General features: G+C 45.3%; 3 protein-coding genes and 1 long non-coding RNA gene across 4 annotated transcripts in view; 1 reads left to right on the top strand and 3 right to left on the bottom strand.

Annotated features, from left to right (window-relative positions):
• The window catches only part of LOC118941207, a 104,860-nt gene extending 91,318 nt beyond the window's left edge, over nucleotides 1-13,542 (bottom strand). The window contains exon 1 of the long non-coding RNA XR_005037538.1: nucleotides 12,663-13,542. This is a non-coding gene — a long non-coding RNA (uncharacterized LOC118941207). The remainder of the gene's footprint in view (nucleotides 1-12,662) is intronic.
• Nucleotides 13,543-28,841: 15,299 nt separating this feature from the next.
• On the bottom strand, nucleotides 28,842-55,600 carry sh3bp5lb (SH3-binding domain protein 5-like, b). Its single transcript, XM_036953571.1, has 6 exons — nucleotides 54,047-55,600; nucleotides 53,578-53,640; nucleotides 52,561-52,689; nucleotides 45,147-45,308; nucleotides 33,385-33,558; nucleotides 28,842-32,781 (listed from the first exon to the last, which is right to left on the bottom strand). The coding sequence occupies exons 1-6, from the start codon at nucleotides 54,341-54,343 to the stop codon at nucleotides 32,146-32,148; spliced, it is 1,461 nt and encodes a 486-aa protein (XP_036809466.1). The 5' UTR covers nucleotides 54,344-55,600; the 3' UTR covers nucleotides 28,842-32,145.
• A 10,053-nt stretch (nucleotides 55,601-65,653) lies between these two features.
• Nucleotides 65,654-68,315, bottom strand: polr1h (RNA polymerase I subunit H). The gene is made up of 5 exons (XM_021572759.2): nucleotides 68,170-68,315; nucleotides 67,802-67,925; nucleotides 66,888-66,988; nucleotides 66,361-66,470; nucleotides 65,654-66,011 (listed from the first exon to the last, which is right to left on the bottom strand). Exons 2-5 carry the CDS (start codon nucleotides 67,917-67,919, stop codon nucleotides 65,987-65,989), a joined length of 354 nt encoding a protein of 117 aa, XP_021428434.1. The 5' UTR covers nucleotides 67,920-67,925; nucleotides 68,170-68,315; the 3' UTR covers nucleotides 65,654-65,986.
• ddx39b (DEAD (Asp-Glu-Ala-Asp) box polypeptide 39B) overlaps nucleotides 68,175-71,342 on the top strand; it is a 19,787-nt gene continuing 16,619 nt past the window's right edge. Inside the window, exon 1 of the mRNA XM_036953570.1 lies at nucleotides 68,175-68,338. The gene's annotated coding sequence lies outside the window, so the exon portion shown is untranslated. The remainder of the gene's footprint in view (nucleotides 68,339-71,342) is intronic.

Below are 71,342 nucleotides of genomic sequence, written 5' to 3'. Positions count from 1 at the left end.
GGGAGAACAGAGGGAACAGAGGGAGAACAGAGGGAACAGAGGGAGAACAGAGGGAACAGGGAGAGAACAGAGGGAACAGAGAGAACAGAGGGAACAGGGAGGGAACAGAGGGAACAGACGGAGAACAGAGGGAAAACAGAGGGAGAACAGAGGGAGAACAGAGGGAACAGAGGGAACAGAGGGAACAGAGGGAACAGAGGGAGAACAGAGGGAACAGAGGGAACAGAGGGAGAACAGAGGGAACAGAGGGAGAACAGAGGGAACAGGGAGAGAACAGAGGGAACAGAGGGAACAGGGAGGGAACAGAGGGAACACAGAGGGAAAACAGAGGGAGAACAGAGGGAGAACAGAGGGAAAACAGAGGGAAAACAGAGGGAACAGAGAGAGAACAGAGGGAACAGAGGGAACAGAGAGAGAACAGAGGGAACAGGGAGGGAACAGAGGGAGAACAGAGGGAAAACAGAGGGAGAACAGAGGGAGAACAGAGGGAACAGAGGGAACAGAGATGGAGAACAGAGGGAGAACAGAAGGAAAACAGAGGGAAAACAGAGGGAACAGAGAGAGAACAGAGGGAACAGAGAGAGAACAGAGGGAACAGAGGGAAAACAGAGGGAACAGAGGGAAAAAAGAGGGAACAAAGGGAACAGAGAGAGAACAGAGGGAACAGAGGGAGAACAGAGGGAGAACAGAGGGAGAACAGAGGGAACAGAGAGGGAGAACAGAGGGAGAACAGAGGGAAAACAGAGGGAAAACAGAGGGAACAGAGAGAGAAAAGAGGGAACAGAGGGAACAGAGAGAGAACAGAGGGAAAAGAGAGAACAGAGCGAACAGGGAGGGAACAGAGGGAACAGAGGGAGAACAGAGGGAAAACAGAGGGAGAACAGAGGGAACAGAGGGAACAGAGGGAGAACAGAGGGAACAGAGGGAACAGAGAGGGAGAACAGAGGGAACAGAGGGAGAACAGAGGGAGAACAGAGGGAACAGAGGGAACAGAGGGAGAACAGAGGGAACAGATGGAGAACAGAGGGAACAGGGAGAGAACAGAGGGAACAGAGGGAACAGGGAGGGAACAGAGGGAGAACAGAGGGAAAACAGAGGGAGAACAGAGGGAGAACAGAGGGAACAGAGAGGGAGAACAGAGGGAGAACAGAGGGAAAACAGAGGGAAAACAGAGGGAACAGAGAGAGAACAGAGGGAACAGAGGGAACAGAGAGAAAACAGAGGGAACAGGGAGGGAACAGAGGGAACAGAGGGAGAACAGAGGGAAAACAGAGGGTGAACAGAGGGAGAACAGAGGGAACAGAGGGAACAGAGAGGGAGAACAGAGGGAGAACAGCAGGAAAACAGAGGGAAAACAGAGGGAACAAAGAGAGAACAGAGGGAACAGAGGGAACAGAGAGAGAACAGAGGGAACAGAGGGAAAACAGAGGGAACAAAGGGGAAACAGAGGGAACAGAGGGAACAGAGAGAGAACAGAGGGAACAGAGGGAACAGAGGGAGAACAGAGGGAGAACAGAGGGAGAACAGAGGGAACAGAGGGAACAGAGAGGGAGAACAGAGGGAGAACAGAGGGAAAACAGAGGGAAAACAGAGGGAAAACAGAGGGAACAGAGAGAGAACAGAGGGAACAGAGGGAACAGAGAGAGAACAGAGGGAAAAGAGAGAACAGAGCGAACAGGGAGGGAACAGAGGGAAAACAGAGGGAGAACAGAGGGAACAGAGGGAACAGAGAGGGAGAACAGAGGGAGAACAGAGGGAGAACAGAGGGAAAACAGAGGGAAAACAGAGGGAACAGAGAGAGAACAGAGGGAACAGAGAGAGAACAGAGGGAACAGAGGGAAAACAGAGGGAACAGAGAGAGAACAGAGGGAACAGATGGAGAACAGAGGGAGAACAGAGGGAACAGAGGGAGAACAGAGGGAGAACAGAGGGAACAGGGAGAGAACAGAGGGAACAGAGAGAACAGAGGGAACAGGGAGGGAACAGAGGGAACAGAGGGAGAACAGAGGGAACAGAGGGAGAACAGAGGGAACAGGGAGAGAACAGAGGGAACAGAGGGAACAGAGGGAACAGGGAGGGAACAGAGGGAGAACAGAGGGAGAACAGAGGGAACAGAGGGAGAACAGAGGGAGAACAGAGGGAGAACAGAGGGAACAGAGGGAGAACAGAGGGAACAGGGAGAGAACAGAGGGAACAGAGAGAACAGAGGGAACAGGGAGGGAACAGAGGGAGAACAGAGGCAGAACAGAGGGAGAACAGAGGGAACAGAAAGAACAGAGGGAGAACAGAGGGAACAGAGGGAGAACAGAGGGAACAGGGAGAGAACAGAGGGAACAGAGAGAACAGAGGGAACAGGGAGGGAACAGAGGGAACAGAGGGAGAACAGAGGGAAAACAGAGGGAGAACAGAGGGAGAACAGAGGGAACAGAGGGAACAGAGGGAACAGGGAAGGAACAGAGGGAACAGAGGGAGAACAGAGGGAACAGAGGGAGAACAGAGGGAACCGGGAGAGAACAGAGGGAACAGAGGGAACAGAGGGAGAACAGAGGGAACAGAGGGAGAACAGAGGGAACAGGGAGAGAACAGAGGGAACAGAGGGAACAGGGGGAGAACAGAGGGAAAACAGAGGGAGAACAGAGGGAGAACAGAGGGAACAGAGGGAACAGAGAGGGAGAACAGAGGGAGAACAGAGGGAGAACAGAGGGAAAACAGAGGGAAAACAGAGGGAACAGAGAGAGAACAGAGGGAACAGAGAGAGAACAGAGGGAACAGAGGGGAAACAGAGAGAGAACAGAGGGAGAACAGAGGGAACAGAGGGAACAGAGAGGGAGAACAGAGGGAGAACAGAGGGAAAACAGAGGGAAAACAGAGGGAACAGAGAGAGAACAGAGGGAACAGAGGGAACAGAGAGAGAACAGAGGGAAAAGAGAGAACAGAGGGAACAGGGAGGGAACAGAGGGAACAGAGGGAGAACAGAGGGAACAGAGGGAGAACAGAGGGAACAGAGGGAACAGAGGGAGAACAGAGGGAACAGAGAGAGAACAGAGGGAACAGAGAGAGAACAGAGGGAACAGAGGGAGAACAGAGGGAGAACAGAGGGAACAGGGAGAGAACAGAGGGAACAGAGAGAACAGAGGGAACAGGGAGGGAACAGAGGGAACAGAGGGAGAACAGAGGGAGAACAGAGGGAGAACAGAGGGAACAGAGGGAGAACAGAGGGAGAACAGAGGGAACAGAGGGAGAACAGAGGGAACAGGGAGAGAACAGAGGGAACAGAGAGAACAGAGGGAACAGGGAGGGAACAGAGGGAACAGAGGGAACAGAGGGAGAACAGAGGGAGAACAGAGGGAAAACAGAGGGAACCGAGGGAACAGAGGGAGAACAGAGGGAACAGAGGGAGAACAGAGGGAGAACAGAGGGAACAGAGAGAGAACAAAGGGAACAGAGAGAACAGAGGGAGAACAGAGGGAACAGAGAGAACAGAGGGAACAGAGGGAGAACAGAGGGAAAACAGAGGGAGAACAGAGGGAACAGAGGGAACAGAGAGGGAGAACAGAGGGAGAACAGAGGGAAAACAGAGGGAACAGAGAGAGAACAGAGGGAACAGAGAGAGAACAGAGGGAAAAGAGAGAACAGAGGGAACAGGGAGGGAACAGAGGGAACAGAGGGAGAACAGAGGGAAAACAGAGGGAGAACAGAGGGAACAGAGGGAACAGAGAGGGAGAACAGAGGGAGAACAGAGGGAGAACAGAGGGAAAACAGAGGGAAAACAGAGGGAACAGAGAGAGAACAGATGGAACAGAGGGAACAGAGAGAGAACAGAGGGAACAGAGGGAAAATAGAGGGAACAGAGGGAGAACAGAGGGAGAACAGAGGGAACAGGGAGAGAACAGAGGGAACAGGGAGAGAACAGAGGGAACAGAGAGAACAGAGGGAACAGGGAGGGAACAGAGGGAGAACAGAGGGAGAACAGAGGGAGAACAGAGGGAGAACAGAGGGAACAGAGGGAGAACAGAGGGAGAACAGAGGGAACAGAGGGAGAACAGAGGGAGAACAGAGGGAACAGAGGGAGAACAGAGGGAACAGGGAGAGAACAGAGGGAACAGAGAGAACAGAGGGAACAGGGAGGGAACAGAGGGAACAGAGGGAGAACAGAGGGAGAACAGAGGGAAAACAGAGGGAACCGAGGGAACAGAGGGAGAACAGAGGGAGAACAGAGGGAACAGAGGGAGAACAGAGGGAACAGAGAGAGAACAAAGGGAACAGAGAACAGAGGGAGAACAGAGGGAACAGAGAGAACAGAGGGAGAACAGAGGGAACAGAGGGAACAGAGGGAGAACAGAGGGAAAACAGAGGGAGAACAGAGGGAGAACAGAGGGAACAGAGGGAACAGAGAGGGAGAACAGAGGGAGAACAGAGGGAAAACAGAGGGAACATAGAGAGAACAGAGGGAACAGAGGGAAAACAGAGGGAAAACAGAGGGAACAGAGAGAGAACAGAGGGAAAACAGAGGGAAAACAGAGGGAACAGAGGGAACAGAGAGAGAACAGAGGGAACAGAGGGGGAACAAGGGAACAGAGGGAGAACAGAGGGAGAACAGAGGTAGAACAGAGGAAGAACAGAGGGAGAACAGAGGGAGAACAGAGGGAGAACAGAGAGGGAACAGAGGGAGAACAGAGAGGGAACAGAGGGAGAACAGAGAGGGAACAGAGGGAGAACAGAGAGGGATCAGAGGGAACAGATGGAGAACAGAGAATGAGAACAGAGAGGGAACCAAGGGAGAACAGAGGGAGAGAGAGAGAGAGAGAGGGGGGAGGGGGAGAGGGAGATGGAGAGAGAGAGAGAGAGAGAGAGAGAGAGAGAGAGAGAGATAGAGAGAGAGAGAGAGAGAGAGAGAGAGAGAGAGAGAGAGAGAGAGGGGGAGGGGGAGATGGAGAGAGGAGGGAGAGAAAGAGAGTAAATCAGACAGAAAAGGGATGCTCGGTGAAGTTGAGAAGTGATAAGGACTAGACAGTCTTCCAGTTCTCTCTCCAGCCCATCGCTCATCATCCAGGGAAGCGTCCCAAATGGCACCCTATTTCTTATTTAAGTGCACTACTTTTGACCCGGTTCAATAGGGCACTTGTGAAAAGTAGTGCACTAAATAGGGAACGGGATGCCATTTGGGAAGTAACCCCTCTCCAGCCACACTTGAGTGAGCACTTTGGTTGGACAAACCACCAGTCCAGCTCTGCTTGAGCCCATAAAACAAGAGCTTTAGATAAGAGCAGAAAACTGACTACCAGTGTCACTTGAACATTCCCATAATCCTTTGGGGGAAAAACCCAGCCAACTTTCTATTTATCTATCTTCTACACTGAGTACTAGCCCCCTGGGCCTTATATCTGAGTCACAAGACTCAACTTAAGAGGCTTAAATCAAATCACATTTTATTTGTCACATACACATGTTTAACAGATGTTATTGCGGGTGTAGCAGTGTTACGCTGTGGAAACGAGAAACGCTGTCTGTCTGCCGAGACAGATGAATTAGAATTCTACTGGTTCTGAGTTGGATGAGGGAGTCATTCAGCATTCAGAAACACTTCCTGAATCATATAACACCTCTGGTCTGGTTCCCTGAAGAGTAAGAGAGCATGCGTGTGTGTGTGTGTGTGTGTGTGTGTGTGTGTGTGTGTGTGTGTGTGTGTGTGTGTGTGTGTGTGTGTGTGTGTGTGTGTGTGTGTGTGTGTGTGTGAGAGAGAGTTCTAGAAGCTACAATTAGGAAAAAAAGAAAACATAATTCATCGCTAAAGCCAAGGTGTACATCCCAAATGGCACCCTATTCCCTACATAGTGCACTACTATAGACCAGAGCCCTATTCCCTATTATAGAGCACTACTTTAGACCAGAGCCCTATTCCCTACATAGTGCACTACTATAGACCAGAGCCCTATTCCCTATATAGTGGTACTACTATAGACCAGAGCCCTATTCCCTATATAGTGCACTACTATAGACCAGAGTCCTATTCCATATATAGTGCACTACTTTAGACCAGAGCCCTATTCCCTATATAGTGCACTACTTTAGACCAGAGCCCTATTCCCTATATAGTGCACTACTTTAGACCAGAGCCCTATTCCCTATATAGTACACTACTATAGACCAGAGCCCTATTCCCTACATAGTGCACTACTTTAGACCAGAGACCTATTCCCTATATAGTGCACTACTTTAGACCAGGGCCTTATTCCCTATATAGTACACTACTATAGACCAGAGCCCTATTCCCTATATAGTACACTACTATAGACCAGAGCCCTATTCCCTATATAGTGCACTACTTTAGACCAGGGCCTTATTCCCTATATAGTACACTACTATAGACCAGAGCACTATTCCCTATATAGTACACTACTATAGACCAGAGCACTATTCCCTATATAGTACACTACTATAGACCAGAGCCCTATTCCCTATATAGTACACTACTATAGACCAGAGCCCTATATAGTACACTACTATAGACCAGAGCACTATTCCCTATATAGTACACTACTTTAGACCAGAGCCCTATTCCCTATATAGTACACTACTATAGACCAGAGCCCTATATAGTACACTACTATAGACCAGAGCCCTATTCCCTATATAGTACACTACTATAGACCAGAGCCCTATATAGTACACCACTATAGACCAGAGCCCTATTCCCTATATAGTACACTACTATAGACCAGAGCCCTATATAGTACACTACTATAGACCAGAGCACTATTCCCTATATAGTGCACTACTATAGACCAGAGCACTATTCCCTATATAGTGCACTAGTTTAGACGAGAGTGTACGCTTCATGTCCTACAAAAAGATAAATAGCCCATTTACAGTCTTGGTCACTTGGCCACAGACACACTTGGTCTGTCTGTGTGTGTGTGTGTGTGTGTGTGTATGTATATCTTTCTCTCTATGTGTGTGTGTGTGTGTGTGTGTGTGTGTGTGTGTGTGTGTGTGTGTGTGTGTGTGATCTGTGTTTAACATGCTCCACTTCATTAGGGGCCCTCCTGAGAGAGAGCAGGGTTTTGCATCCTAAATAGCACCCTATTCCCTATGTAGTGCACTACTTTTGACCAGGACCATTAGGGTAGTAGTGCACTACATCTACATAGGGAATTTGACATTTGGTACCCTAGAGGGGAAGCAAAGCAAGGGGAGGGAATGATTGGCAGCTTTTAGCAAAAGGAGGGGTTTGTTAGGCTCTATTCAGTCAGTCAATCATACTCAATACAGCTTCAATGAGGAGTCACTTGTTCATTCACTTCCTGACTCACTGGCCACGTCTACAAGGGAACACTATTCCTTATTTAGGGCTTTTTGGTCCAAAGTAGTGCACTATAGAAGGACATAGTGTACCATTTGAGATGCAAACGCTGACTTAGCTTCTTCTTCTTCAACTTCTTCTTCTCCTGCTTCTTCTCCTTCAGCTTCAGCTTCTTCTTCTTCTTCTTCTTCTTCAGCTTCTTCTACTCATTCTTCAGCTTCTTCTTCTCATTCTTCAGCTTCTTCAGCTTCTTCTTCAGCTTCTTCTTCTCATTCTTCAGCTTCTTCAGCTTCTTCTTCTTCAGCTTCTTCTTCTCATTCTTCAGCTTCTTCAGCTTCTTCTTCTTCTCTTTACTCTTCTTCTTCTCCTTCAGCTTCTTCAGCTTCTTCTTCTTCTCCTTCTTCTTCTTCAGCTTCAGCTTCTTCTTCTCCTGCTTCTTCTTCTTCTTCTCCTTCCGCTTCTTCTTCTTCTTCTCCTTCCTCTTCTTCTCCTTCCTCTTCTTCTCCTTCTTCAGCTTCTTCTTCTCATTCTTCAGCTTCTTCAGCTTCTTCTTCTTCAGCTTCTTCTTCTTCTGCTTCTTCTTCTTCTTCTTCTTCTCCTTCAGCTTCTTCTCCTTCTTCAGCTTCTTCTCCTCCTTCTTCAGCTTCTTCTTCTTCTCCTTCTTCAGCTTCTTCTTCAGCTTCTCCTTCTTCTTCTTCTTCAGCTTCTTCTTCTTCTCTTTCTCCAGCTTCTTCTTCTCCTTCTTCTTCTTCAGCTTCTTCATCTCCTTCTTCTCCTTCTTCTTCTTCTTCAGCTTCTTCTTCTCCTTCTTCATCTCCCTCTTCTCCTTCTTCTTCTTCAGCTTCTTCATCTCCTTTTTCTTCTACAGCTTATTCATCTCCTTCTTCTCCTTCTTCTTCTTCAGCTTCTTCTTCTTCAGCTTCTTCATCTCCTTGTTCTCCTTCTTCTTCTTCTTCAGCTTCTTCATCTCCTTCTTCTCTTTCTTCAGCTTCTTCTTCAGCTTCTTCTTCTTCTTGTCATCTTTTTTTCACTCCATCCGTTAACATGGGATTTGTTAACATGGGATTTGTCAAAAAGTAATGCACTATATAGGGAACAGTGTTCCATTTGGGGACACGGCCATAGTCTCATCATGCATATATGCCTGTCAATGAAATCCAATCAACTCTACCCACACGAGCCAGTCCTTATCAACGGTATTACATTATATATTACATATCTTATCCTCTTAGACCTTTCATCTTAAAGCAAGAGTTAAGTCTCTTGGAAGAAGCCACTCCCATTCAAATAAAAGGGAAGGATTTTCATTAGAAATATCCCAGAGCCACTCAGGTGTTTGGAAAAAAAGGAAATATGTATAGAAATATATTTAAAGAGAGAGAGCAAGAGAGAGAGAGAGAGAGAGACAGAGGGAGAGAGAGAGAGAAAGAGAGAAAGAGAGAGAGAGAGAGAGAGACAGAGGGAGAGAGAGAGAGAAAGAGAGAAAGAGAGAGAGAGAGAGAGAGAGAGAGAGAGAGAGAGAGAGAGAGAGAGAGACAGAGGGAGGGAGAGAGAGAGAGAGAGAGAGAAACAGAGGGAGGGAGAGAGAGAGAGATAGATAGACAGAGAGAGAGAGACACAGAGAGAGAGACACAAAGAGAGAGAGAGACACAGCGAGAGAGAGAGAGAGAGAGACAGCGAGAGAGAGTGACAGCGAGAGAGAGAGACAGCGAGAGAGAGAGACAGCGAGAGAGAGAGAGAGAGAGAGAGAGAGACAGCGAGAGAGAGAGAGACAGCGAGAGAGAGAGAGACAGCGAGAGAGAGAGAGACAGAGAGAGAGAGAGAGAGAGAGAGAGAGAGAGAGAGAGAGAGAGAGAGAGAGACAGCGAGAGAGAGAGGAGAGAGAGAGAGAGACAGCGAGAGAGAGATCCTGCCTGGACACATTGCCTGGTCATTGGTCATTGGTGGTGGTCTACTATTTCATGAATGTCTAGTGACAGTCCGTGAGTGGAAACACACAGACAGGTAGTGGACTGAAGAAGCATCTCAAATGGCACCCTATTCCCTATATAGTGCCCTTCTTTTGACCAGGGCCCATATAGGGAGTTAAAAGTATTGCACTATGTAGGGAATAGAGTGCCATTTAGGACGCAAGCCTACACTGGAAAATCCTGTTGTTTTTACGGTAACTTACTGGCATCCAGTTAGTTACCTGTAAGTTACTGTAAAAAAAAAAATTAAAACACAAAAAAACAGTACAGTATGTTACCGTATATTTTGCAGAAATGTACAGTTAAACAAAAGTTTCTGTCATCATCCTAATATAATACATATTGTTCTGTCAGCAAACACACACAGACACTGTGGTGAACCCCTCTATGCTTCATTAGTGCCCTAATTAAGAGAGTTCGTTATCTTGCACATTCTCCCCGGGGGGTTACTATAGCGCTGATGAATAAACACCTTACTTTGCCACGGTAACGCAAATTAACACTATCTACATACACACAGCCAGCACACACACAGCCTGCATACACACAGCCTGCACACACACAGCCTGCATACACACAGCCAGCATACACACAGCCAGCATACACACAGCCAGCATACACACAGCCAGCATACACACAGCCAGCATACACACAGCCAGCATACACACAGCCAGCACACACACAGCCAGCACACACACAGCCTGCATACACACAGACTGCACACACACAGCTTGCACACACACAGCCTGCATACACACAGCCTGCATACACACAGCCTGCATACACACAGCCAGCATACACATAGCCAGCATACACACAGCCAGCATACACATAGCCAGCATACACACAGACTGCACACACACAGCCTGCACACACACAGCCTGCATACACACAGCCAGCATATACACAGTCAGCATATACACAGCCTGCACACACAGCCTGCATACACACAGCCAGCATACACACAGCCAGCATACACATAGCCAGCATACACACAGCCTGCATACACACAGCCTGCATACACACAGCCTACATACACACAGCCAGCACACACACAGCCAGCATACACACAGCCTGCATACACACAGCCTGCATACACACAGCCAGCATATACACAGTCAGCATATACACAGCCTGCACACACAGCCTGCATACACACAGCCAGCATACACATAGCCAGCATACACACAGCCAGCATACACATAGCCAGCATACACACAGCCAGCATACACACAGCCTGCATACACACAGCCAGCGTACCAAATGGCATCCTACTCCCTGTATAGTGCACTACTTTTGACCATGGTCTGTAGTAACTAACACATTATCCTAAAAAAGGCGCAACAGAACGGTGACTAGGAGGACTCGGGTATCTTAACACAGTGAATCTGCAAGACAATCTCTCAGGTACTTTACACAGCATGGACAAAATAGACAACGCAGCGGGTATCTGGCCGAATCAAACAGACATATCTACAGTCAGCAGTAGGAGGAGGGAAGGACTAGCCTACTGCTGACTGTGGTGATAAAAGGTGTAATGGCAACGCAAGACAGTGAAGTTTGCAACAGTATCTGGCCGAGTCAAACAATCGCATACAATCCAGAGTGCTCAGTCAGAATAGCAGTGGTACACAATGGAATTCGTAGGCACTAATAAGTCCTACGCAGAGATACATGACAAGATGTGGATTCACATCTACAAACAGGGCCTGAGGATGCAAGCCTGATCTAATCTCAATTAGAGAGGGAGAAGAAAACAGGTAGTAGATAGCTGTCTGCCAACACACACTGTCTGGAACACATACACTCACACGCTCTGCTACTTATACAAGCACATACTGTCTCAAATCAGACACGCACTGTCTTAAATCAGACACACACTGTGTCAAATCAGACACACGCTGTCTCAAATCAGACACACAATGTCTCAAATCAGACACATACTGTCTCAAATCAGACACACACTGTCTCAAATCAGACACACACTGTCTCAAATCAGACACACAATGTCTCAAATCAGACACACACTGTCTCAAATCAGACACACACTGTCTCAAATCAGACACACACTGTCTCAAATCAGACACACACTGTCTCAAATCAGACACACACTGTCTCAAATCAAACACACACTGTCTCAAATCAGACACACAACATTGTTTACATTTAACCCCCTCTATCACAAACTCTCCATCTCTCCCCCTCCTCTCTCGTCTCTGTCTCTCCTCTCTCTCATCTCTCTCCCTATTCTCTCTCATCTCTCTCCCTCCTCTCTCTCCTTCCTCTCTCTCATCTCTCTCCCTCCTCTCTCTCCTTCCTCTCTCATCTCTCTCCCCCCTCTCTCTCACCTTCTCTCATTCAAATGTAACGTTCACACAGAGACACACACACTATGGCTACATAAGCACCAAAACAATAGTGGTCCATTGTGATTAATTCAATAACAAGCTGTGCCAATTTTTTTTCGACATTCAGAAGAGATACTGGAAGTCATGACTGACAAAGCTGTTGTTTTACACGAATTTCAGCACAACGGACAGCAACCTGTCATTTACGGGCATTTCAGGACAATGGAGACAGACTTTGGATGAAACTGCCTGCTGGTTTTCATTCCTTACAGCAGGTGCTGATTGAGTCACACCTGGGGCACCAGGTGTGAGAAGTCTCCGGCCAAACAATTACATGAATTGATCGATTAACTACCGGGGATGTAAACCAGCAGTACGTCGCGCCGCGCGGGCTGGAATTCAGTAGTAACTTGAACGGATCAAAGCAGAGTTGGACTACATTGCAGCCAGTGGTACAGGTCTGCCATGAAATATTCTAACTGTATTCTAATGTGATAGCCATCAATCAACCACCAACATGTGAAGCCCACGGCAGGATACATGTAACATGGTCCTGTTTACAGGCCTAATTGCGGAGAGCAAAAAAACACAAGTTGAAGAGGTCAGTGAGTGTTGTCAAGGCAACACCCGACATGTGGACCGTATTGTTATTGTCACATCATTTTGATCAAAAACTATGAAGGGTAATACCAAGAACTGGTCTGTTGTCACAGCAATACATTAGCCCCTCTGACAGTCTAGGGAGACCAGAGCCAGGCTTATCCATGGCTGTTGGGGGACACTAACAGATAAACACAGCGAGCATTTCATTCTACGTTGAACGGGTGTCTGTTGTCACAGCAATATAATAGCCCCTTTTGACAGTCACAATCCAAAAAGAGGCGATAACAGGCCAATACAACACACATGTATTTCATCATGATGAGGAAGAATTAAACGATGACAATGAAAGGAAGATAGATAAGGGGGGGGGGGGGGGGGGATATGAAATGATGGAGCACTGCGGGACTAGGATGAGAGAACTGGAATGTCCAAACTTACTGCCGCACTGTTCAGCTGTTGGCTCGGGATGACAGTTGACGAGGAAGATGATCACCAAAAAAAAAAGAGTCTTGGTTGATGTACATCCAGCGTCCGTGCTGAGGCGTGTGTGAAAAGGTGTGTGTTTGCGTGTGTGAGGATCAATGTGTGTGCACGTGCCCGCAAGAGCGAATGGCCACCACAACCAATAACTGTAGCCTAAATATTCAATCTGTCCGAATCTAAACCAGTAGGCTACTGAGACGCTATTGAAAGAAAAAAAATATGTTAATGGCGCTGTTGTCAAATGCTGCGTTTAGCCTATAATTGTCTCCATGCATACATTAACAGTCTCGCTTAGAAATCAAAGCTGTAGATAGCCGAATGTTGATTTAGTAGCCTACTGTTGTCATACATTCATATTGCTTGGTATTTAGATCGTTGACAAAACGTCGATTTGAATGCAAAAAAAATGTATCAATAGTCCATCAAAGTAAAATAAACGCATGCATACAATCATTACCAAGTTTAGGTGCGATTACTGTAGCCTATTGGTCACTATAATCATACTTACAAGTACTAGACGCCCGTTCAATTGCCATGTTTCCGTCGAATTAGACTCTTAGGGAGAAATTAAACAGCAAATGACGACAGCAGTGTGTGCAAAAGTGTGCTTTTGTGCAAACACATTTTCCCCAAAACCCTAAAACCAAGACTGCAATACGTCTATTCTCTGACCCAAATTGAAAAAAAACCTCGCTGTATTTCTGACGGGTGTAAAATGTTCACTCGGGAAAAGCACGATAGCCTACACACACACACGCACACGCACACGCACACACACACACACACATCTTTGGGTGGCGTTGCACTGTGCACATCCCTGCGTTTTCCTTCTCTTCTCTTCGCTCTCCACAATGTCCCTCACTCACGACGTCACTGGGCGAGACTCAACGCTAACTCTTCCTCCCTTATCTGCAGTAGAGTTCCGTGTACCCCTACAGCCCCACTACATGACGATGGGCCCCGTTATTCACTAGAGATAGTGGTGGGAGAAATTAGAGCGCTTATTGGCTGACGGGAAGACAGATGGGGTGCACACATCCCAGATAAATAGCGCCAGACCTCTGCCTATGCCGAGTTGATGCCTAACAGCAACTGACCAATCAACTCCCTCGTCTGTCTCATCCTCTTTTCTCCCCTCTTGTCGAGTGTCAGTTTGATGTATGTAGTCATTCTATGAGTATTATAAACTTATTCTGCGGCTGGCAGGTTTGGGGCTGGCTGGCTAGCTGCAGCTTCACAGGATGAGTCTCAAATGCAACCCTATAACCTATGTAGTGCATTACTTTTGACCAGAGGCCTCGACGGTAGTGCACTACATAGTGAATAGGGTGCCATTTGGGACATACGTCTGGTTATTGTATTGCAGAGGAGGACAAGCATCAGCAGCTCTGGCCCCCTATTGTCATTGCAGGGATGATCAGGTTTATCATTCATTGTTTCTTCAGTTTGGATAGCAAAATCGGTTAAGAGGACTTCTGGCTCTGTGTTGGCAGGGCAGGCTGGGTAGGTGGGAGAGGGGCAGTGGAGGCTGGGTAGGTAGGCTGGGGAGGTTGGGGAAGCAGGGTAGGCTGGGAAGGCAGGGGAGGCAGGCTGGGGACATGTTGAATATATCTGAGAACAGCTTTGGAATGTGGTGCTGAAAGGACAGCTCTATAGTGTTGAAACGACAGCTCTATAGTGTTGAAAGGACAGCTCTATAGTGTTGAAAGGACAGCTCTATAGTGTTGACAGGACAGCTCTATAAGGTTGAAAGGACAGCTCTAGAATGTTGAAAGGACAGCTCTAGAATGTTGAAAGGACAGCTCTATAATGTTGAAAGGACAGCTCTAGAATGTTGAAAGGACAGCTCTAGAATGTTGAAAAGACAGCTCTATAATGTTGAAAGGACAGCTGTAGAATGTTGAAAAGACAGCTCTAGAATGTTGAAAGGACAGCTCTAGAATGTTGAAAGGACAGCTCTATAATGCTGAAAGGACAGCTCTAGAATGTTGAAAGGACAGCTCTATAATGTTGAAAGGACAGCTCTAGAATGTTGAAAGGACAGCTCTAGAATGTTGAAAGGACAGCTCTATAATGTTGAAAAGACAGCTCTATAATGTTGAAAAGACAGCTCTAGAATGTGGTGCTGAAGGACAGTTGTAGAATGTGGTGCCGAAAGGACAGTTGTGAATGTGGTGCCGAAAGAACAGCTCTATAATGTTGAAAGGACAGCTCTATAGTGTTGAAAGGACAGCTCTATAATGTTGAAAGGACAGCTCTATAATGTTGAAAGGACAGCTCTATAATGTTGAAAGGACAGCTCTATAATGTTGAAAGGACAGTTCTAGAATGTTGAAAAGACAGCTCTATAATGTTGAAAGGACAGTTCTATAATGTTGAAAGGACAGCTCTATAATGTTGAAAGGACAGCTCTATAATGTTGAAATGACAGCTCTATAATGTTGAAAGGACAGTTGTAGAATGTTGAAAAGACAGCTCTAGAATGTTGAAAAGACAGCTCTAGAATGTGGTGGTGAAAGGACAGTTCTAGAATGTGGTGCTGAAAGGACAGTTGTAGAATGTGGTGCTGAAAGGACAGTTCTAGAATGTTGAAAGGACGGCTCTAGAATGTGGTGGTGAAAGGACAGTTGTAGAATGTGGTGGTGAAAGGACAGTTGTAGAATGTTGAAAGGACAGTTCTAGAATGTGGTGCTGAAAGGACAGTTGTAGAATGTGGTGGTGAAAGGACAGTTGTAGAATGTGGTGCTGAAAGGACAGTTGTAGAATGTGGTGGTGAAAGGACAGTTCTAGAATGTGGTGCTGAAAGGACAGTTCTAGAATGTTGAAAGGACAGTTGTAGAATGTGGTGCTGAAAGGACAGTTGTAGAATGTGGTGGTGAAAGGACAGTTGTAGAATGTGGTGGTGAAAGGACAGTTGTAGAATGTGGTGGTGAAAGGACAGTTGTAGAATGTGGTGGTGAAAGGACAGTTGTAGAATGTGGTGCTGAAAGGACAGTTGTAGAATGTGGTGGTGAAAGGACAGTTGTAGAATGTGGTGTTGAAAGGACAGTTGTAGAATGTGGTGTTGAAAGGACAGTTGTAGAATGTGGTGTTGAAAGGACAGTTGTAGAATGTGGTGTTGAAAGGACAGTTGTAGAATGTGGTGGTAAAAGGACAGTTGTAGAATGTGGTGTTGAAAGGACAGTTGTAGAATGTGGTGTTGAAAGGACAGTTGTAGAATGTGGTGTTGAAAGGACAGTTGTAGAATGTGGTGGTGAAAGGACAGTTGTAGAATGTGGTGCTGAAAGGACAGTTGTAGAATGTGGTGTTGAAAGGACAGTTGTAGAATGTGGTGATGAAAGGACAGTTGTAGAATGTGGTGGTGAAAGGACAGTTGTAGAATGTGGTGTTGAAAGGACAGTTGTAGAATGTGGTGGTGAAAGGACAGTTGTAGAATGTGGTGGTGAAAGGACAGTTGTAGAATGTGGTGGTGAAAGGACAGTTGTAGAATGTGGTGGTGAAAGGACAGTTGTAGAATGTGGTGTTGAAAGGACAGTTGTAGAATGTGGTGTTGAAAGGACAGTTGTAGAATGTGGTGGTGAAAGGACAGTTGTAGAATGTGGTGTTGAAAGGACAGTTGTAGAATGTGGTGTTGAAAGGACAGTTGTAGAATGTGGTGTTGAAAGGACAGTTGTAGAATGTGGTGGTGAAAGGACAGTTGTAGAATGTGGTGCTGAAAGGACAGTTGTAGAATGTGGTGTTGAAAGGACAGTTGTAGAATGTGGTGTTGAAAGGACAGTTGTAGAATGTGGTGTTGAAAGGACAGTTGTAGAATGTGGTGATGAAAGGACAGTTGTAGAATGTGGTGGTGAAAGGACAGTTGTAGAATGTGGTGTTGAAAGGACAGTTGTAGAATGTGGTGGTGAAAGGACAGTTGTAGAATGTGGTGGTGAAAGGACAGTTGTAGAATGTGGTGGTGAAAGGACAGTTGTAGAATGTGGTGGTGAAAGGACAGTTGTAGAATGTGGTGTTGAAAGGACAGTTGTAGAATGTGGTGTTGAAAGGACAGTTGTAGAATGTGGTGTTGAAAGGACAGTTGTAGAATGTGGTGGTGAAAGGACAGTTGTAGAATGTGGTGGTGAAAGGACAGTTGTAGAATGTGGTGTTGAAAGGACAGTTGTAGAATGTGGTGGTGAAAGGACAGTTGTAGAATGTGGTGGTGAAAGGACAGTTGTAGAATGTGGTGGTGAAAGGACAGTTCTAGAATGTGGTGGTGAAAGGACAGTTGTAGAATGTGGTGGTGAAAGGACAGTTGTAGAATGTGGTGGTGAAAGGACAGTTCTAGAATGTGGTGGTGAAAGGACAGTTGTAGAATGTGGTGGTGAAAGGACAGTTGTAGAATGTGGTGGTGAAAGGACAGTTGTAGAATGTGGTGCTGAAAGGACAGTTCTAGAATGTTGAAAGGACGGCTCTAGAATGTGGTGGTGAAAGGACAGTTGTAGAATGTGGTGCTGAAAGGACAGTTGTAGAATGTGGTGGTGAAAGGACAGTTGTAGAATGTGGTGGTGAAAGGACAGTTGTAGAATGTTGAAAGGACAGTTGTAGAATGTGGTGGTGAAAGGACAGTTGTAGAATGTGGTGTTGAAAGGACAGTTCTAGAATGTGGTGGTGAAAGGACAGTTGTAGAATGTGGTGGTGAAAGGACAGTTGTAGAATGTGGTGGTGAAAGGACAGTTATAGAATGTGGTGGTGAAAGGACAGTTGTAGAATGTGGTGCTGAAAGGACAGTTGTAGAATGTGGTGCTGAAAGGACAGTTGTAGAATGTGGTGGTGAAAGGACAGTTGTAGAATGTGGTGGTGAAAGGACAGTTCTAGAATGTGGTGGTGAAAGGACAGTTCTAGAATGTGGTGGTGAAAGGACAGTTCTAGAATGTGGTGCTGAAAGGACAGTTCTAGAATGTTGAAAGGACAGTTGTAGAATGTGGTGGTGAAAGGACAGTTGTAGAATGTGGTGGTGAAAGGACAGTTCTAGAATGTGGTGGTGAAAGGACAGTTCTAGAATGTGGTGGTGAAAGGACAGTTCTAGAATGTGGTGCTGAAAGTACAGTTCTAGAATGTTGAAAGGACAGTTGTAGAATGTGGTGGTGAAAGGACAGTTGTAGAATGTGGTCCTGAAAGGACAGTTGTAGAATGTGGTGGTGAAAGGACAGTTGTAGAATGTGGTGTTGAAAGGACAGTTGTAGAATGTGGTGCTGAAAGGACAGTTGTAGAATGTGGTGGTGAAAGGACAGTTGTAGAATGTGGTGTTGAAAGGACAGTTGTAGAATGTGGTGGTGAAAGGACAGTTGTAGAATGTGGTGGTGAAAGGACAGTTGTAGAATGTGGTGGTGAAAGGACAGTTGTAGAATGTGGTGGTGAAAGGACAGTTGTAGAATGTGGTGGTGAAAGGACAGTTGTAGAATGTGGTGGTGAAAGGACAGTTGTAGAATGTGGTGCTGAAAGGACAGTTGTAGAATGTGGTGGTGAAAGGACAGTTGTAGAATGTGGTGGTGAAAGGACAGTTGTAGAATGTGGTGGTGAAAGGACAGTTGTAGAATGTGGTGGTGAAAGGACAGTTCTAGAATTTGGTGGTGAAAGGACAGTTGTAGAATGTGGTGGTGAAAGGACAGTTGTAGAATGTGGTGGTGAAAGGACAGTTCTAGAATGTGGTGGTGAAAGGACAGTTCTAGAATGTTGAAAGGACGGCTCTAGAATGTGGTGGTGAAAGGACAGTTGTAGAATGTGGTGGTGAAAGGACAGTTGTAGAATGTTGAAAGGACAGTTCTAGAATGTGGTGCTGAAAGGACAGTTGTAGAATGTGGTGGTGAAAGGACAGTTGTAGAATGTTGAAAGGACAGTTGTAGAATGTGGTGGTGAAAGGACAGTTGTAGAATGTGGTGGTGAAAGGACAGTTGTAGAATGTGGTGCTGAAAGGACAGTTGTAGAATGTGGTTTTTGAAAGGACAGTTGTAGAATGTGGTGGTGAAAGGACAGTTGTAGAATGTTGAAAGGACAGTTGTAGAATGTGGTGGTGAAAGGACAGTTGTAGAATGTGGTGTTGAAAGGACAGTTCTAGAATGTGGTGGTGAAAGGACAGTTGTAGAATGTGGTGGTGAAAGGACAGTTGTAGAATGTGGTGGTGAAAGGACAGTTATAGAATGTGGTGGTGAAAGGACAGTTGTAGAATGTGGTGCTGAAAGGACAGTTGTAGAATGTGGTGCTGAAAGGACAGTTGTAGAATGTGGTGCTGAAAGGACAGTTGTAGAATGTGGTGGTGAAAGGACAGTTGTAGAATGTGGTGGTGAAAGGACAGTTGTAGAATGTGGTGGTGAAAGGACAGTTGTAGAATGTGGTGGTGAATGGACAGTTGTAGAATGTGGTGGTGAAAGGACAGTTGTAGAATGTGGTGGTGAAAGGACAGTTCTAGAATGTGGTGATGAAAGGACAGTTCTAGAATGTGGTGGTGAAAGGACAGTTCTAGAATGTGGTGCTGAAAGGACAGTTGTAGAATGTTGAAAGGACAGTTGTAGAATGTGGTGGTGAAAGGACAGTTGTAGAATGTGGTCCTGAAAGGACAGTTGTAGAATGTGGTGGTGAAAGGACAGTTGTAGAATGTGGTGTTGAAAGGACAGTTGTAGAATGTGGTGCTGAAAGGACAGTTGTAGAATGTGGTGGTGAAAGGACAGTTGTAGAATGTGGTGTTGAAAGGACAGTTGTAGAATGTGGTGGTGAAAGGACAGTTGTAGAATGTGGTGGTGAAAGGACAGTTGTAGAATGTGGTGGTGAAAGGACAGTTGTAGAATGTGGTGGTGAAAGGACAGTTGTAGAATGTGGTGGTGAAAGGACAGTTGTAGAATGTGGTGGTGAAAGGACAGTTCTAGAATGTGGTGGTGAAAGGACAGTTGTAGAATGTGGTGGTGAAAGGACAGTTGTAGAATGTGGTGGTGAAAGGACAGTTGTAGAATGTGGTGCTGAAAGGACAGTTCTAGAATGTTGAAAGGACGGCTCTAGAATGTGGTGGTGAAAGGACAGTTGTAGAATGTGGTGCTGAAAGGACAGTTGTAGAATGTGGTGGTGAAAGGACAGTTGTAGAATGTGGTGGTGAAAGGACAGTTGTAGAATGTTGAAAGGACAGTTGTAGAATGTGGTGGTGAAAGGACAGTTGTAGAATGTGGTGTTGAAAGGACAGTTCTAGAATGTGGTGGTGAAAGGACAGTTGTAGAATGTGGTGGTGAAAGGACAGTTGTAGAATGTGGTGGTGAAAGGACAGTTATAGAATGTGGTGGTGAAAGGACAGTTGTAGAATGTGGTGCTGAAAGGACAGTTGTAGAATGTGGTGCTGAAAGGACAGTTGTAGAATGTGGTGGTGAAAGGACAGTTGTAGAATGTGGTGGTGAAAGGACAGTTCTAGAATGTGGTGGTGAAAGGACAGTTCTAGAATGTGGTGGTGAAAGGACAGTTCTAGAATGTGGTGCTGAAAGGACAGTTCTAGAATGTTGAAAGGACAGTTATAGAATGTGGTGGTGAAAGGACAGTTGTAGAATGTGGTGGTGAAAGGACAGTTCTAGAATGTGGTGGTGAAAGGACAGTTCTAGAATGTGGTGGTGAAAGGACAGTTCTAGAATGTGGTGCTGAAAGTACAGTTCTAGAATGTTGAAAGGACAGTTGTAGAATGTGGTGGTGAAAGGACAGTTGTAGAATGTGGTCCTGAAAGGACAGTTGTAGAATGTGGTGGTGAAAGGACAGTTGTAGAATGTGGTGTTGAAAGGACAGTTGTAGAATGTGGTGCTGAAAGGACAGTTGTAGAATGTGGTGGTGAAAGGACAGTTGTAGAATGTGGTGTTGAAAGGACAGTTGTAGAATGTGGTGGTGAAAGGACAGTTGTAGAATGTGGTGGTGAAAGGACAGTTGTAGAATGTGGTGGTGAAAGGACAGTTGTAGAATGTGGTGGTGAAAGGACAGTTGTAGAATGTGGTGGTGAAAGGACAGTTGTAGAATGTGGTGGTGAAAGGACAGTTGTAGAATGTGGTGCTGAAAGGACAGTTGTAGAATGTGGTGGTGAAAGGACAGTTGTAGAATGTGGTGGTGAAAGGACAGTTGTAGAATGTGGTGGTGAAAGGACAGTTGTAGAATGTGGTGGTGAAAGGACAGTTCTAGAATTTGGTGGTGAAAGGACAGTTGTAGAATGTGGTGGTGAAAGGACAGTTGTAGAATGTGGTGGTGAAAGGACAGTTCTAGAATGTGGTGGTGAAAGGACAGTTCTAGAATGTTGAAAGGACGGCTCTAGAATGTGGTGGTGAAAGGACAGTTGTAGAATGTGGTGGTGAAAGGACAGTTGTAGAATGTTGAAAGGACAGTTCTAGAATGTGGTGCTGAAAGGACAGTTGTAGAATGTGGTGGTGAAAGGACAGTTGTAGAATGTTGAAAGGACAGTTGTAGAATGTGGTGGTGAAAGGACAGTTGTAGAATGTGGTGGTGAAAGGACAGTTGTAGAATGTGGTGCTGAAAGGACAGTTGTAGAATGTGGTTTTTGAAAGGACAGTTGTAGAATGTGGTGGTGAAAGGACAGTTGTAGAATGTTGAAAGGACAGTTGTAGAATGTGGTGGTGAAAGGACAGTTGTAGAATGTGGTGTTGAAAGGACAGTTCTAGAATGTGGTGGTGAAAGGACAGTTGTAGAATGTGGTGGTGAAAGGACAGTTGTAGAATGTGGTGGTGAAAGGACAGTTATAGAATGTGGTGGTGAAAGGACAGTTGTAGAATGTGGTGCTGAAAGGACAGTTGTAGAATGTGGTGCTGAAAGGACAGTTGTAGAATGTGGTGCTGAAAGGACAGTTGTAGAATGTGGTGGTGAAAGGACAGTTGTAGAATGTGGTGGTGAAAGGACAGTTGTAGAATGTGGTGGTGAAAGGACAGTTGTAGAATGTGGTGGTGAATGGACAGTTGTAGAATGTGGTGGTGAAAGGACAGTTGTAGAATGTGGTGGTGAAAGGACAGTTCTAGAATGTGGTGATGAAAGGACAGTTCTAGAATGTGGTGGTGAAAGGACAGTTCTAGAATGTGGTGCTGAAAGGACAGTTGTAGAATGTTGAAAGGACAGTTGTAGAATGTGGTGGTGAAAGGACAGTTGTAGAATGTGGTCCTGAAAGGACAGTTGTAGAATGTGGTGGTGAAAGGACAGTTGTAGAATGTGGTGTTGAAAGGACAGTTGTAGAATGTGGTGCTGAAAGGACAGTTGTAGAATGTGGTGGTGAAAGGACAGTTGTAGAATGTGGTGTTGAAAGGACAGTTGTAGAATGTGGTGGTGAAAGGACAGTTGTAGAATGTGGTGGTGAAAGGACAGTTGTAGAATGTGGTGGTGAAAGGACAGTTGTAGAATGTGGTGGTGAAAGGACAGTTGTAGAATGTGGTGGTGAAAGGACAGTTGTAGAATGTGGTGGTGAAAGGACAGTTGTAGAATGTGGTGCTGAAAGGACAGTTGTAGAATGTGGTGGTGAAAGGACAGTTGTAGAATGTGGTGGTGAAAGGACAGTTCTAGAATGTGGTGGTGAAAGGACAGTTGTAGAATGTGGTGGTGAAAGGACAGTTGTAGAATGTGGTGGTGAAAGGACAGTTCTAGAATGTGGTGGTGAAAGGACAGTTCTAGAATGTTGAAAGGACGGCTCTAGAATGTGGTGGTGAAAGGACAGTTGTAGAATGTGGTGGTGAAAGGACAGTTGTAGAATGTTGAAAGGACAGTTCTAGAATGTGGTGCTGAAAGGACAGTTGTAGAATGTGGTGGTGAAAGGACAGTTGTAGAATGTTGAAAGGACAGTTGTAGAATGTGGTGGTGAAAGGACAGTTGTAGAATGTGGTGGTGAAAGGACAGTTGTAGAATGTGGTGCTGAAAGGACAGTTGTAGAATGTGGTTTTTGAAAGGACAGTTGTAGAATGTGGTGGTGAAAGGACAGTTGTAGAATGTTGAAAGGACAGTTGTAGAATGTGGTGGTGAAAGGACAGTTGTAGAATGTGGTGGTGAAAGGACAGTTATAGAATGTGGTGGTGAAAGGACAGTTGTAGAATGTGGTGCTGAAAGGACAGTTGTAGAATGTGGTGCTGAAAGGACAGTTGTAGAATGTGGTGGTGAAAGGACAGTTGTAGAATGTGGTGGTGAAAGGACAGTTGTAGAATGTGGTGGTGAAAGGACAGTTGTAGAATGTGGTGGTGAAAGGACAGTTGTAGAATGTGGTGGTGAAAGGACAGTTGTAGAATGTGGTGGTGAATGGACAGTTGTAGAATGTGGTGGTGAAAGGACAGTTGTAGAATGTGGTGGTGAAAGGACAGTTCTAGAATGTGGTGATGAAAGGACAGTTCTAGAATGTGGTGGTGAAAGGACAGTTCTAGAATGTGGTGCTGAAAGGACAGTTGTAGAATGTTGAAAGGACAGTTGTAGAATGTGGTGGTGAAAGGACAGTTGTAGAATGTGGTCCTGAAAGGACAGTTGTAGAATGTGGTGGTGAAAGGACAGTTGTAGAATGTGGTGTTGAAAGGACAGTTGTAGAATGTGGTGCTGAAAGGACAGTTGTAGAATGTGGTGGTGAAAGGACAGTTGTAGAATGTGGTGTTGAAAGGACAGTTGTAGAATGTGGTGGTGAAAGGACAGTTGTAGAATGTGGTGGTGAAAGGACAGTTGTAGAATGTGGTGGTGAAAGGACAGTTGTAGAATGTGGTGGTGAAAGGACAGTTGTAGAATGTGGTGGTGAAAGGACAGTTGTAGAATGTGGTGGTGAAAGGACAGTTGTAGAATGTGGTGCTGAAAGGACAGTTGTAGAATGTGGTGCTGAAAGGACAGTTGTAGAATGTGGTGGTGAAAGGACAGTTGTAGAATGTGGTGGTGAAAGGACAGTTGTAGAATGTGGTGGTGAAAGGACAGTTGTAGAATGTGGTGGTGAAAGGACAGTTGTAGAATGTTGAAAGGACAGTTCTAGAATGTGGTGCTGAAAGGACAGTTGTAGAATGTGGTGGTGAAAGGACAGTTGTAGAATGTTGAAAGGACAGTTGTAGAATGTGGTGGTGAAAGGACAGTTGTAGAATGTGGTGGTGAAAGGACAGTTGTAGAATGTTGAAAGGACAGTTCTAGAATGTGGTGCTGAAAGGACAGTTGTAGAATGTGGTTGTGAAAGGACAGTTGTAGAATGTTGAAAGGACAGTTGTAGAATGTGGTGGTGAAAGGACAGTTGTAGAATGTGGTGGTGAAAGGACAGTTGTAGAATGTGGTGCTGAAAGGACAGTTGTAGAATGTGGTTTTTGAAAGGACAGTTGTAGAATGTGGTGGTGAAAGGACAGTTCTAGAATGTGGTGCTGAAAGGACAGTTCTAGAATGTTGAAAGGACGGCTCTAGAATGTGGTGGTGAAAGGACAGTTGTAGAATGTGGTGCTGAAAGGACAGTTGTAGAATGTGGTGGTGAAAGGACAGTTGTAGAATGTGGTGGTGAAAGGACAGTTCTAGAATGTGGTGCTGAAAGGACAGTTCTAGAATGTTGAAAGGACAGTTGTAGAATGTGGTGGTGAAAGGACAGTTGTAGAATGTGGTGCTGAAAGGACAGTTGTAGAATGTGGTGGTGAAAGGACAGTTGTAGAATGTGGTGGTGAAAGGACAGTTGTAGAATGTGGTGGTGAAAGGACAGTTGTAGAATGTGGTGGTGAAAGGACAGTTGTAGAATGTGGTGGTGAAAGGACAGTTCTAGAATGTGGTGGTGAAAGGACAGTTCTAGAATGTGGTGCTGAAAGGACAGTTCTAGAATGTTGAAAGGACAGTTGTAGAATGTGGTGGTGAAAGGACAGTTGTAGAATGTGGTGTTGAAAGGACAGTTCTAGAATGTGGTGGTGAAAGGACAGTTGTAGAATGTGGTGCTGAAAGGACAGTTCTAGAATGTGATGCTGAAAGGTACGTTTATCAGAACATGAAAAGAGATATCAAAGTCTCTCCTTTTTGCATCTCAAATACTCAATGTGTACGTTCACATGCACAGTAATAATTTCATATTAAACTGATCATGGCAGTAGGGAGATTATGAGATAAGCAGAGTAAGATGTTTACATGACTATCTTAATCGGTGTAAGGTGACAATCAAAGTAAACATACGCAGATTAAAGCATCTGGTTTTCTTAGCGATCTTTCTAATTATTAGGACATTTGGCCTGTACTTCTTAATAATCGGTGTTCCAGCGGAGGATTTGATCTGCACATGTGCAAGCACCAGCCGAGAGCCTCCCTCTTTAGCACCAGCCGAGAGCCTCCCTCTTTAGCACCAGCCGAGAGCCTCCGTCTTTAGCACCAGCCGAGCCTCCCTCTTTAGCACCAGCCGAAAGCCTGCCTCTTTAGCACCAGCCGAGAGCCTCCCTCTTTAGCACCAGCCGAGAGCCTCCCTCTTTAGCACCAGCCGAGAGCCTCCCTCTTTAGCACCAGCCGAGAGCCTCCGTCTTTAGCGCGAGTGAAGTGTGTTTGGAACTTAATGTATGAGTCATAGAAGTAAGTAGTTTTCACATACAAACTTTATATAATGTCTGAACTCAGAATCAAGAATGCTTCTCAAGAATAACATGGATGCTGTGGTAGAATGTTTATTTTTATTGACGATTTTCAGTAGCCTATCAGAGCCATGTGTCCATTATTATGGAAATCGTTCTTCTTCCAAAGCTTGTAAACATTTTAAACTAGCTTTTATACGAATCTATCCACAATAATCATATTATTTTGTGCATGGAACCGTGCTCATTGAAGACCTGGGTTGTAGTATCTCAAATTGCACCCTAATCCCTACATATGGGCCTTCGTCAAAAGTAGTTCACTATGAATGGAATATGGCTCCATTTGGGTGACACCCTAAAGCTCTTCAAAGGGTACTTGAGTTTGTCTCGATCTTAGCAGAGCTGTCACCTTTGCTCCTGCTATAGTTTTTTACAGAAGTCCCTTGTGATTGCTTACCCTCCAATCATTTGTCACTTTGCTATTTGCCACGGCCCCCAAAATTACAGTCTGTCACCAATTTTCTCGCCTCGACTTGCCCCCTTGTTTTTTCCCCCTTCACAATCACATATCAATTATCACCTCCCCTACGTCTTTAACCACTCTTCTTCTTCCCTCTCTCCCGTTGCAGCCAGCCGAGTTCAGAGTGCAGCTGTTCTCTACATTTATATATATATATATATCTATATTTATATCATCGAAAAACTCTGAGAAACGGACGACGATCTTTCCGTTTTCTCTCGTTTTTTCCCCCCCAAATGGCACCCTATTCCCTATATAGTTAGCAGGTAGCCTAGTGGTTAGAGCGTTGGGACAGTAACCGAAAGGTCGCTAGGTTGAATCTCCGAGCTGACAAGGTAACAAATATGGCGTTCTGACTCAGAGTAAGGCAGTTAACCCACTGTTCCCAGGCCGTCATTGTAAATAAGAATGTGTTCTTAACTGACTTGCCTCGTTAAATAAAGATTAAATATAGTTTGCTACCTTTGACCAGAGCCCATAGGGGCACTATACAGTCGTGGCCAAAAGTTTGGAGAATGACACAAATATACATTTTCACAAAGTCTGCTGCCTCAGTGTCTTGCGATATTTTTGTCAGATGTTACTATGGAATACTGAAGTATAATTACAAGCATTTCATAAGTGTCAAAGGCTTTTATTGACAATTACATAAAGTTGATGCAAAGAGTCAATATATGCAGTGTTGACCCTTCTTTTTCAAGACCTCTGCAATCCGCCCTGGCATGCTGTCCAATTAACTTCTGGGCCACATCCTGACTGATGGCAGCCCATTCTTGCATAATCAATGCTTGGAGTTTGTCAGAATTTGTGGGTTTCTGTTTGTCCACCTGCCTATTGAGGGTTGAACACAAGTTCTAAATGGGATTAAGGTCTGGGGAGTTTCCTGGCCATGGACCCAAAATATTGATGTTTTGTTCCCCGAGCCACTTAGTTATCACTTTTGCCTTATGGCAAGGTGCTCCATCATGCCGGAAAAGGCATTGTTCATCACCAAACTGTTCCTGGATGGTTGGGAGAAGTTGCTCTCGGAGGATGTGTTGGTACCATTCTTTATTCATGGCTGTGTTCTTAGGAAAAATTGTGAGTGAGCCCACTCCCTTGGCGGAGAAGCAACCCCACATGAAGGGGCTCAGGATGCTTTACTGTTGGCATGACACAGGACTGATGGTAGCGCTCACCTTGTCTTCTCCGGAAAAGCTTTTTTCCGGATGCCCCAAACAATCGGAAAGGTGAATCATCAGAGAAAATGACTTTATCCCAGTCTTCAACAGTCCAATCTCTGTACCTTTTGCAGAATATCAGTCTGTCCCTGATGTTTTTCCTGGAGAGAAGTGGCTTTTTTGCTGCCATTCTTGACACCAGGTCATCCTCCAGAAGTCTACACCTGCCTGCTGCCATTCCTGAGCTCTGTACTGGTGGTGCCCCGATCCTGCAGCTGAATCAACTTTAGGAGACGGTCCTAGTGCTTGCTGGACTTTCTTGGGCGCCCTGAAGCCTTCTTCACAACAATTGAACCGCTCTCCTTGAAGTTCTTGATGATCCAATAAATGGTTGATTTAGGTGCAATCTTACTGGCAGCAATATTCTTGCCTGTGAAGCCCTTTTTGTGCAAAGCAATGATGACGGCACGTGTTTCCTTGCAGGTAACCATGGTTGGCAGAGGAAGAACAATGATTCCCAAGCACCACCCTCCTTTTGAAGCTTCCAGTCTGTTATTCAAACTCAATCAGCATGACAGAGTGATCTCTAGCCTTGTCCTTGTCAACAATCACACCTGTGTTAATGAGAGAATCACTGACATTATGTCAGCTGGTCCTTTTGTGGCAGGGTTGAAATGCAGTGGAAATGTTTTTTTGAGATTCAGTTAATATGCATGGCAAAGAGGAACTTTGCAATTCATCTTATCACTCTTCATAACATTCTGGAGTATATACAAATTGCCATCTTACAAACTGAGGCAGCAGACTTTGTGAAAAATAATATTTGTGTCATTCTCAAAACTTTTGGCCACGACTGTATAGGGAATAGGGTGCCATTTGGAACTGCGTATGTGTCATTGTTATTCAGTTTCACAGAGTAGACAGACATACCGCAGCAGGATGCTGTTACCATGACTGTTGTGATATTTCAACCCTGTGTTTCTCTCCGACTGCAGATCACAATAGAGGCCCACATAATATCACGCTACAGTAACTCTGCCTCCGGGGATGGTTGTAACAATTCTACAGAAAGTGTACTGGCGTGTGGAAAACTAAAATTGATAAGACTCTTATGCAATACAAGAGTGGCAACTGCTTATGACAATGGGTACAAGGATCTGCACATGAATGTGTCCTACTGGGATTTCAATGGCATGACAAAATACACGTTATGCGTCAATGGTTCGGCACAAGCAAAGAAGAAGAGCTGAAGTCATAGTTGGTAGTCTGAAATCGGCACAAGCAAAGAAGAAGAGCTGAAGTCATAGTTGGTAGTCTGAAATCGGCACAAGCAAAGAAGAAGAGCTGAAGTCATAGTTGGTAGTCTGAAATCGGCACAAGCAAAGAAGAAGAGCTGAAGTCATAGTTGGTAGTCTGAAATTATTCTAAATCAAAACAAATAATAGATGCAAAAAACGAGACTGAAACAAGTTTTCAATGTGGGCAGTCTTTTTGGGAGAGACCATCAGCTGTTCTATATGGGGCTATATGACTTTACCCAGATGAACCCCCCCCCCCCCCATTCCACAGAAGGCTAAATGACTTTACCCAGATGAACGCCCCCCCCATTCCACAGAAGGCTATATGACTTTACCCAGATGAACCCCCCCATTCCACAGAAGGCTATATGACTTTACCCAGATGAACCCCCCCCATTCCACAGAAGGCTATATGACTTTACCCAGATGAACCCCCCCCCCCATTCCACAGAAGGCTAAATGACTTTACCCAGATGAACCCCCCCCCCCCATTCCACAGAAGGCTATATGACTTTACCCAGATGAACCCCCCCCCCCCCCCCATTCCACAGAAGGCTATATGACTTTACCCAGATGAACCCCCCCCCCCCATTCCACAGAATCTTTCTAGAGATGAAAAAGATTAAACATTGTGTTAAATCAAAGTTTAATAGTTGCAACAGCATCATTCCATAAATTAACATATACATGATTAATAAGTTAACATTCATATCATCAGTATTATTAAAACATCCACTACATTTTAAAATGCCATCATATTCCCCTATATAGTGCACTTCTTTTGACGAGGGCGCATAAGTAGTGCACTACGTAGGGAATATACTACTGCTGTATTTGGGATGCAATTCCATTTACGTGAACAAATAAATCACGGTGTCAAGTGGAGCAGGCAAATGAGAAGATCTTCCACTAATACTTCACACACCCTATTCCCTACATAGTGCACTACTTTAGACCAGGGTCCTATGGGCCCTAGTGCACTATATAGGGAATAGGGTGCCATTCGGGTGTGACCCACAAACTGATCCCAAGTCAGCAAATGTGATATTGACCAGGTTAAGAGGAGGGAACAGCCAGGTAACGAGGGTGAACGACGGATGTGATATTGACCAGGTTAAGAGGAGGGAACAGCCAGGTAACGAGGGTGAACGACGGATGTGATATTGACCAGGTTAAGAGGAGGGAACAGCCAGGTAACGAGGGTGAACGACGGATGTGATATTGACCAGGTTAAGAGGAGGGAACAGCCAGGTAACGAGGGTGAACGACGGATGTGATATCGACCAGGTTAAGAGGAGGGAACAGCCAGGTAACGAGGGTGAACGACGGATGTGATATCGACCAGGTTAAGAGGAGGGAACAGCCAGGTAACGAGGGTGAACGACGGATGTGATATTGACCAGGTTAAGAGGAGGGAACAGCCAGGTAACGAGGGTGAACGACGGATGTGATATTGACCAGGTTAAGAGGAGGGAACAGCCAGGTAACGAGGGTGAACGACGGATGTGATATTGACCAGGTTAAGAGGAGGGAACAGCCAGGTAACGAGGGTGAACGACGGATGTGATATTGACCAGGTTAAGAGGAGGGAACAGCCAGGTAACGAGGGTGAACGACGGATGTGATATTGACCAGGTTAAGAGGGGGGAACAGCCAGGTAACGAGGGTGAACGACGGATGTGATATTGACCAGGTTAAGAGGAGGGAACAGCCAGGTAACGAGGGTGAACGACGGATGTGATATTGACCAGGTTAAGAGGAGGGAACAGCCAGGTAACGAGGGTGAACGACGGATGTGATATCGACCAGGTTAAGAGGAGGGAACAGCCAGGTAACGAGGGTGAACGACGGATGTGATATTGACCAGGTTAAGAGGAGGGAACAGCCAGGTAACGAGGGTGAACGACGGATGGCGAAGGGGTAAGAAGTGTAAAAAGGGAAAAACAAAACTCCACAAGTAATCATGTGCAAATCCACTTTAAAATATTCAAATCAATGGCACTGGTTTAACATGAACAAAACATTAAAGTACATTAACAGTAAATACCATATCTTCCTTCCCTCTCTACCTCCCTCCCTCCCTCCCTCCCTCCCTCTCTACCTCCCTCCCTCTCTACCTCCCTCCCTCCCTCTCTCTCTCTCTCTCCCTCTCTAACTCTTTCTCTGTGTCTCTCTAGTGTAGTGATTTAGTGTCCGTGTCTGGTGAGATCAATAAAATCAAGGTAAGGTACCCGTCAACAGGTACAAAATGAACAAGAGAAGAAACTGGTTCAAAAATAACCCCAGGAAGTGAAAACCCCGATACAAAAACAACGTAGCCACCTACTACACCCAGGCGTTGCACTACAACACAATTTAGTGGCGTTATGAGTAGGTGAAATGCAGGTACATTTGTCAACAATGTTAACTATGGTAAAGTATTTAAATCTAAAACAATGAAAACTTCACAAAAAATTGTCTCACTATTAAAAAGGAAGACAGTTAAGATATTAAATAATTAATGGTTAGAATTGGGATTCCCTGATTACAAAAAATATCATCAAAGACATTAAAGGGGCATTACACTCTCAGAATATGTAAAAAATAAAAATTAGGGTGGTTCACAGGCACTTAAAATACATTTGAGTAAAATTAAAAATCTTATTTTTGATGTTCCTCAAAACAAAAACAAAAAAGTTTACGCAATACTAAAAATTAGTTAATTAGAACCATTTCCCATCATGCAGTGTAACATCTTGTATGAGTCCTAAATGTCCCCCTATTCCCTATATAGTGCACTATTTTTCACCAGAACCCAAAAATGTGCCCTTGTCAAAAGTAGTGCATTACATATGGAATAGGGTCCCATTTTGGACACACGTTCTTGTGTCAGATCAGGATAGCAGACAAATGTTTTTCTTCACGACAGAAAGCAGGGAGGATTGTGAAAGGTCAGAGAAGTGTTAGGTCAATGTGAGTGACAGAGACAGTCTCTACAGTCTGATGTCTGAGGGAGTGGTTGGCCCTCGAGGTGCTGGGAACATTTCCAGAACATTCTACTGGGGGTAAAAACACAAAACAGGTCTAATAACTAAATTAAAATGTTTTAAAAACCTATTTTTACTCAAGAGGGAGAGAGAGAGAACACCTTTGGTTCATTCCAAGGACGAGCGGAAACCGAATTCTGTGGTAATTCAATCAATTTGGGGAAAAAAGCACAAAGGGCTTTTTTAAGGGACTAATGTCAATATCGATATTGATAATCTTTTATTTTACCTTTATTTAACTAGACAAGTCAGTTAAGAACAAATTCTTATTTTCATTGACGGCCTAGGAATGGTGGGTTAACTGCCTGTTCAGGGGCAGAACGACAGATTTGTACCTTGTCAGCTCCGGTTACTAGTCCAACTCTCTAACCACTAGGCTACCCTGCCGCCCCAAAAGTAGTGCATTAAATATGGAAATAAACTTTGTTGCTTAAAACGTTCAGCTGTGTGTGAAACTGTAAGTAAAGTTATGAGTATGTTATCTATTGTCTCTGTATTTACACACAGTACTGTGTTAAGACTAGCTTTACCTCAGGTCACTGATATCTTACTGGTGTTGAACAATAGACGGATTAGAGTCCCACAAGGACCTAGTGAATCGCCTGACACCACTTCTTCTCTCTCTGTGTGCATGACGTACCAGCCACCCTCCACTTCCCTGGTACTCCCCTCTGCAGTGTCACAGTGATGCAGGGTTGTGTGCCAAATTGCAACCTATTCCCTATAGGCCCCGGTCAAAAGTAGTGCACTATGTAGGGAATAGGGTTCTATTTGGGACTCATTGTCAGTGTTCTACATTTCAATCCCTCAAACAGAATTTCCACAATCGCCATCTGTATTCTTTGCTCTCTCTTGATTTTCATTCCTTTATCTGATCATTCATCACACAGTGCCTTCTATTCTGGTCTCACAAACTCACGCTTCTGTGGTGCTGCTTGACAAAGCTCTCCTGTCTCCCTCTCGTCCCCCTCACCACCTCCAATCTATCCTGCCTTGGAGCAGGGATGTCCACCTCCCTCACAACTCTCTCCTCTGCCCTTGGGTTCCTATCTCTGTTCTCAGCCATCAGGGACCGGTGCCTCTCCCAGTCCTCTCCCATCAGGCTGCTCACGTCACTCAGGTCCCCCAGGTGCCCCACCGAGTCGCACTTCTCCAGGTCCGAGGCGATGGTCTGGAGGCTGATGACAGACATGGAGTCTGACCCTGCCTCCCCCCTCTCCCTGTGACCCCAGCCCTGCTCTCTGTGTCTCTCCACCCACTGCCTGGTCTTCTCTCCATCAGCCCAGTCCTTCTCCTCCAACCCTCCTCCTCCGCCACATGCTCCTCCAACCTGAACCCCGACCGCAGCTTTGACCTCAGCCTCCGCCCCCACTGGGGAGCTCCGCCCACCGCAGGCTACGGGGCGGGCCCTGGTGGCTCGGACACGCCCCCTCTGGGCATGGATCTGCTCGCTGATTTGCTCAAGGTTGCGCAGGGCGACGGAGTAGCGCATTTTTACTCTTGCAACGCGTTCTTCCAGCTGCACCACCTTTGCCTTGTGCTCCTGTCAAAAAAAAGGAAGTTGAAGTAACAGGATTTGTACCCCAAAAATGTTTCACTGTATTTTTTTTTTAAGTAAGTGTTCTTGGGCGAGCCCGCTTGTCGAAATCTTGAAAATAGAACAGTGTTATTTTTAATGCTGAGCAGCGCGAGCATCTCGCGGAGCCGGTCTGGTTTCGTTGAAATTAAAAACGGGAGTTTTTGTGGAGCGATGGGTAACGATGCTTCGAGGGTGACTGTTGATGTGTGCAGAGGGTCCCTGGTTCGTGCCCGGGTAGGGGCGAGGGGACGGTTTAAACTTATACTGTTACATTACATACAGCTGTGGTCGGGGTTCTCAAACTAGTGGGTCACGTGTTGCTTAAAACATGGCCGATCAGAAAGAGAATGGTCGTAGCACCAAACCATGAGGGACACCGCAGCTTTATAGTGGACTCAAGCAGTTGTGGACTCAACACAAGCAGTTGAAGTGTTGCTGTAACATCACACTGGCAGATTGATACAGTTAGAATGTACGGACTATCCTACAGCGAGTACGATCGTGAACTCATTTAGAGAGATAAGCTTCTGCCCTATGGGTCATTCTGTCTGAGACGAGGCTACTCACCTCTAGTAGGTGGTTGAACTGAGCCTTGAGCTCGAAATAAGGTTTGGACTTGATGATGAACCTCTTGAGGGATTTCTGGAGGGTCTGGACACGTTGTTCTGCCTCCTGGCACAGCTGAGTGACCCGCTGGTGCTCCCTCTCACTCCGCAGCCGCTCCTCCTCTGCCTCGTTAACCTGGGGAAGACACACACACACACACACACACACACACACAATCAGCAGCCGTCGGTCATGCCTATGGACATCATCATCATCATCAGCATCAACCTGCCGTCACTCTCTCTAGGTGCCTCTGTCCCCATCAATCATCAGCATCAACCTGCCGTCACTCTCTCTAGGTGCCTCTGTCCCCATCAATCATCAGCATCAACCTGCCGTCACTCTCTCTAGGTGCCTCTGTCCCCATCAATCATCAGCATCAACCTGCCGTCACTCTCTAGGTGTCTCTGTCCCCATCAATCATCAGCATCAACCTGCCGTCACTCTCTCTAGGTGCCTCTGTCCCCATCAATCATCAGCATCAACCTGCCGTCACTCTCTCTAGGTGCCTCTGTCCCCATCAATCATCAGCATCAACCTGCCGTCACTGTCTAGGTGCCTCTGTCCCCATCAATCATCAGCATCAACCTGCCGTCACTCTCTAGGTGCCTCTGTCCCCATCAATCATCAGCATCAACCTGCCGTCACTCTCTCTAGGTGCCTCTGTCCCCATCAATCATCAGCATCAACCTGCCGTCACTCTCTCTAGGTGCCTCTGTCCCCATCAATCATCAGCATCAACCTGCCGTCACTCTCTCTAGGTGCCTCTGTCCCCATCAATCATCAGCATCAACCTGCCGTCACTGTCTAGGTGCCTCTGTCCCCATCAATCATCAGCATCAACCTGCCGTCACTCTCTAGGTGCCTCTGTCCCCATCAATCATCAGCATCAACCTGCCGTCACTCTCTCTAGGTGCCTCTGTCCCCATCAATCATCAGCATCAACCTGCCGTCACTCTCTAGGTGTCTCTGTCCCCATCAATCATCAGCATCAACCTGCCGTCACTCTCTCTAGGTGCCTCTGTCCCCATCAATCATCAGCATCAACCTGCCGTCACTCTCTCTAGGTGCCTCTGTCCCCATCAATCATCAGCGTCAACCTGCCGTCACTCTCTCTAGGTGCCTCTGTCCCCATCAATCATCAGCATCAACCTGCCGTCACTCTCTCTAGGTGCCTCTGTCCCCATCAATCATCAGCATCAACCTGCCGTCACTCTCTCTAGGTGCCTCTGTCCCCATCAATCATCAGCATCAACCTGCCGTCACTCTCTCTAGGTGCCTCTGTCCCCATCAATCATCAGCGTCAACCTGCCGTCACTCTCTCTAGGTGCCTCTGTCCCCATCAATCATCAGCATCAACCTGCCGTCACTCTCTCTAGGTGCCTCTGTCCCCATCAATCATCAGCGTCAACCTGCCGTCACTCTCTAGGTGCCTCTGTCCCCATCAATCATCAGCATCAACCCACTGTTTCCTCCGACACATTGGTGTGACTGGCTTCAGGGTTGGATGCGCGCTGTGTTAAGAAGCAGTGCGGCTTGGTTGGGTTGTGTATCGGAGGACGCATGACTTTCAACCTTCGTCTCTCCCGATCCCGTACGGGAGTTGTAGCGATGAGACAAAGATAGTAGCTACTAAACAATTGGATACCACGAAAATGGGGAGAAAAAAATTTAAACATAAAAAAAAAAACTACAAAAAAAGAGTCTCACAATCTCACACACATATATACATATATATATATATATATATATTCTTAAACGGTATATATACACATATACATATATAAAGACCGAGGGCAGCTATGTATGTATGTATGTATGTATGTATGTATGTATGTATGTATGTATGTATGTATGTATGTCCGGGGGTGTCCTCGGAGTGGGCCACAGTGTCTCCTGACCCCTCCTGTCTCAGCCTCCAGTATTTATGCTGCAGTAGTTTATGTGTCGGGGGGCTAGGGTCAGTTTGTTATATCTGGAGTACTTCTCCTGTCCTATTCGGTGTCCTGTGTGAACCTAAGTGTGCGTTCTCTAATTCTCTCCTTCTCTCTTTCTCTCTCTCGGAGGACCTGAGCCCTAGGACCATGCCCCAGGACTACCTGACATGATGACTCCTTGCTGTCCCCAGTCCACCTGGCTGTGCTGCTGCTCCAGTTTCAACTGTTCTGCCTTATTATTATTCAACCATGCTGATCATTTATGAACATTTGAACATCTTGGCCATGTTCTGTTATAATCTCCACCCGGCACAGCCAGAAGAGGACTGGCCATCCCACATATGCTCTCTCTAATTCTCTCTTTCTTTCTCTCTCTCGGAGGACCTGAGCCCTAGGACCATGCCCCAGGAATACCTGACATGATGACTCCTTGCTGTCCCCAGTCCACCTGACTGTGCTGCTGCTCCAGTTTCAACTATTCTGCCTTATTATTATTCGACCATGCTGGTCATTTATGAACATTTGAACATCTTGACCATGTTTTGTTATAATCTCCACCCGGCACAGCCAGAAGAGGACTGGCCACCCCACATAGCCTGGTTCCTCTCTAGGTTTCTTCCTAGGTTTTGGCCTTTCTAGGGAGTTTTTCCTAGCCACTGTGCTTCTTCACCTGCATTGCTTGCTGTTTGGGGTTTTAGGCTGGGTTTCTGTACAGCACTTTGAGATATCAGCTGATGTACGAAGGGCTATATAAAATAAATTTGATTGATTGATTGATTGATGTATGTATGTATGTATGTATGTATGTATGTATGTATGTATGTATGTATGTATGTATGTATGTATGTATGTATGTATGTATGTATGTATATATATACATACATACATACATATATGTATACACACACACAGAATAGATATATATACATACACACACGTTAAGTGCCCTGAAAATCACTTCCATAGCAGAACAGAATAGCGGCACTCCATTACATGAGAACGAGGACGTCCGACCTTGATCTTTATAAAGAGTACTGGTCCACATGAATTAAGCACAGAGAGTGTCTGTCCCCCTGCACCATGCTGGGAGACATAGTAAACAGACCTCCTTAAAACATCCACTCCCGACGAAGAGGCTTAACGTTTCACACCTGATTCAACTACACTACTTGTAGGATGAAGAGATTGATAGTTCTCACACCCTTTCCCCTCCACCATCATTCACCGTCTACCATAGATAAGCTTTAGCCACTAGTAAGCTAGTGATAGATAAGCTTTAGCCACTAGTAAGCTAGTGATAGATAAGCTTTAGCCACTAGTAAGCTAGTGATAGATAAGCTTAGCCACTAGTAAGCTAGTGATAGATAAGCTTTAGCCACTAGTAAGCTAGTGATAGATAAGCTTTAGCCACTAGTAAGCTAGTGATAGATAAGCTTTAGCCACTAGTAAGCTAGTGATAGATAAGCTTTAGCCACTAGTAAGCTAGTGATAGATAAGCTTTAGCCACTAGTAAGCTAGTGATAGATAAGCTTTAGCCACTAGTAAGCTAGTGATAGATAAGCTTTAGCCACTAGTAAGCTAGTGATAGATAAGCTTTAGCCACTAGTAAGCTAGTGATAGATAAGCTTTAGCCACTAGTAAGCTAGTGATAGATAAGCTTTAGCCACTAGTAAGCTAGTGATAGATAACCTTTAGCCACTAGTAAGCTAGTGATAGATAAGCTTTAGCCACTAGTAAGCTAGTGATAGATAAGCTTTAGCCACTAGTAAGCTAGTGATAGATAAGCTTTAGCCACTAGTAAGCTAGTGATAGATAAGCTTTAGCCACTAGTAAGCTAGTGATAGATAAGCTTTAGCCACTAGTAAGCTAGTGATAGATAAGCTTTAGCCACTAGTAAGCTAGTGATAGATAAGCTTTAGCCACTAGTAAGCTAGTGATAGATAAGCTTTAGCCACTAGTAAGCTAGTGATAGATAAGCTTTAGCCACTAGTAAGCTAGTGATTATCTAGTACTGAGATAATCAACTCCAGGACTGGGTCATCAAATCAAATTGTGTCACATGCACCCAATACAACAGCGTACTGTGAAATGATTACTTTACAAGCCCTTAACTCGATTTCTTGAACTGCATTGTTGGTAAAGAAAATATTTACTAAATAAACTAAAGTAAAAAAAAATAATAATAACGAGGCTATATACAAAGGGTACAGGAACCAAGTCAATGTGTGAGGACACAGGTTAGTCGAGGGAATTTGTACATGGGGGAGGGGGTGTCAATGTAAATAGTCCGGGTGGCCATTTCATTAGATGTTCAGGAGTCTTATTGCTTGGAGGTAGAAGCTGTTATGGAGCCTCTTGGACCTAGACTTGGCGCTCCGGTACCGCTTGCCGTGCGGTCGTAGAGAGAACAGTCTATAACTAGGGTGACTGGAGTCTTTGGCCATTTTTAGGACCTTCCTCTGACACCGCCTGGTATAGAGGTCCTGCATGGCTGGAAGCTTGTTCCCGGTGATGTACTGGGCCGTACGCACTACCCTCTGTCATTGTCTAGTCCGTCTGTGTCTCAATCCGTCCATGGTGAGAAAGAGAGAATTAAAAATAAAAATAGAAGTGTTTCAGCCCTCTATGTCTTCTTATCGGTCAGCCATAGACCTGTCCTCTGTCTTCTATAGACCTGTCCTCTGTCTGCCATAGACCTGTCCTCTGTCTGCCATTGACCTGTCCTCTGTCTGCCATTGACCTGTCCTCTGTCTGCCATAGACCTGTCCTCTGTCTGCCATAGACCTGTCCTCGGTCTTCTTATCGGTCTGCCATAGACCTGTCCTCTGTCTGTCATTGACCTGTCCTCGGTCTGCCATAGACCTGTCCTCGGTCTGCCATAGACCTGTCCTCGGTCTGCCATAGACCTGTCCTCTGTCTGCCATAGACCTGTCCTCGGTCTGCCATAGATCTGTCCTCGGTCTTCTTATCGGTCTGCCATAGACCTGTCCTCTGTCTGTCATTGACCTGTCCTCGGTCTGCCATAGACCTGTCCTCGGTCTGCCATAGACCTGTCCTCGGTCTGCCATAGACCTGTCCTCGGTCTGCCATAGACCTGTCCTCGGTCTTCTTATCTGTCTGCCATTGACCTGTCCTCGGTCTGCCATTGACCTGTCCTCGGTCTGCCATAGACCTGTCCTCGGTCTGCCATAGACCTGTTCTCGGTCTGCCATAGACCTGTCCTCTGTCTGCCATAGACCTGTCCTCGGTCTGCCATAGACCTGTCCTCGGTCTGCCATAGACCTGTCCTCGGTCTGCCATAGACCTGTCCTCGGTCTGCCATAGACCTGTCCTCGGTCTGCCATAGACCTGTCCTCGGTCTGCCATAGACCTGTCCTCGGTCTGCCATAGACCTGTCCTCTGTCTTCTTATCGGTCTGCCATAGACCTGTCCTCTGTCTTCTATAGACCCGTCCTCTGTCTGCCATAGACCCGTCCTCTGTCTGCCATAGACCCGTCCACTGTCTGCCATAGACCCGTCCTCTGTCTGCCATAGACCCGTCCTCTGTCTGCCATAGACCTGTCCTCTGTCTGCCATAGACCTGTCCTCTGTCTTCTATAGACCTGTCCTCGGTCTTCTATAGACCTGTCCTCGGTCTTCTATAGACCTGTCCTCGGTCTTCTATAGACCTGTCCACGGTCTTCTTATCGGTCTGCCATAGACCTGTCATCGGTCTTCTATAGACCTGTCCTCTGTCTTCTATAGACCTGTCCTCTGTCTTCTATAGACCTGTCCTCGGTCTTCTTATCGGTCTGCCATAGACCTGTCCTCGGTCTTCTAAAGACCTGTCCTCTGTCTTCTTATCGGTCTGCTATAGACCTGTCCTCGGTCTTCTTATCGGTCTGCCGTAGACCTGTCCTCGGTCTTCTATAGACCTGTCCTCTGTCTTCTTATCGGTCTGCCATAGACCTGTCCTCTGTCTTCTTATCGGTCTGCCATAGACCTGTTCTCTGTCTGCCATAGACCTGTCCTCTGTCTGCCATAGACCTGTCCTCTGTCTGCCATAGACCTGCCCTCTGTCTGCCATAGACCTGTCCTGTCTGCCATAGACCTGTCCACTGTCTGCCATAGACCCGTCCTCTGTCTGCCATAGACCCGTCCTCTGTCTGCCATAGACCCGTCCACTGTCTGCCATAGACCCGTCCTCTGTCTGCCATAGACCCGTCCTCTGTCTGCCATAGACCTGTCCTCTGTCTGCCATAGACCTGTCCTCTGTCTTCTATAGACCTGTCCTCGGTCTTCTATAGACCTGTCCTCGGTCTTCTATAGACCTGTCCTCGGTCTTCTATAGACCTGTCCACGGTCTTCTTATCGGTCTGCCATAGACCTGTCATCGGTCTTCTATAGACCTGTCCTCTGTCTTCTATAGACCTGTCCTCTGTCTTCTATAGACCTGTCCTCGGTCTTCTTATCGGTCTGCCATAGACCTGTCCTCGGTCTTCTAAAGACCTGTCCTCTGTCTTCTTATCGGTCTGCTATAGACCTGTCCTCGGTCTTCTTATCGGTCTGCCGTAGACCTGTCCTCGGTCTTCTATAGACCTGTCCTCTGTCTTCTTATCGGTCTGCCATAGACCTGTCCTCTGTCTTCTTATCGGTCTGCCATAGACCTGTTCTCTGTCTGCCATAGACCTGTCCTCTGTCTGCCATAGACCTGTCCTCTGTCTGCCATAGACCTGCCCTCTGTCTGCCATAGACCTGTCCTGTCTGCCATAGACCTGTCCTCTGTCTGCCATAGACCTGTCCTCTGTCTGCCATAGACCTGTCCTCTGTCTGCCATAGACCTGTCCTCTGTCTGCCATAGACCTGTCCTCTGTCTGCCATAGACCTGTCCTCGGTCTGCCATAGACCTGTCCTCGGTCTGCCATAGACCTGTCCTCGGTCTTCTTATGGGTCTGCCATAGACCTGTCCTCGGTCTTCTATAGACCTGTCCTCGGTCTTCTATAGACCTGTCTTCGGTCTTCTTATCGGTCTGCCATAGACCTGTCCTCGGTCTTCTATAGACCTGTCCTCGGTCTTCTTATCGGTCTGCCATAGACCTGTCCTCAGTCTTCTTATCGGTCTGCCATAGACCTGTCCTCCGTCTGCCATAGACCTGTCCTCCGTCTGCCATAGACCTGTCCTCCGTCTGCCATAGACCTGTCCTCCGTCTGCCATAGACCTGTCCTCCGTCTGCCATAGACCTGTCCTCCGTCTGCCATAGACCTGTCCTCCGTCTGCCATAGACCTGTCCTCCGTCTGCCATAGACCTGTCCTCCGTCTGCCATAGACCTGTCCTCCGTCTGCCATAGACCTGTCCTCCGTCTGCCATAGACCTGTCCTCGGTCTTCTATAGACCTGTCCTCGGTCTTCTATAGACCTGTCCTCGGTCTTCTATAGACCTGTCCTCGGTCTTCTATAGACCTGTCCTCGGTCTTCTATAGACCTGTCCTCGGTCTTCTATAGACCTGCTCTCGGTCTTCTTATCGGTCTGCCATAGACCTGTCCTCGGTCTTCTATAGACCTGTCCTCGGTCTTCTATAGACCTGCTCTCGGTCTTCTTATCGGTCTGCCATAGACCTGTTCTCGGTCTTCTATAGACCTGTCCTCGGTCTTCTATAGACCTGTCCTCGGTCTTCTATAGACCTGTCCTCGGTCTTCTATAGACATGTCCTCGGTCTTCTATAGACATGTCCTCGGTCTTCTATAGACATGTCCTCGGTCTTCTATAGACCTGTCCTCGGTCTTCTATAGACCTGTCCTCGGTCTTCTACAGACCTGTCCTCGGTCTTCTATAGACCTGTCCTCAGTCTTCTATAGACCTGTCCTCAGTCTTCTATAGACCTGTCCTCAGTCTTCTATAGACCTGTCCTCGGTCTTCTTATCGGTCTGCCATCGACCTGTCCTCGGTCTTCTTATCGGTCTGCCATAGACCTGTCCTCGGTCTGCCATAGACCTGTCCTCGGTCTGCCATAGACCTGTCCTCGGTCTGCCATAGACCTGTCCTCGGTCTGCCATAGACCTGTCCTCGGTCTGCCATAGACCTGTCCTCGGTCTGCCATAGACCTGTCCTCGGTCTGCCATAGACCTGTCCTCGGTCTGCCATAGACCTGTCCTCTGTCTGCCATAGACCTGTCCTCTGTCTGCCATAGACCTGTCCTCTGTCTTCTATAGACCTGTCCTCTGTCTTCTATAGACCTGTCCTCGGTCTCCTATAGACCTGTCCTCGGTCTCCTATAGACCTGTCCTCGGTCTCCTATAGACCTGTCCTCTGTCTTCTATAGACCTGTCCTCTGTCTTCTATAGACCTGTCCTCTGTCTTCTATAGACCTGTCCTCGGTCTTCTATAGACCTGTCCTCGGTCTTCTATAGACCTGTCCTCGGTCTTCTATAGACCTGTCTTCGGTCTTCTATAGACCTGTCCTCGGTCTTCTATAGACCTGTCCTCGGTCTTCTATAGACCTGTCCTCGGTCTTCTATAGACCTGTCCTCGGTCTTCTATAGACCTGTCCTCGGTCTTCTATAGACCTGTCCTCGGTCTCCTATAGACCTGTCCTCTGTCTTCTATAGACCTGTCCTCTGTCTTCTATAGACCTGTCCTCTGTCTTCTATAGACCTGTCCTCGGTCTTCTATAGACCTGTCCTCGGTCTTCTATAGACCTGTCCTCGGTCTTCTATAGACCTGTCTTCGGTCTTCTATAGACCTGTCCTCGGTCTTCTATAGACCTGTCCTCGGTCTTCTATAGACCTGTCCTCGGTCTTCTATAGACCTGTCCTCGGTCTTCTATAGACCTGTCCTCGGTCTTCTATAGACCTGTCCTCGGTCTTCTATAGACCTGTCCTCTGTCTTCTATAGACCTGTCCTCAGTCTTCTATAGACCTGTCCTTTGTCTTCTATAGACCTGTCCTCTGTCTTCTTATCGGTCTGCCATAGACCTGTCCTCTGTCTTCTATAGACCTGTCCTCGGTCTTCTATAGACCTGCCCTCGGTCTTCTTATCGGTCTGCCATAGACCTGTCCTCTGTCTTCTATAGACATGCCCTCGGTCTTCTTATCGGTCTGCCATAGACCTGTCCTCGGTCTTCTTATCGGTCTGCCATAGACCTGTCATCGGTCTTCTATAGACCTGTCCTCTGTCTTCTATAGACCTGTCCTCGGTCTTCTTATCGGTCTGCCATCGACCTGTCCTCGGTCTTCTTATCGGTCTGCCATAGACCTGTCCTCGGTCTGCCATAGACCTGTCCTCGGTCTTCTTATCGGTCTGCCATAGACCTGTCATCGGTCTTCTATAGACCTGTCCTCTGTCTTCTATAGACCTGTCCTCTGTCTTCTATAGACCTGTCCTCTGTCTTCTTATCGGTCTGCCATAGACCTGTCATCGGTCTTCTATAGACCTGTCCTCGGTCTTCTATAGACCTGTCCTCGGTCTTCTATAGACCTGTCCTCGGTCTTCTATAGACCTGTCCTCGGTCTTCTATAGACCTGTCCTCAGTCTTCTATAGACCTGTCCTCTGTCTTCTTATCGGTCTGCCATAGACCTGTCATCGGTCTTCTATAGACCTGTCCTCGGTCTTCTATAGACCTGTCCTCGGTCTTCTATAGACCTGTCCTCGGTCTTCTATAGACCTGTCCTCGGTCTTCTATAGACCTGTCCTCGGTCTTCTATAGACCTGTCCTCAGTCTTCTATAGACCTGTCCTCAGTCTTCTATAGACCTGTCCTCAGTCTTCTATAGACCTGTCCTCAGTCTTCTATAGACCTGTCCTTTGTCTTCTATAGACCTGTCCTCTGTCTTCTTATCGGTCTGCCATAGACCTGTCCTCTGTCTTCTATAGACCTGCCCTCGGTCTTCTTATCGGTCTGCCATAGACCTGTCCTCTGTCTTCTATAGACCTGTCCTCGGTCTTCTATAGACCTGTCCTCGGTCTTCTATAGACATGCCCTCGGTCTTCTTATCGGTCTGCCATAGACCTGTCCTCGGTCTTCTATAGACCTGTCCTCGGTCTTCTATAGACCTTTCCTCGGTCTTCTATAGACATGCCCTCGGTCTTCTTATCGGTCTGCCATAGACCTGTCCTCGGTCTTCTATAGACCTGTCCTCGGTCTTCTATAGACCTGTCCTCGGTCTTCTATAGACCTGTCCTCGGTCTTCTATAGACCTGTCCTCGGTCTTCTATAGACCTGTCCTCGGTCTTCTATAGACCTGTCCTCGGTCTTCTATAGACCTGTCCTCGGTCTTCTATAGACCTGTCCTCGGTCTTCCATAGACCTGTCCTCGGTCTTCTTATCGGTCTGCCATAGATATAGCTTTAGCCACTAGTGCTGAGCAATTAACTGAAATTTCAGTTTTTTTGTGGTTATTAAACTAGTTGACCGATGTCAGTTAAATTATTTGAATTCCATTTAGGGGTTTTTCAACCCGACGCGCTGTTTCTCTAGAGAGAAGTCAATAACTATGTGGTACGCTGAAGGGAGTTAGGCAAATAATCAACCTAGTTCAACAACAAACTAAACAAACGTGGTAATTAACTACATGACCATAATCCATTGCGCCTGTTATTTCCGTCTCGGACAGAGATGGATACACTTTAACGCCTGCTACCTTAATGTACGAGAGAGGACTGTAAACAACACAAAGATGAGAGAGAGGGATAGAGACAGTTCGTGAAAGTATACCTTTATCTACTTTGAAGAAGTAGTAAAATGATTTGGTCAGACAGCTCTGCAGCATCGTTAGACAGGCTAGCTAAATAAGACGACTAAAGACAGTACAGTATGGGGAACACAGAGATAACACTGGCTGAGCAGAGTTGAGTATGACATTAAAAATAATAAAGGTCTACCCCACGTGGACCTGACAGAGACAAAATAATATTTTCAACGTTTTGGCAATTGAATGTCCACTATTTTGGCCTTTGGAATTTCCATTAAAAAAAACAAATCATTTTAATGTCAATTTTTCATAATACATTTGTGTAATTTTTTTGTTGTTGTCGAAACTGAAATTGAAAACCTTGATATTTAAAAATAATAAAACAAACAAACGGACCTCACTAATCTCACACTAATCTCTCACTAATCTCTCACTAATCTCACACTAATCTCACACTAATCTCACACTAATCTCTCACTAATCTCTCACTAATCTCTCACTAATCTCACACTAATCTCTCACTAATCTCTCACTAATCTCTCACTAATCTCTCACTAATCTCACACTAATCTCTCACTAATCTCTCACTAATCTCACACTAATCTCACACTAATCTCACACTAATCTCACACTAATCTCTCACTAATCTCTCACTAATCTCTCAGCCACAAGTTTTCACTGTCTAGTACAAACCAACTTCTGGACTTTGGGTTGAAGTACTAATGTGTTTTTCTTTCTACCTGGTAGTTAACCCCTCACCTGCCATACCACGTCTGAATCAGTCGCGGATTAGAAGGAGAAAATGAAACCAGAAGTGTTGTTTCGGCCCACCAGAACCAGAGTTGAATAGCCCTGGTCCTGTATTCACAAAGCACTTCGGAGATCAGCACTCCTGGTCTGCCACAGCTACGACCTGTCCTCTCCCTGTGCCTTGGAGGTCCCCCTCCTCTCTCCCTGTGCCTTGGAGGTCTCCCTCCTCCCTCCATGTGCCTTGGAGGTCCCCCTCCTCCCTCCCTGTGCCTTGGAGGTCCCCCTCCTCCCTCCCTGTGCCTTGGAGGACCCCCTCCTCTCTCATCTGTGCCTTGGAGGACCCCACCTCTCTCTCGCTCTCTCTGTACCTTGGAGGTGGCGTGGTTGAGCATCTCCTGCCAGGTGGGGTCCAGAGTGTTCCTGTCTGCCAGGAGCCCCTGCTCTGCCACGTACACCATCTCCCTGGCAGCCGTATGCATGGAGACGGCTCTCTCGTACCGCAACGCTGCCTTCTGCGTCTCCTGCTGGGCCTATGAAAACAACAACCAATCATAGTTCAGCTAAGGACACTACAATGAATCATAGTAAGAGAGACACCACAACCAATCATAGTTCAGTAACAGACACACCACAACCAACCAGACGACAAACCAATTACTAAGGGGCGAATCCTTACTTACAGTAAAGTTCAAATGTAATTCCCATTGACATCAATCCATGACTAAATTAAAATCTGATTTAAATGGAAGTTAGGATTAGCCTCTAAAATCTGGAGAATGATGGTGGTGGTGACAGGAAAACAGGAAGTCTCCCCATCACCAGCTATAAAACAAGAAGACAGCAGCAACAGCTACAAATCACAGAGAAGTGAACCATGAAAATAGCTGATCCTCATCGTATTCTAGTCATTCTAGTTGGTAAATTATGTCAAAGCCAGAGAGGGGAAAGATTTGTCCATGTTGGTTTAGGGAGAAGGAGAGGGGCACTTCGAGACGAGGTGTAGGTCCCAAGTGGCACACTATTCCCTATATATAGTGCACTACTACCCTTATAGGCCCTGGTCCAAAGTAGTGCACTATAAAGGGAATAGGGTGCCATTTGGAACACGACCAATGTGACTCAGAATCCCAGGAGGGGGCGGGGCCGGATAGACGCACAAGGTTGCCCAAAGTTTAGGGTCGTCAGGCAAAGATTGATGACTGCTTCACTCTTGAACACCAGTTCTAATACTTTTTGTGACACGGTTCCCTTGACTGTCTGTCTCGCTCAATAGCAGTCAGATGTGTGCCAACTGTTTTGTGGACAGAATAATAAAAATGTTTTTAAAAAAACGTCTCCTGAATAGACGTCTACGTAGTTAACATCTAAATGCCTGGGAAATTATACCGCCCAGATTCTTTCTACTTTTCTCCTCTACAGGGCCTTCAGAAAGAATTCGCACTCCCTTGACTTATTCCTATTCCACATTTTGTTACAGCCTGAATTCAAAATGGAATGAAAAATGAAAAGCTGCAATGTCTCGAGTTAAGAAGTATTCAACCCCTTTGTTATGGCAAACAGAAATAGGTTGGAGGATGAAAAATGTGCTTAACAAGTCACATAATTTTGCATGGACTCACGCTGTGTACAATAGCGGTTAACATGATTTTTGAATGAGTACCTCAACTCTGTACCCCGCACATACTGATAATTGTAAGGTCCCTCAGGTCGAGAAGACCAGGGAGTTTTTTTCAATGCCTCGCAAAGAAGGGCACCTATTGGTAGATTAAATAAAAAAGAAGACGCTGAATTTCCCTTTGAGCGTGGTAAAGTTATTAATTACACGTTGGATGGTGTATCAATACAACAAGTCACTACAAAGATACAGGAGTCCTTCCTAACTCAGTTGCTGGAGAGGAAGGAAACTGCTCAGGGATTTCAACATGAGGACAATGGTGACTTAAAGCTGTTAGAGTTTAATAGCTGGGATAAGAGAAAACCACAGATGGATCAACAACATTGTAGTTACTCCACAATACTAACCTAACTGACAGAGTGAAAAGAAGGAAGTCTGTACAGAATATAAATATTCCAAAACGTTCATCCTGTTTGCAACAAGAAACTAAAGTAATACTGCAAAATATGTGGGAAGGAAATTAACTTTACGTCCTGAATACAAAGCGTTATGTTTGGGGTAAATCCAATACAACACTGAGTACCACTCTCCATACTTGCAAGCATAGTGATGGCTGCATCATGTTATGGGTATGCTTGTAATCGTTACGCCCTGAGGAGTTTCAGGATCTACATAAATGAGCTAAGCAAAGGCAAAATCCTTGAGGAAAACATGGTCCAGTCTGCTTTCCACCAGACACTGGGAGATGAATTCACCTTTCAGCAGGACAATAACCTAAAACACAAGGCCAAATCTACACTGGAGTTGCTTACCAAGAAGACAGTGAATGTTCCTGAGTGGCCGAGTTACAGTTTTGACTTAAATATACTTAAATCTATGGCAAGACCTGAAAATGGTTGTCTGGCAACGATCAACAACCAATTTGACAGAGCTGGAAGAATTCTGAAAAGAATAATGGGAAAATGCTACATAATCCAGGTGTGGGAAGCTCTTAGAAACTTACCCAGAAACCCTCACAGCTGTAATCGCTGCCAAAGGTGCTTCTACAAAGTATTGACTCAGGGCTGTGAATACTTATGTAAATTAACACATTTAGCAAAATTTCAACCAAAAAAAAACATGTTTTCACTTTGTCATTATGGGGTATTGTGATGTCATTATGGGGTATTGTGATGTCATTATGGGGTATTGTGATGTCATTATGGGGTATTGTGATGTCATTATGGGGTATTGTGATGTCATTATGGGGTATTTGAGCGTTCATGGGTGAGAGAGAAAAAAAAAAAAAAAAGATATAGCCTGAATTCAAAATAGATAAACACAACTATTATATTAATTATAAATTCAGGCTGTAACACAAACACAATGTGGACTAAGTCAAGAGGCGTGAATACGTTCTGAAGGCGCTGTAATTCCACGTTGACATTAAGGGGTTTGTGTATAAGCCAGTGAAAATACATCTCAATTTAATCCATTTTAAAATGAAGCTGTAACACAACAAAATGTGGACTAAGTCAACGGGTGTGAATACTTTCCAAAAAGGCAAATGTAGATTTTCATAACATTGGTCACACGGTGCCAGTTTCCTTAAGCACAGACAGACACAGACACAGACGACACAGACACAGACATAGACACAGACACAGACGACACAGACAGACACAGACACAGACAGACATAGACACAGACACAAACGAAACAAACATAGACACAGACAAACATAGACACAGACATAGACACAGACATAGACACAGACATAGCTAAATGTCTAGAAGAAATGCTGATCCCAGTGTCTTCTCCTTTCCTCTGCTGCATTTTCATAGCATTGGCCGTGAGGTTGGTTGCTGCTAACCAGATCACATTTCCAATCCATGATTTACTTAATTGGTTTCAATTAGATCCCTGAGGGTTACACGAAATATTTCCATTAGTTCTAATTACAGTTTGGAAATACCCTTCGCAACGCTGATTAAACATGGACTGGCACTCGTGCCCCGTTTCACCAAGGGACCTCAAGACTGGGGTGAAAAGTTCACCTTCCAAAGGTTAAATTGTTTTTACGTAATCAATGAGGATGACTCATTAGGCGGCTTCATGTACTACGTCTATAACAACAACTTGGAAGGTTAAATTCATATAAGAATCTTAATGAAATGTTGTTGTTTTTTTTTTTTACACATTCATGTGTGCGGATTACGTTATGCAAATATACAGTGCCTTCGTATCGTATTCAAACCCTTCGACATTTTGTTATGTTACACACTTATTCTATTGATTAAATACCTTTAAAAAAAAGTCCTCAGCAATATACACACACACACACAAAATATCCCATCATGACAAAGCGAAAACAGTTTTTTTGAAAATTGTAGAAAATTTATTAAAATCAGAAATACCATATTTACATAACTATTCAGACCCTTTGATATGAGACTTGAAATTGAGCTCAGGTGCATTCGGTTTCCATTGATCATCCTTGGGATGTTTCTACCACTTGATTGGAGTTCACCTGTGGTTAATTCAATTGATTGGACATGCTTTTGGAAAGGTATACACCTGTCAATATAAGGTCCCTCAGTTGACAGTGTACGTCAGAGCGAAAACCAAGCCATAAGGTTGAAGGAATTGTCTGTAGAGCTCCGAGACAGGATTTTGTTGAAGCACAGATGTGGGGAAGGGTACCAAAAAATGTCTGCAGCATTGAAGGTCCCCAAGAACACAGTGGCCTCCATCATTCTTAAATGGAAGAAGTTTGGAACCACCAAGACTCTTCCTAGAGCTGGACGCCCAGCCAAACTGAGCAATCGGGGGAGAAGAGCCTTGGTCAGGGAGGTGACCAAGAATATGATGGTCGCTCTTACAGAGCTCCAGAGTTCCTCTGGAGATGGTTGTCCTTCTGGAGGGTTCTCCCATCTCTGCGGCACTCCACCAATTAGGTCTTTATGGTAGAGTGGCCAGACGGCAACCACTCCTCAGTAAAAGGAACACTTGGAATTTGCCAAAAGGCACCTAAAGACTCTCAGATCATGAGGAACAAGATGCTCTGGTCTGATGAAACCAAGATTGAACTCTTTGGCCTGAATACCAAGCGTCACATCTGGAGGGAATCTGGCACCCTCCCTACGGTGAAGCATGGTGGTGTTAGCGTCATGCTGTGGGGATGTTTTTCAGCGGCAGGGGCTAGGAGACTAGTCAGGATTGAGGGAAAGATGAAAGGAGCAAAGTACAGAGAGATCCTTGATGAAAACCTGCTCCAGAGCGCTCAGGACCTGATCGAACATCGTTGGAGACCTAAAAATATCTGTGCAGCAACGCTCCCCATCCAACCTGACAGAGCTTGAGGGGCTGCAGGGAAGAGTGGGAGAAACTCCCCAAATGCAGGTATGCCAAGCTTGTAGCGTCATACCCAAGAAGACTCGAGGCTGTAATCACTGCCAAAGGTGCTTCAAAGTACTGAGTAAAACGTCTGAATATTTATGTAAATGTAATATTTCAGTTTATTTGTAATAAATTAGCAAACATTTCTGCAAATCTAACTTTATTTGCCACATGCGCCGAATACAACAAGTTTAGACTTTCCCGTGAAACACACTAAGTACACAGTGAAGACACTTGACAGTTGGTCTGTGCATGCTTTGAGTACACGTCCTGGTAATCCGTCTGGCCCAGCGGCTTTGTGAATGTTGACCTGTTTAAAGGTTTTGTTCACATCGGCGACCGAGAGCGTTATCATACAGTCATCCAGAACAGCTGGTGCTCTCATGTATGCTTCTGTGTTGCTTGCCTCAAAGCGAGCATAAAAGGCATTCAGCTCGTCTGGTAGGCTCGCGTCACTGGGCAGCTCGCGTCTGGGTTTCCCTTTGTAGTCCGTAACAGTTTTCAAGTCCTGCCACATCCAACGAGCGTCAAAGCCGGTGTAGTAGGATTCAATCTTAATCCTGTATTGATGCTTTGCTTGTTTGATGGTTAGTCTGAGGGCATAGCAGGATTTCTTATAAGGGTCCGGATTAGTCTCCCTCTCCTTGAAAGCAGCAGCTCTAGCCTTTAGCTCGATGCGGATGTTGCCTGTAATCCATGGCTTCTGGTTGGGATATGTATGTACAGTCACTGTGGGGGCGACGTCATCGATGAGGCCGATGACTGAGGTGGTGTATTCCTCAATGCCATTGGATGAATCCCGGAACATATTCCAGTCTGTGCTAGCAAAACAGTCCTGTAGTGTAGCATCCGCGTCATGTGACCACTTCCGTATTGAGCGAGTCACTGTTACTTCCTGCTTTAGTTATTGCTTGTAAGCAGGAATCAGGAGGGTAAAATTTGTCAGATTTGCCAAATGGAGGGCGGGGGAGAGCTTTGTATGCATCTCTGTGTGTGGAGTAAAGGTGGGCTAGGATTTCCCCCCCCCCCCTGGTTGGATATGTGACATGCTGGTAAAAATTTGGCAAAACTGATTTAAGTTTGCCTGCATTAAAGTCCCCGGCCACTAGGAGCGCCGCTTCTGGGTGAGCATTTTCTTCTTTGCTTATGGCCTTATAGAGCTGGTTGAGTGCGGTCTTAGTGCCAGCATCGTTTTGAGGTGGTAAATAGACTGCTACGAATAATACAAATGAGGACTCTCTTGGTCTGCAGCTTATCATATGGTACTCTACCTCAGGTGAGCAATACCGAGACTTTTTAAAATATTAGACATCGCGCACCAGCTGTTATTGACAAAAAGACACACACCCCCACTCATCATCATACCAGAGGTAGCGTCTCTGTTCTGCCGGCGCATGGAAAATCCCGCTAGCTCTACATTGTCCATATTTTCGTTCAGCCACTTCTCTGTGAAACATAAGATGTTACAGTTTTTAATGTCCCGTTGGTAGGATAATCTCCATAGTAGGTAATCAATTTTATTTTCCAATGATTGCACGTTAGCAAGAACGGAAGGCACTGGGAGTTTACTCGCTCGCCTCCGGATTCTCAGAAGGATCCCCGCTCTGCGTCCCCTTTTCTTCACGCAAAAGGCATGGATCTGGGCCTGTTCCAGTGAAAGAAAGCAGGATATCCTTTTCGTCAGACACGTTAAAGGAAAAATTGTCATGCACTTGTAACGGATGTGAAACGGCTAGCTTAGCGGTGCGCGCTAAATAGCGTTTCAATCGGTGACGTCACTTGCTCTGAGACCTTGAAGTAGTAGTTCCCCTTGCTCTGCAAGAGCCGCGGCTTTTGTGTGGCGATGGGTAACGATGCTTCGAGGGCGACTGTTGATGTGTGCAGAGGGTCCCTGGTTCGCGCCCGGATATGGGCGAGGGGACGGTCTAAAGTTATACTGTTACACACTTTTATTATTTTTTTAAAATGTTACCCCCTTTTCATGGTATCCAACTGTTTGTAGTTACTATCTTGTCTCATCGCTACAACTCCCATAGGGCTCGGGAGAGATGGTCGAAAGCCATGCGTCCTCCGAAACACAACCCAACCAAGCCGCACTGCTTCTTAACACAGCACGCCTCCAAACCAGAAGCACCAATGTGTCGGAGGAAACACAGTGCACCTGGCAACCTTGGTTAGCGCGCACTGCACCCGGCCCGCCACAGGAGTCGCTAGTGCGCGATGAGACAAGGATATCCCTACCTAACCCGGACGACGCTGGGCCAATTGTGCGTCACCCCACGGACCTCCCGGTCAAGGCCCAGCTGCGAAGGAGCCTGGGCGCGAACCCAGAGTCTCTGGTGGCACAGCTAGCACTGCAATGCAGTGCCCTAGACCACTGCGTCACCCGGGAGGCCCAGTAATCGCTTATCTGAAGTCCAGAAGTTATTTTTGGTCATAAGAGACGGTAGCAGCAACATTACGTACACAATAAGTTAAAAAATAAAGTTACACAAAACTCAAAACATATAAAATAGCACAATTGGTGGAGAATGTAAAAATGTCAGCCATGTTCTTCGGCACCATTTTTCCAAAAAACTGTTTTTGCTTTGTCATTATGTGGTACTGTGTGTAGATTGAAGTCAAGGGGTCTGAATACTTTTCCGAAGGCACTGTAGGTTGACAGAGGCTGGGTAACTAAATGGCTATTTTGCCACACCAGAGATAATATTAAAAACCTTTCGATGAGCCCCCAAACACCACTCAAAACACACATCCAGTCCGACACACAACCCCACACAAACACCAACCTCTTTGGCTAGTCTGCGGGCTTCGTAGTAGGGCCTGGCCTTCTCAATGCAGGTCCCTAGCTGGGAGCCCTGAGCATTGAGCTTCCTGGCTGAGTCACTGAGGATCCTCCTGTAGCTGGACCTAGCATCCTGAAGGGGAGAGAGACATTCCCCAGTTAACCTCATAGCGCAGTACTGTAATTGATAGGCTACCATCAAATTATATCACTTCAATAACAATCCTCAAGAGGTCTTCACAATAGACCTTGAGGCAAGGGAAGTAAGTCATCTCCTTCACACTGCTTCTCTGACCTCTGCTCAATAACAACATGTGTAAAGGTAAGCCTTTACATTACTGTGTGCAGTGAATTAAGAGTGTGTTGACGAGGACCTTGCGGCTTAGTGAGACCTGAATCACATGACATTATCTATGTCAACACCAAGAGAAAGAGTGAGTAGGCTACGCCCCAAGAAAGACATCTTATAAAGTATAGCATACACTGGGTATACCAAACATTAGGAACACCTTCCCCTTTTTCCCTGTTGGGGCATGTCGAAAGCATGCTGGCCCATGTTGACTCCAACGCTCCCCACAGTTGTGTCAAATTGGCTGGATGTTCTTTGGGTGGTGGACCATTCTTGATATAAAATGGGAAACTGTTGAGTGTGGAAAAACCCAGCAGTTTTGCCGTTCTTGTATATGCGGCCTTCTGAATGGCATACACAACCCATGCCTCTATTATCTCAAGGCTTAAAAATCCTTCTTTAACCTTTCTCCTTCCCTTTATCTACACCGATTGAAGTGTCGATAACATCAATTAGGGATCATAGCTTTCAGCTGGAGTCAGCTGGTCAGTCGGTCATGGAAAGAGCAGGTGTTTTTAAACAGTTTTATAAACTGACTATCAGTCATACAGACACCGTACCGTGTTGGGTTGTGTGGCTGATAGTCTGTTCTGGGACAAATGGACCTAAACTCCCCAGACATGTTAGATGTGATTCTGGGTTATGAGGCTAGCTGACAAAAAGCTCACTCACATCCAGTTTCAGTTCCAGCTTGTTGATTTCATCACTGGCCTGATTGAGGTGCTCTAGCTCCTCCTGAGAGAGAGAGAGAGAGAGAAAGAGAGAGAGAGAGAGAGAGAGAGAAAAAAAGGGTAAAGATTTAGTATTGGGACTGGCCTTCATCACAATAAGAGAAAATGTTTCATATTGGGTTTGGCTGGCCATAAACTTCATTACAATAAGTATGAAATAAATCCCTGTGAAATTGTGGAAGCCATTTGCAATGCAGATGTGGGATTTAAATTGCATTTAGGCTGAATGATGCAAGAGTCTGCTATACTGACATTTAGTTTTGTCTATGGTTATTTACAGCCAATGTCGCTATATTGACAGCGGAATATAAGCAGTATGGAGCATGGGTTTGCAATGAGAAACATGAAAGAAGTCAGATACTGTACAGGCTGCTGTACTACAGACACGTTTAATAAAATTCTAAACTTGCCTGAATTCTAGGATCCAATTCCTCTTCATATTTGCCTTCTTCATTTGCAGCATCAACATTTTTCCCAGTGTCATCATCATCCTCACATTCTGTTTTCATGTTGTCCAGAGTGTTTTCGTTCCCTCCCCCTTCTCTCAGGATGCTGTTGTCCCCATCCTCAGCCTCTTCGCCGGGGGTCTCCTCGCGTATGTCCGACGGATCGGGACCCCCGGAACCGAATGGACTTTCACGCGAGCTCCCTGGTTCCATTCGTGGCCGACTGTGTTTCGGGGGTTTGCTCGCCCAGAGGTGAAGCATCAATTTATGCAAGTCGTATAAATGTACAAATACGTGCTACGTGCACCACATGTCGGAAATTCACGTTTGCCATGAGCAACTATTCCTAGCTAAACTAGCAGCTAGGTCTCTGTTGTTAGCTAGCTAACTGCTGTCATCAAGGCATTGCTTTAATTGGCTGGATAACTAGCTAAGGTTAGCTAGCTATTAGCTGGTATCGCGCTGAATTTGCAGGTAGGTGACCAACTCAAAATGTAGCTCCACTTACACCAGATTACGTCATTACATGATCTGTCCCGTAGCTTGAACCAGTACAATTACTGTAGACAAACCGGTCCTTCTGACTTCTTGTCATAATATGACTTTTACGATAAAAATCAGCAAAAAAAAAACATAAGTTTGAAGGCATTAAACATGTAAAACTGTCAAACAAGCTTTGTATCACTCCCCCTGCCCTGTGTTGATAGCGCTTGGTGTCGAATGTATCAGCTGTGAACATTTGTTTAAAATAGTTTCATTGATATGTTTGATTTAATCATATAATAGTATTTTTTTTAAACATTAATAGCAGACTTGCATGTTAAATCCCCACATGTTTAATGCATGGCTCTTCTACAATTACATTTACCGAACCTTTATTTAACTAGGCAAGTCAGTTAAGAACAAATTCTTATTTACAACGAAGGCCAGCTACACCAGCCAAACCCAGACAATTCCATATGGAACTCACTGCCGGTTGTGATACAGCCTGGAATCGAACCAGAGTGTCTGTAGTTAAGCCTCATAGTACTGAGATGCAGTTCCTTAGACCACTGCGCCACTCGGGAGCCCACTCGGGAAATGCATACAACTCATGTCTGAAAAGTTCTGGTAATGCATAAAATGACAGGCATTGAAGGCTGTCTTACACTTCTTCATATCATTTGTCCCACCAACCCAAAAGGAGACAATGGACAATATCAACAACAAAAATAAAGTAGTTGCAGTTGCTTACTCCATTTTGTCTTTCACAATACCAGTCACTGTAGCCTGGGTACCAGTCTTTCCTAGCCAACTCATTATGGAAAAATATAATTTAATGTGAATATATATATATATCTCCTTATTCCTTTTCCTCTCTTGATCCCTCTCTCATGCCCCTTCTGTTTTCCTCTCGTAAATCCCTTTCTCATGATAACACAGAAGGGGCAAGTGTGACTCTTCTGTCATTTCCAGAACCTCTTGACTTCGCCGTGTCCCTGCGGGGGAAACCACAATCACTCTGTGAGCCACGTTCTGCCACACCAGGCAGCCCCTGGAGAACAGATACAGACAGAGAGAATGTTGTGTTAAAAGTGATAAGACACGAGCCTGCGCCCCAAAATAGCACCCTATTCCCTATGTAGTGCACTACTTTTGACCAGGAAGGTCAGACAATATTGCTACATGTCAGGCTAATGATGGTAATGGAATTGTAACATTTGTTGATCTACAACCCGTTTTATTGGTTCAAAACGTCAGAGGATGGATAGAAGACGGTAGCCAGGCTAATTCATTTAAGAGTATATTTTATTATGCACGGTTAATCACTGCTCCCCACAAGAAAGCAGCGGTAATGTCTCTTGAGCTGGAGCTGGAGCCGGAGCTAACGTCATAGGTTGGAATTACGCCTCAGACCTCAAGTTCCTCCCTTGTTTCATTACAATAACGTTCATTGACAGCCAGAGAGAGAGAGAGAGAGTGAGAGAAAATAAAACAACAAGATATCTGCTCTGTCTCTTAACACCTCAAAGTCAGCCTGGGAGAGGAACTTGTTATACAGCCACTCCCGAGATGGACAGACTGTTAGAGAGGTAGAGAGGACGGGGAGGTACAGTAGAGAGGAGCGAGAGACACAGAAAGAATGAATCAGACGCAGGTAGCTGGCAGATGACATCAATACTCTTTCACTCTATTCCAGTTTACAGCACATCTGAGAGCAGGGGGTTACAGCTCACAACAACACAGCCTGTATTGACTGAGTGCTATCCTACAGGGACAGGCCACCTTATGTCAGTCATAACCTACTGGGGGAAGAAAATGAAGCCAAAAGAGATCAATCAACTTTATAAGTCCTCGGGGAGTAGCTAGAGATCCATTGGACAATGCAGGGGAAAAATACAGGCCTGGGGCTTGTATTTAGAAAGTGCCTCAGAGTAGGGAGTCAGGATTTTTTTATGGGTCAAAGTGGGACATAGGTGGTGGGCGTGGCCAATGGCACGAGCAAGAGCAGTGTACGGGTTTCTCTTTTCTTTCTGGTGATTATAAATTCTCAACGATTATCTTATTGAAATATATATAGGTCCATTATATTTTCTACTTTATATCTGGTTTTAGTCTTAAGTTTACAATGAAAATGAAAACATTTGAATTATTTTCATCAATAAATAATGTACATTTACACCCTAGGTGATCCGAAAAAACACTAAGGCCGCCAAGACTTTTCTACACAGAAGAAGAAAAAAAAACTATTTTAGATAACAATGACTAGTATTAACATGGATAGAGGGGACCTGATCGCAGATCAGCACTCCTACTCCAACTGGTTACATTTCAAAGCACTGAAGTCTTACGGCCTGTTTTTCCCAGCAACTGATTCTGAATTCCTATTAACGGCACGTCTCATATGGTTATTACCAGAGATAAGAGACACTGGTTTCCCCTGGGTGAGAGAGCATGATCTCACCAACCATTAGTTGGGACGGACAATATTCATCACAAAAACAAAAAAAGAGAAATCTACTTGTGAAAGCTTGTATTAAAACACACACACACGGCCTCACCCTCAGTGAACTGTTGTCAATCTCTCTCCAGCGCCCATAGTCTGATCTGGTCTGTGATTGTGTGTGTGGGGGGGGGGGGGGGGGGGGGGGACAGCACTGGGTTCTGAGAGACACAAAGAGAGTAGGTAGAAGTTAAGCCTTGTCCCAAATGGCACCCTATTCCCTATGGCACCCTATTCCCTACGTAGTGCACTACTTTTGACCAGGGACCATAGGGCTCTGGTGTAAATTACTGCACTATATAAGTAATAGGATGCCATTTGGAACACACTAGTCTAGCATGGTAATGTAAGGATGAGCCTCTAGTGTGGGAGTAGCCCCAGACTGGTAGGTCAGCTATTAATGTCATCAAAATGGTAAAGAGGGCTGAGGACAGAGGAGGAAGAAACAAGTAAAAACACAAAGAGATGGTGAAAGGGGGGACAAGAGTGAGAGGTGTGGAGAAAGAGAGTGTGGAAGGGGGGACAAGAGTGAGAGGTGTGGAGAAAGAGAGGTGGAAGGGGGGGACGAGAGAGAGGTGTGTAGAAAGAGGGTGGAAGGGGGGGACGAGAGAGAGGTGTGTAGAAAGAGGGTGGAAGGGGGGACAAGAGAGAGAGGTGTGTAGAAAGAGAGGGTGGAAGGGGGGACAAGAGTGAGAGGTGTGTAGAAAGAGAGGTGGAAGGGGGGACAAGAGAGAGAGGCGGAAGGGGGGACGAGAGAGAGGTGTGTAGAAAGAGAGGCGGAAGGGGGGGACGAGAGAGAGAGGTGTGGAGAAAGAGAGGGTGGAAGGGGGGACAAGAGAGAGGTGTGTAGAAAGAGAGGGTGGAAGGGGGGACAAGAGAGAGAGGTGTGTAGAAAGAGGGTGGAAGGGGGGACAAGAGAGAGAGGTGTGTAGAAAGAGAGGGTGGAAGGGGGGACAAGAGAGAGGTGTGTAGAAAGAGAGGGTGGAAGGGGGGACAAGAGAGAGAGGTGTGTAGAAAGAGAGGTGGAAGGGGGGACAAGAGAGAGAGGTGTGTAGAAAGAGAGGGTGGAAGGGGGGACAAGAGAGAGAGAGGTGGGGAGAAAGAGAGATGGAAGGGGGGACAATATTAGAAACAACAGACCACCAATTCGTGTGCAGTATCACAATCAACTAAAACACACAGCATGAAGAGACAGACACAAACATGAATTCTTTCCCACACAGAACAACCATGTATAACAGTGAAAACAAAACACAAATAAACTGAAGACTGAAGAGACCAAGAACCCGAGAGTCACTCTGACAGAGCTCTAGAGTTCCTCTGTGGAGACGGGAGAACCTTCCAGAAGGACAACCATCTCTGCAGCACTCTACCAATCAGGCCATTTAGGTAGAGTGGCCAGATGGCAGCAACTCCTCAGTAAAAGGCACATGACAGCCCGCTTGGAGTTGCCAAAAGGCACCTAAAGACTCTCAGACCATGAGAAAAAAGATTATCTGGTCTGATGAAACCAAGATTGAACTATTTGGCCTGAACGCCAAGCTTCACTTCTGGAGGAAACCTGGCACCATCTCTACGGTGAAGCATGGTGGTGGAAGCATCATGCTGTGGGGATGTTTTTCAGCTGCAGGAACTGGGAGACAAGTCAGGATCGAGACAAAGATGAACGGAGCAAAGTACAGAGAGATCCTTGATGAAAACCTGTTCCAGAGCGCTCAGGACCTCAGACTGGAGTGAAGGTTCATCTTCCAACAGGACAACAACCCTAAGCACACAGAGAAGACAACGCAGGAGTGGCTTTGGGACAAGCCTCTGAATGTCCTTGAGTGGCCCAGCCAGAGCCCAGACTTGAACATCTCTGGAGAGACCTGAAAATAGTTGTGCAGCAACACTCCCCATCCAACCTGACAGAGCTTGAGAGGAACTGCAGAGAAGAATGGGAGAAACTCCCCAAATACAGGTGTGCCAACCTTGTAGCGTCATACCCAAGAAGACACGAGGCTGTAATCGCTGTCAAAGATGCTTCAACAAAGTACTGAGGAAAAGGTCTGAATACTGATGGAAACGTGATATTTCAGTTTTAAATGTTTTATAAATTGCCAAAAATGAATAAAATCCTGTTTTTGAGAAACAATTTAATACATGTTATAACAAGGCTGTAACCTACCAAAATGTGGAAAAGGTCAAGGGACCATAGGCACTGTATTTACAAAAGTATGTGGACACCCCCGAAGAGCTCAGTGACTTTCAACATGGCACCGTCATAGGATGCCATCTTTTGCAACAAGTTTCTGCCCTGCTAGAGCTGTCCCGGGCAACTGTAAGTGCTGTTATTGTGAAGTGGAAATGTCTAGGAGCAACAACGACTCAGCCGCGAAGTGGTAGGCCACACGAGCTCACAGAACGCAGCGTGTAAAAATTGTCTGTCCTTTGTTGCAACGCACACTATAGCATTTCAAACTGCCTCTGGAAGCACAAGGACTGTTTGTCGGGAGCACAATGAAATGGGTTTCCATGGCCGAGCAGCCGCACACAAGCCTAAGATCACCATATGCTATGCCAAGCCTCGGCGGTAGTGGTGTAAAGCTTGCCACAATTTAACTCTCGAGTAGTATAAATGTGTTCACTGGAGTGATGAATCACGCTTCACCATCTGGCAGTCTGACGACGAATCTGGGTTTGGCGGATGCCAGGAGACCGCTACCTGCCCCAATGCATAATGCCAACTGTAAAGTTTGGTGGATGAGGAATAATGGGGCTGTTTTTCATGGTACGGGCTAGACCGCTTAGTTTCAGTGAAGGGAAATCTTAACGCTACAGCATACAATGAAATTCTACATTCTGTGCTTACAATTTTGTGGAAACAGTTTGTTGAGATCAGTGTGGAAGAACTTGACTGGTGTAACGGATGTGAAACGGCTAGCTTAGTTAGCGTTTCAATCGGTGACGTCACTTGCTCTGAGACCTTGAAGTAGTGGTTCCCCTTGCTCTGCAAGGGCCGCGGCTTTTGTGGATGGCGATGGGTAACGATGCTTCGTGGGTGACTGTTGTTGATGTGTGCAGAGGGTCCCTGGTTCGCGCCCGGGTATGGGCGAGGGGACGGTGTAAAGTTATACTGTTACCAGTCCCCTTGCCCATACCCGGGCGCGAACCAGGGACCCTCTGCACACAACAACAACAGTCACCCACAAAGCATCGTTACATATGTAACAGTATAACTTTACACCGTCCCCTTGCCCATACCCGGGCGCGAACCAGGGACCCTCTGCACACATCAACAACAGTCACCCACGAAGCATCGTTACCCATAGCCCTGACCTCAACCCCATCGAACACCTTTGAGATGTAATTGGAACGCCGACTGCGAGCCAGGCCTAATCGCCCCAAAATATGTGCCTGTCCTCACTAATGCTCTTGTGGCTGAATGGAAGCAAGTCCCTGAAGAAACGTTCCAACATCTAGTGGAAAGCCTTCCCAGATGAGTGGAGGCTGTTATAGCAGCAAAAGGGGGGACCAACTCCATATTAATGCTCATCATTTTGGAAAGAGATGTTCGATGAGCAAGTGTCCTCATACTTTTGGTCATGTAGTGTAGTTTGCTCGTACTCGTATACGGATAGAGGTGATAGTTAATTTCCACTACGATGAAACCTGAATCTCCAGTCCCTGGGGCAGCATCCATAGCAATGGTGGAAGAGTTGGCGGAGACGCCAGCTGACGCCAGCAGCCTGGTGGGGTAGTACCTTCTAGACTTCCTCTGAAGAGACGACAGCAAGAGGGAAGGGGTACAGAAGCAGAGGTAATAAGGACAGGGACAGTAGATAGTGTGCTATTCAATCTAAACGGCTTTTTCTTTAGGTCTAAACTGGCTCCTCCACCATAGTGACTGAAAGTTGGTGGTTAGTTAGACTGTGAGCAAAATATTCAATAGTCAACTAATCCAGACCATGATTAGGAGATGTTACTCTTTGCATAACAACACAGCATGTTGAGGCTCCCGAGTGGCGCAGTGGTCTAAGTCACTGCATCTCAGTGCTAGAGGTTTCACTACAGACCCTGGTTCGATCCTCCCGTGATCGGGAGTCCCATAGAGCGCACAATTGGCCCAGCGTCGTCCGGGTTAAGGGAGGGTTTGATCTTAACTGACTTGCCTAGTTAAATAAAAATGTAATAAAAAAATCAAACTGCATCAATCAATTGTAAAAGTTGAATGTTCTACATTAACGTATGTAAATCCGCGGATATGTCAGTGTTAAAACACCCTGCCAAGTGGGGAGAAACCGAGTAGGAATAAGAACGATAGGATTTCGCCGAGTCTGAAGGAAGATAATATACTACGAAGGTCAAGGACATTACAGGAAGCGAAGCAGTGTGTGTGTGTGAACCTGACCCATATGCTTTGGGTGCGTAACCTGATTAGGACGTCCACCCATTTAGAGGATGCAACGATGTGCGCTCCTTCTTACCGAATTCTGATGTGCACGTTGAACTTGTCAGAATAACTGTCCAAATTGAATCTTCCTCGGCCAACAAGACGACTAACGAACAGCAAAATCACTAGCCTAAAATCACCTACTATAGTAGAAACGTTTAGCCTACCTATTGGTCAGCTTGTCAAGAAAGAAATAGCCTATTCCAAACTGACTCTGGGACAGTTGTGGGACGATAGATCCCAATTTCATACAACCAGTAGGCCAAGGCTACATTAAAAAGCAATGTGTCTAATGCAACAGATAACGTTTAGCTTAAAATGGTGATAAACTATTATTTATGCACATTATAAGCATAGCAACGCACACCAAGCAGTATGCTACGCTTGTTCCATAATGCAATTAGCGGAAAACACCGATGTCAAAACCGCAAAGAACATGCGAGCGGTTTCATGTGATAGCGATGAAAATATCAGTTAGAAAGATGTCGAGAGGAGATATAATAGGTTACTTTGAAGCAAAGCAAGACATTCCTCATAATATGTATTAAAACGTTCAGGTTTCAGACAATTACGTATATGTTTTCATAATGCATACTGCCTCCAGCTCATTGCAAAGTGACGTGGGACGCGCTGATAGAGCCTGTCTTCCGTTGCCGTTTGATTCCGCGTTCAAAACCACTGGGAACTGTGAAAAAACGAGCTCCGATTGGTAAAAATAATTTTTGATCGGAATTCCAACTCGGGACTCTTTCTAGAGCTCAAACTTTCCGACCTGACAATCACTGACGTCATGATTTGACCTCGTATTTTTCCAGAGTTCCCAGTTTTCTTGAACGCACCACAAGATGCTGTAGCGGCAGCTCTTGCCTGTCTGGTAGATTTTCTACACAAAGGCTCTGTATCTGTATGCTGTACGCGTGTGATAAGATACATAACGAATATAGTGTACACAGGCACCAGCTTAATTACATGAAATTATGCAAATTAACCTACAGGCCGATAAGCATGACCAGTGAAATGTATTTCCATCAATGAAGAGGATAAAATGCATTATTTCACACTGGGATTGTTTCTTCTTCTACTGGACAATGGGCCGGCATCAATTTTATTTATCTGCTTTTCCCCCCAAAAAATGCATTGGACAAAAGCCGGTTATTAACGGCTAAAGTTAACCCTGGCATATTACCTATCAAGAATCCAATCAAATTGTATTGGTCACATACACATGGTCAGCAGATAGTGCGAGTGTAGCGAAATGCTTGTGCTTCTAGTTCCGACCATGCAGTAATATCTAACAAGTAATCTAATCAATTTCACAACTATCTTTTGCACACAAGTGTAAAGGAATGAATAAGAATATGTACATATAAATATATGGATGAGTGATGGCTGAAAGGCATAGGCAAGATGCAGTGGATGGTATAGAGTACAGTATATACATATGAGATGAGTAATGTAGGGTATATAAAGATTATATAAAGTGGCATTGTTGAAAGTATCACTAGTCACATGTATTACATCCCATTTTTAATTATTAAAGTGGCTAGAGATTTGAGTCAGTATATTGGCAGCAGCCACTCAATGTTAGTGATGGCTGTTTGACAGTTTGATGGCCTTGAGATAGAAGCTGTTTTTCAGTCTCTCGGTCCCTGCTTTGATGCATCTGTACTGACCTCGCCTCCTGGATGATAGCGGGGTGAACAGGTAGTGGCTCAGGTGGTTGTTGTCCTTGATGATCTTTATGGCCTTCCTGTGACATCGGGTGGTGTAGGTGTCCAGGAGGTCAGGTAGTTTGCCCAAGGTGATGCGTTGTGCAGACCTCACTACCCTCTGGAGAGCCTTACGGTCATGGGCAGAGCAGTTGCCGTACCAGGCGGTGAAAGAGCCCGACAGGATGCTCTCGATTGTGCATCTGTAGAAGTTTGGGAGTGTTTTTGGTGACAAGCCAAATCAAGGTAAGACCCAAGTGCAGACAGTGTTGAGGTAACAATGTTTATTGTAACCACAGGGGCAAGCAAACTACAGGTCAAGGCAGGCAGGGGTTGAATATCCACAGGTGGAGCAAAGGTACAGGACGGCAGGCAGACTCCAGGTCAGGCGAAGAACAGTCAAAACCTAGGAGGACAAGAAAACGCAAGACTAGGGACAACCAGGCGCTGAGACAACCAGGCGCTGAGACAACCAGGCGCTGAGACAACCAGGCGCTGAGACAACCAGGCGCTGAGACAACCCGCTTGTAGGCTTGAACAAACAAGACAAACTGGCAACAGACAGACATAAAAACACAGGTATAAGTACCCAGGGGATAATGGGCGACACCTGGAGGGGGTGGAGACAAGCACAAGCACAGGTGTAACAGATCAGGGCGTGACAATACCTATGTTTTAAGGACATACCTGTGCAGTGTTGAGGTACTGTAGCGTGAGGTACCAGAGCTGAGAGGCAGTGTCCAGGAGCAAGAACTGGAAACCAGCTAAGGTGATACAGGGAGCATCTCCAGGCTTACTGGAGGTGGGTAAGAGATGTAGGATACATGAGGATGAAAATGAGAAGAACAGAAGTATTTAGAGAGGAATATAGAAATTTGAAAGAATATTTGGTAGACTTTCATTATGAAAACACTTTGAAACAGAGAAATTATAATCACAAATTTAACTTTAACACAAAAACAACACAGGTAACATAGTCATAGTAAAATACGAATGGCAAGAAATGAAGAGAGTATGTGTTAGTATACACTACCGATCAAAAGTTAGAACACTCATTCAAGGGTTTTTCTTCAGTTTTACCATTTTCTACATTGTAGAATAATAGTGAAGACATCAGAACTACAAAATAACACATGGAATCACGTAGTAACCAAAAAAAGTGTTAAACAAATCTAAATATATTTGTGATTTGAGATTCGTCATCTCTCCCATGTCTTATTTGACTAGTATTTTTTTTTTTAAGTGTAAGGATAATAATTCAGCTATAGCTGTTCTGAAATGTTTATTGCTTGCCAACATTTTACTCCCTCCTCTATGTTTAATATAACACATACATTAATTATTAATTTTGGTTACCTATCCTGACTTGAAGTTTGTTCTATAGAAAGTATTTGACTCTAGCCACAAAATTAAGGAAATTAGAAGGGGGGTTCTGGCAGTGGGGAGATTTTCGGCACAACACCTGTACAACCCAAAATGCAGATCATCGCACTAAATGTGTAGACAGTCTGTGTTCTGCTCCAGACGTGTTAGAAGTAATAATGTATGGTAATATGTGCATTACAGATTCATTTGTAAGTAGCCTAGTGGTTAGAGCGTTGGGCCAGTAACCGAAAGGTTGCTGGATTGAATCCTCGAGTTGACAAGGTAAAAATGTCGCTCTGCCCCTGAACAAGGTGTTCACTGTTCCCCGGTAGGCCGTCTTTGTAAATAAGAATTTGTTCTTAACTGACTTGCCAAGTTAAATTTAAAAAAAACTTGCATGTCATATTTTAGAGTTACTTTAGCAGGATTGTTAAATGGACTGATCCTGCACATGTAGAAAGCTAGACATGTGGCCAGATGGTTGTACAACCGGTCCATGATCTCAGGGTTCGACTCCATTCAAATGCTCATGGAGGTTCTTACATTGTAACTGCACGCACAGCTTCATCTTCTGCTAAGGACAAGAAGAAGCGGGAGATGATTGGTAGTTGCTCCTCCTCTGGCATAGCGACACTCATGACGTAAGTCTGATGTATAGAACATTAGCTAGCTAATACAAGGTTGAAAGTGTTTTCACAGGATTTTGTGGTTTTAAACAAGCATTTACATTTTTTTTTTTTAACTATCAAGGAGAATGTTTTACCTGAGGGTTATCAGAAATTGCCTAAATAATTCCTGGAAATCTACAAAGTCCCAACAAATTCAGCATCTTCCAAGTTCCATGTTGGATGGCCACGTGATTCAGACCTCCACAAGGGGAGCCTTCAGATTGGAGCAACTGCTTTTGCCGCACTCAACATCACAGTGAAATATAAATGTAGTATTTTTTTTACTTAAATAGAGACGAACATAATTATTTTGTTAATATACACAGTTGTAAACATTATGTTGAGGCAAATTCACTGTCATTACCTGACATTGTTGACAAAAGGCAGAAAGGAGAAAAGCAACCAAACATGTTCTAAGGACAAAATATTTTAATCACACAAATCACACTTGAAAATCTCCGCAGACAAACATCAGTATTCAACCCTCATTCAAAATGCTGCAGCTGCCATCTAACTGATGCAGTAAAGGCAAACCATTGAAATGCTTAGCACTCCGGAGCGACTATCCTAAGCATCATTACAAGTAACGAAGAGCAAGGAATAGCATACCAATTGTGCTTTCTCCAATAAGAACTCAAGTTTGCATTACATAGATCAAACACATTCTTGTTTACAGACAAAAGAGAGGAGAGGAGGAGAATATTGATGGAGGTCCAGGGGAATGGGTGAAGCATCTCGGATCTCTTCTCAGGAGTCCTCTTTCTCCTGATATCTGAATGCATAAATTAAATCATAACATATCCAGTCATAAATGAACATGTGGACTACAAAGTTTGTGGGGTAAAGTGCTTGTCATAGTGTGGTGCAGAACAACATAAAATGGAATAGATTGATGAATCTGGTGGTGAGAACAGGCTCAGAATAGCCTTGGTGAATTGGTTAGGATTAGGGTTAGTGAGATGTACCTGCAGTGTATACAGGCTCAGAATAGCCTTGGTGAATTGGTTAGGGTTAGGATTAGGGTTAGGATTAGGGTTAGTGAGATGTACCTGCAGTGTATACAGGTGAAGAATAGCCTTGGTGAATTGGTTAGGATTAGGGTTAGGATTAGGGAGATGTACCTGCAGTGTATACAGGTGAAGAAGACCGTCTGTCCTTCATCTGCAGATCTCATTTGTCTGGTGTGATAAACCATCCCTTCTTTATTGCAGCGAGAGCAGCGTCTGTCAATCTAGAGTGCAAGAGTTTGAGGAGGTTATAGACAGAACATACATTGATATATGGGGGCGGCAGGGTAGCCTAGTGGTTTAGAGCGTTGGACTAGTAACCGGAAGGTTGCAAGTTCAAATCCCCGACCTGACAAGGTGCAAATCTGTCGTTGTGCCTCTGAACAGCCACTAGGCCATCATTGAAAATAAGAATTTGTTCTTGCCTGGTTAAATAAAGGTAAAATAAAATTTTAAAATATAACCGTAGTATTATTACATGGTTACGTTGTGTAGATTTCTAGAGGTTAAAAACAGAACATAGCCTAAATGGAGTTTCTCGAGTATTGATAAAGTATACCATGTTTCAATTTGATTTCCCTAGTTTTAAAAATGCCATTGATCATTTTATGATTTGGAACTTCATTGCAATGAATTCCTACCACAGCCCCCTTGAGTTCCGAGTCCTCCTCTTCCACAGCAACAGAGGACCCTTCGAGAGGATTAAAGACAACAGAAGACCTGATCTCTTGACCTGAAAATTCTGAAAACGACGACACAAAAACATAGTTACATCGTGGGTCACATACTTATGAAAATATAAGATTGATAAAGGAAACTGTCTGGTGTCAGATCTGTATGTGCTCTTGACCCCTCCATTGCTCGTCCTGGTCAAGCCAAACATGCATGATGATTTAGATTTTATTTAACGAAGGCAGGTCAATTAAGAACAAAGTCTTAGTTGCACCAGTATTTCGACTTGCACATCACCATCTGCTCATCTATCACTCCAGTGTTAATTTACTAAATTGTAATTACTTCGCTACTATGGCCTATTTATTGCCTTACCTCCTCACACTGTATATAGACTTTCTTTTTTTCTATTGTGTTATTAACTGTACGCTTGTTTATTCCATGTGTAACTCTGTGTTGTTGTTTGTGTCACACTGCTTTGCTTTATCTTGGCCAAGTCGCCGTTGTAAATGAGAACTTGTTCTCAACTAGCTTACCTGGACAAATAAAGGTGAAATAAAATAAATAAATAAAAATGTACAAGGACGTCTACACCGGCCAAACCCGGACGACGCTGGGCCAATTGTGCGCCGCCCTATGGGACTCCCAATCACGGCCGGTTGCGATACAGCCTGGAATCAAACTGGGGTCTGTTGTGACGCCTCGAGCATTGAGATGCAGTGCCTTAGACTGCTGCGCCACTCGGGAGTCCCCGATGTGACAAGCAATTGGCATGAAAGCACAAACAGACTGGTAGCCCCCCTTTGGATAACGATTCTGTCTGTTAGTAGGCTACAACATGATTTATAACAGGGACATTTGACAACAAACAGGCCATCCTCACCGCTGACAGGTAAACTGAATGCACAGCGGGGACAGGAGACTGTGTTCTGCAGCCCAGGTAGAGGCAGTACGTTCCCACACTCAGGACAGAAGTTGGGATCTCCACTGAAACACGACATCACTGGCTATGGGGAGGGAAAAGTATTTCAGCGAACATTGTCAGCAACCTTTTGTGGGTTTGGCCATAAGATACAGCTAGGTTAGTTAGTCACGTTGCTTGCTAGCTGGCCATTATTTAGCTATAGTTAGCCAGTCAACACGTGTTTAACTAATACTATACTTATTTAAAACAATAAAATGTGTACACATCGCTAGCTGTCAAACATAAATGTTTCCCGATACCAGTTTCAGCGCAGTTCCCAATCTCACCTTCTTTGTAAACCTCGATGTTAGAGAACGTTTCCGAAGTGTTTCCAAGCCAAATGTCTCAGGTCGCGGACATTCAACGCATGCGCACAGTCGCACGTTGATTGCGTTTTACCGAAACGATAGCTCTCATTTGCAAACGCTCCAGCTACATTTCTTCACAACGAATAAGGTAAACAATGCTCACTAGGAATATGTATTTAATATGTATTTATTGTCTGTACAATACATTTTCCATATGTTGCACATCGTGTAGAATAGCTGGGTAGAAATCTTGTCAAGCTTAAGAAGCTAGCTAGCTAGACCAGCCAACTCATGAGTCGTGTTTGCTAACGGCTAGCTAGCTAACGTTACTCATGTTGACACACGTGATAAGCTAACAGCCCAAATGAATAGCGTTAGTTACGAGTACATTTTCATTCCACAACTTGTCATAAATAGAAGTGAAGATGGCATGAAATGAAACTTGTTTTTCTAACCCTCTCATCATTACCAGCATCATCACCACACAGTTTAGCATCAAATGAAAGATATGGCCGCGTAACGTTAGCTACACAGATTTGCAGGTGCAGCGAAATGTTTGTTTCTAGCTCCAACAGCGCAATAAAAAAACTAATACATCATCCCAAAAAATATCAGAACGAGCAATATCAGAGTCCGGAAAATAGATATGTGTGTAATATATATATATATTTTTTTATTATTAATATATCCCATATATTACATAAATAAATAAATAAATATATATATATATGTATATATGTGTATATAAATAATAAATAATATGTGTTTATATATCTATATATAGATATACATATATAAAATACATATGTGTTTATATATATATATATATTTACATATACAAAAATAGATATGATGTGTTTATATATATATATATATATATATACATACACACACACACATATATATAGGGGCTCCCGAGTGGCGCAGTGGTCTAAGGCACTGCATCTCAGTGCAAGAGGCGTCACTACAGTACCTGGTTCCGGCCGTGGTTGGGAGTCCCATAGGGCGGCGCACAATTGGCCCAGCGTTGTCCGTGTTTGGCCAGGGTAGGTCGTCATTGTAAATAGGAATTTGTTAACTGGCTTGCCTAGTTAAATAAAACTCTCTCTCTCTCATATATATATATACTGCTAAAAAAAATAAAGGGAACACTAAAATAACACATCCTAGATCTGAATGAAATATTCTTATTAAATACTTTTTTATTTACATAGTTGAATGTGCTGACAACAAAATCACACAAAAATTATCAATGGAAATCAAATTTATCAACCCATGGAGGTCTGGATTTGGAATCACACTCAAAATTTAAGTGGAAAACCACAGGCTACAGGCTACAGGCTGATCCAACTTTGATGTAACGTCCTTAAAACAAGTCAAAATGAGGCTCAGTGGTGTGTGTGGCCTCCACGTGCCTGTATGACCTCCCTACAACGCCTGGGCATGCTCCTGATGAGGTGGCGGATGGTCTCCTGAGGGATCTCCTCCCAGACCTGGACTAAAGCATCCGCCAACTCCTGGACAGTCTGTGGGGCAACGTGGCGTTGGTGGATGGAGCGAGACATAATGTCCCAGATGTGCTCAATTGGATTCAGGTCTGGGGAACGGGCGGGCCAGTCCATAGCATCAATGCCTTCCTCTTGCAGTAACTGCTGACACACTCCAGCCACATAAGGTCTAGCATTGTCTTGCATTAGGAGGAACCCAGGGCCAACCGCACCAGCAAATTGTCTCACAAGGGGTCTGAGGATCTCATCTCGGTACCTAATGGCAGTCAGGTTACCTCTGGCGAGCACATCTGTGAAGAGCACAGGGCGCCAGTGGCAAATTTGCCAATCTTGGTGTTCTCTGGCAAATGCCAAACGTCCTGCACGGTGTTGGGCTGTAAGCACAACCCCCACCTGTGGACGTCGGGCCCTCATACCATGTCATTTTCATCATGGGTACACTTCAACTATGACAGACAACATTAGAAGAAAAAAAAAATCCAGAAAATCACATTGTAGGATTTTTTATGAATTTATTTGCAAATTATGGTGGGGGATGATTTTTGCAAATGTATATAAATCAGAAATATCGTATTTACATAAATATTCAGACCCTTTGCTATCAGACTGGAAATTGAGCTCAAGCGCAGTGGTCTGCATCTCAGTGCTAGAAGCTTCACTACAGACCTTGGTTCGATTCCAGGCTGTATCACAACCGGCTGTGATTGGGAGTCCCATAGGGCGGCGGAGAATTGGCCCAGCGTCGTCCAGGTTTGGCCGGTGTCCAGGTTTGGTCGGTGTCCGGGTTTGGTCGGTGTAGGCCGTCATTGTAAATAATAATTTGTCCTTTAACTGACTTGCCCAGTTAAATAAAGGTTAAATAAAATTCCATTGATCATCCTTGAGATGTTTCTACAACTTTATTGCAGTCCACCTGTGGCAAATTCAATTGATTGGACATGATTTTGGAAAGCCACACACCTGTCTATATAAGGTCACACAATTGACAGTGCCTGTCAGATCAAAAACCAAGCCATGAGGTTGAAGGAATTGTCCGTAGAGCTCCGAGACCGGATCGTGTCAAGGCACAGATTGGGGGAAGGGTAACATTATTTTTTTTTTGCAACATTTTGAAGGTCCCTAAGAACACAGTGGCCTCAAATTCTTAAATGGAAGAAGTTTAGATCCACCAAGACACAGAGCTGGCCGCCCGGCCTAACTGAGCAATCGGGGGTGAAGGGCCTTGGTCAGGGATGTGACCAAGAACCCAATGGTCATTCTGACAGAGCTCCAGAGTTCCTCTGTGGAGATGAGAGAACCTTCCAGAAGGACAACGACCTCTGCAGCACTCCACCAATCAGGCCATTATGGTAGAGTGGCCAGACGGAGGCCACTCCTCAGTAAAAAGCACATGACAGCCCACATGGAGTTTGCCAAAAGGCCCCTAAAGGACTCTCAGACCATGAGAAAAAAGATTCTCTGGTCGGATGAAACCAACATTGAACTCTTTGGTGTGAATGCCAAGCGTCATGTCTGGAAGAAACCTGGCACCATCCCTACGGTGAAGCATGGAGGTGGCAGCATCCCTGCGGTGAAGCATGGTGGTGGCAGAAGCATCATGCTGTGGGGATGTTTTTCAGTGGCAGGGACTGGGAGACGAGTCAA

This window comes from Oncorhynchus mykiss, chromosome 18 (genome assembly GCF_013265735.2).
Source record: "Oncorhynchus mykiss isolate Arlee chromosome 18, USDA_OmykA_1.1, whole genome shotgun sequence".
NCBI classification, from domain to species: Eukaryota; Metazoa; Chordata; class Actinopteri; order Salmoniformes; family Salmonidae; genus Oncorhynchus; species Oncorhynchus mykiss.
The sequence above is the reverse complement of the archived record's forward strand: the minus strand, read 5'-3'. Positions and strand labels throughout refer to the sequence as shown.

Coding starts and splice junctions, on each gene's coding strand:
- sh3bp5lb (XM_036953571.1), bottom strand. CDS start 54,343: ATGCTTCACCTCTGGGCGAGCAAACCCCCGAAACACAGTCGGCCACGA. Junction 45,309..52,560: donor CCCGCAGACTAGCCAAAGAG/GTTGGTGTTTGT, acceptor TTGTTTTCATAG/GCCCAGCAGGAGACGCAGAA. Junction 33,559..45,146: donor TCAACCACGCCACCTCCAAG/GTACAGAGAGAG, acceptor TGTCTTCCCCAG/GTTAACGAGGCAGAGGAGGA.
- polr1h (XM_021572759.2), bottom strand. CDS start 67,919: ATGTCGTGTTTCAGTGGAGATCCCAACTTCTGTCCTGAGTGTGGGAAC. Junction 66,989..67,801: donor ATTCAGTTTACCTGTCAGCG/GTGAGGATGGCC, acceptor CGTCGTTTTCAG/AATTTTCAGGTCAAGAGATC. Junction 66,471..66,887: donor CGGAACTCAAGGGGGCTGTG/GTAGGAATTCAT, acceptor CTTGCACTCTAG/ATTGACAGACGCTGCTCTCG.